Genomic DNA, 61,978 nt, shown 5'->3' on the forward strand with positions numbered 1-61,978 from the left:
TTTTATTTTAAAAAGAATAAAAAATTTAAAAAACAATAAAAACACTACAGAATTTCAAATCAAGATTTTAGGAAATTAACAGTGGTTGTTATACTGCATATTGTTATCTTCAAAGTAGCTGTTCAAATTACCAGATATAGGTATGCAAAGTTGATCAAACAGTTAAACACTAACTGTGCCTTACAATAAACCAACAGAAACTAGTAGTACCGTTATCTTAGCTAGCTTGTGTATTTATATATACATTTTCCCCTTCCTTTTTTCCTTCTTTTCTTCTTTCCACCATCCCAGTTGTTCTTTCCTATTGAACAGTTTCTTTCCCTTTCACAATATCTATAGTACCTTTCAATTTTATTGGCTCTTTTGAGGGTAACCAAAATGAATATAGTAAAAGTCATTAAATTATAAAAGAACATCTAAGAAAAGAGTGTGGTGGATGATCTAACAATGAACCAAGTCTTTGGAATTTAAATAGAGAATCCTCAAGATCAAATATAAATCTAAATAATTTGGATATAATTTGATGTTGTCTGAACACTATTATTTTACAAGGTCCTTTTAGTTTTTTTTTTTTAATTGTTAGCTTACCTCATGAAAATTTCTGTGGCTTACAGTGAAGTGTCTGGTTCATTATTTTGTCACAGGGGTAAAAAATAGTACAACAAAGTGAAAATTCGTTTAGGTTTCTTTTTGAAAGATATGCAGTACTATCTAATTTTGTGCTTTCAAAAATGAAGAAAATGCAATGTTGTCCAAAAAAATGAGTATCATCAAGAAAACAAAAACAATAGGAAAGAAGGAATTTTTCAACAATGTTGGTAGAAATGTAAATTAATACTGTCCTTATGGAAATCAACATGAAGGTTCCTCAAAAAATAAAAGTACAGCTATCATGTAATCTAGCTTTAACATTCCTTTATGTATTTCTGAAAGAGTTAAAGTCAGAATATTACAGAAATATCTCTGCAAACCTATGTTTAGTGAAATATAATTGGCAATGGGCAAACTATGAAAACAGTCAAAGTGCCCATCAAATGATGGAGAGATAAAAAGTACAGTAAATATACACATTGAAATATTCAGTCACAAGGAAGAATAAAATAATATCATGTGCTGGGAAATAAAAGGAACTGGAGTTCATCAATGTTGAATATAATAAGTCAGATTCTGATGGATAAATAATTTTCTCTCCTGTGTGGACAAAAAGAAGGAGAAAAAAGAAAAGAAAAGAAAAAGTAATTACATGAAAACAGTAGGCAGACTGTTAGACAGGAAGGAATAATAGGGAGTGGAGAGGGAAGGGTGTGGTGGATAATGGGGGTGAAAGTAATCAAAGTAGCTTTTGTGCATATACAAATATGCTAAAATGAAAGCAATTATTTGTATAATTAACATGCACCCATAACTTTTAGAACCACAAATAGAATAGAGAACCCAGAAATAAATCCATGCATTTACCCTCACTTGATTGTATTTTGCAAAGATGTCAAGAATGAAGAAAAGATAAACTTCAGTAAGTAGAAAAGCTAGTATATCTTCATGCATCAGCATGAAATCAGACACTTACATTACATACAAACTCAAAATAGATTGAAGACTTACATTTAAAACCTGAAACTGCAAAACTACAAGAAGATATTAGAGAAAAACTCATTGGCTTGGGCAATGATTTCTTTGTATGACACTAAAAGTGGAGGCAAAAAAGCAACAGCAAATATGCAAATAGGATTATATCCAAAACTTCTGCACAGCAAAACAGATAAGTATCAGAGTGAACAGCCTACACAATGTTTGTGAACTCTCTAGTAAAGAGTTAATATCTAGAGCTTACACAGAATTTAAGCAACTTAATAGCAAGAGTTTAAAATAACTTGAATTGAAAAATGGACAAGTACCTGAATAGACATTTCTCAAAAGAAAATAGTCAACAGTTGTATGAAAAAATGCATATCACTAATCAAACTCATAAAGAGATACAACCTCACTCCTGTTAGGATGATTACTTTCAACAAAACTTAAGTATCGGCAAGGATGTGAAGAAAAGGGAACACTTAGTACACTATCAGTGACAATGTGCAATCACTGTGGAAAACAGTATGCAGCTTTCTCAAAAACTTAAATTTATCCTTTTGTGACACCCTGGTTCAATATGCACTGATTCCTGTTAGTTCCAAGTCCTGTGCCGTGACTTTCAAGGACCAGATGATTCGGAATCTTGTGAAGAAAGACTAGATCCAAAAGAATAAGATTATGGTTGGGGGGGTAGTCTTACTGGCATGGTCTGTGCCACCAACATCTTAATGAAGGACTTAGCACACGAAATTGCTCTTGTTGATGTCACGGAAAACAAACTGAAGGAGAAAATTAATTCTTCAACACCACAAACTTTTCCTTGGAGCACCAACTTTGAGTCTGGCAAAGACTACAGTGTGACTGCAGACTTCAAGATGGTTACTATCGCAGCTGAACCCTGCCACCGAAAGAGAGAAAGACATTTTAGTTTAGTTGAACATAATGTATGCATCTTTAAATTCATTATTCCTAATATTGTAAATTACAATCCAAAGTGCAAGTGGCTTGTTGTTTCCAATCCAGTGCATGGATTGTTTTCCACTTTCTGTATTTTTTTAAATTTAAAGACAATAATAAAAAAAGAACAATAGCAACATACCAACAACATAGACAAAAACAAAACAAAGCAAAAACAATAAAAATGATACAGAGTTTCAAACCAAAATGATAGGAATTAACAGTGGCTGTTATATTACATATTGCTATCTTCAATGAAGTTGCTCAGATTACCAGATGTAAGAATGCAAGATTGGTCAAACTATTAGAGAGAATAAAAAATAAAAATAAAAAAAAATTAGAAATGATGCAGTTTCACTAGACAAGATTGTAGGAAAGGCACCAGTGGTTGTTCTGTTGCATATTGTTGTCTTCAAATTAGTTGTTCAGATTACCAGATATAAGCATGCAAAATTGGTCAAAAAGAGAAAAAATTAGGCATTAACTGTTCCTTTCAATAAACCATGGATATTTTGACCTAAATAGATTGGGTGCTAAGTGGTTTTCCCAACAACTGCGTTATTAGAAGTGGTTTCAGTCTGCATTCAGCCTTGTTCCATTAGCTGATGGGGATAAGGTGGAGTTCATCCAATAAACTGTCCTGGGCAGGTCCTTGGGGAGCTTCAAGATTCTACTGTGCCTGCATGGAGTGGAGTGAGTGCTACTGGTCTCTCCATAAAGGATCTGTACTCAGACTTCGGCAGGTGAGGAACTGTGAAAAGGAGTTCACTAACAGATGGCTGAGAATGCTTACGAGGTGACTAAACTGAAAAGTTACAGATCCTGGACCACTGGTTATCTATGTCAGATTTAGACATAAGTATATAAGGAGGAATCCTATGCAGATGCATTCCATTTCCACCATGATTAAAAACTCTGTGGAATAACAGGTGTCTTCCTTATTGTACTTTGCATTTTGGGACACAATGAAATCTCATGGGTTGTGAAGACAGCTGACTTCTGAGAAAGAGGCCCATTTGAAGGAAAATCCAGGTACACTCTGGGAGATCTACAAAGAGCTGTGGTTTTAGTCAATAGTAGGATTTATTTGGAGGTTGTGCATGGCATCCTTTTTTATCTCACTAATGGTTAAAGAAGGATTATTAAGGTGGCCTAAGAGAAGCATCAGTTTCCTAAAGCTAACAATAGGAATGGTTCATAAAGCCCTACAGTTATATCCTGGTACTAGATGGCACTTAACTTGTTCAGTCCTAAAATAGTATGAAATTGTGCCAACATTTCTGAAGTGCCATTGCCAAAGTTGCATATCTCAATCTTCAACCCAGATGTGTGTTTACGGTGTGTTATATGCTTCCGGTTTCTTCATCAAACATGCCTAGAACAACTTTTCCCCATTCAGTCATCCTGGGATCCAGTGTATTAATCTAACATTGAATGTCTTGTGTATAGCTGTTAGAAAAGGTCTTATTTTGTGTTGTATGTATCAGCAGCACATATCATTATATATTTTAAAAAGACAATGATATATAAACAATGTACCTACTCTCCATGTGTCATACCCACTAAATCACCAACTAAACACTGGGCAGCAAAAAAGTTAAACATAGAACTATCTTAACTCTGGCAATTCTATTACTAGTTATACATGCAAAGGATATGAAATCAGTGTGGTAAAGAAATATCTGTAACTCAGTGTTCAATGAAGCATTATTTACAAGAGTTGAGATACACAAACAACCTAGGTATCCTTTAAGAAATGAAGAAAATGTGGTATATATTCAAAAATTTAATACTCTTCAGCCATAAAAAAAGAAGGAAATCTTGTCACCTGGAAAAACATGGATGAACTTGAAGGACTCAGAAAGAAAAACACTAATGATCTCACCGATATGTGGAATTTTAAAAACTAAACTTCATAGAGGCAGAGAGTAGAACGGTAGTGGACAGGGGCTAGACAGTTAAAGGATTGGGAGACATTGATCAAAGGATGCACTGGGGCCTCAAAACATGATAGTCTCAAGTATAGTACTTTGGAAGGGTGAACACTTTGAACAGAGAATTGGAAATCTTCACATGTAAAGGCTTTCTCTGGTGCTCTTATTTGTAGTACCTCTTTTTCCCCCACCAATTATTCTTCCTTAAGGTGGGCCAGAGTAACTAGAGCCCTTCTTCTTTAAGCCATAAAACCTAGAAAGGTTGCTGTCTTCTTCTTTCTCTCCTGAAGAACTTCATTCCAGAGGGATCCTGTCCATACACCCAGGAGAAACGAATCCTTCACAGAAAAGCCAATAAGAATCCGAACAGGTAGGCCTTGTTGGTTTCCTGTCTGTTATCACTAGCTCACTTCCTGTTGTTCAACTGTATTTCTACACAATTGTCCATTCTTCATGGAATTTAAACATAAAAATAGTTCTTTCTGAGTCTTTGGATTATTGTCTGGAAGGCTCCTGTAATGTGTAAAACTTTGATCAAATAAATTTTCATGTTTTCCCCTTATTAGGCTATGTTTTGTTGAGTGTTATCTTTTACTCTTATGATAGGTGAGGAAAAGTACTGTGCCTTTTTGCCCCTACAATACATTTCAGTTAGAAAAAATAAGTTGAAACATGAGATCTACAACTTGGTGACTACAGTTAATAACTATGTATTAAATACTTAAAAATTGCTCAGACCAAATTTTAAGTGTTCTCACCAGAAGAAAATGGTAGACATATGTTATTAGCTTGATTTAGCTGTCCTATAATGTATACATCATAGCACTGTATACCCTAAATATGGGCAACTTCATTTGCCAATTAAAAATAAGAAGATGAATGAAAAAAATAAGAGTATGAATAGCAAAAGAAATTGAGAATTAGAATGAAGCTCCACAGCTCTAAGCAATTCAGCAACCAGAGTGTCCTGCTAGGCTGTGGCAAAGCCTCTATAAAGAAGGCAGGAGAGCTTGGCAACTTCCACTGAAGCCCAGCGAGCTGCGATGTCAAGTGACAGAGACTAGTGGTAATCCTATTCTGCTTCCAGAATATTCTGTTTCCAGAATATTCTGCTTTCAGAAGTGCAAGCACTAATGGATCTGGGAAATCTGCAAGGCACACCCCTGCAAGTCTTGCTCCATGGAAGATTCCAGGCCTTCCAGATCAAAGCCCAAGTCCAGATCCGAATCTAGGTCTAGATCCAGAAGAAGCTCTAGAAGGCATTATACAAGGTCACAACCTCGATCTTGTTCTCATAGACGTTCTCAAAGCAGTTCTTACAGTCGGGATGATCGCAGATGCCACAGCCACAGTCATTCTCCTATGTCGATTCAAAGGCGCCATGTTGGGAGTCTGGCAAATCCTGACTCAAACTGTTGTCTTGGAGTGTTTGGGTTGAACTTGTATGGCATAGAGCTTTCAGAGAAGTGCTCTCTAAATATAACCCTACTCCAGTGTGTCTGTTGTAGATGAGCAGCAGTCTGGCATTCAAGAGGATTAGCTTTTGTGTATATTGAAAATGTAGACGTTAAAGAAGCTAAAGAACATGACAAGGGAGTGGAACTAGATGGAAGTAGGATCAGAGTTGACTTCTCTACAACCAAAAGATCACATACCCCAACATCAGGAATTTACCTGGAATTTTATGGGGAGATCTACCTATGGAGTTCACGCAGTCAGATTACTATGACAGAAGGTATGACCATGGCTGTGATGATCGGGACTACTACAGAAGATCATAGCAAGGAGATGGTGGAGGAGGAGGTGGATGGTGAACTGCTCAGGACAGGGATCAGGTCTACAGAAGGCCATTATCTTCTCCTTACTACAGTCATGAAGGGTACAGATCACTCTCCAGATCTCTATCCTACTCACCTGGTCACTACTAAAGCATGCCAATGAAGAGTTTCTGGAATGTGTCATAGAGCTGGGATATTGTTTGTAGACAATATTTTTATTGTATGTTTAAAAAGTGAACAGTGCCTAATGAAGTTAGGTACTTTTTACACCCTTTATGATGACTACTTTTAGTGGAGTTGAAATGCTGCTTCATTCTGCATTTGTGTCGTTTGGTGCTTTGTTCAAAGTTAAGTGTTTTTGGGAAAGTATGTCTTACATGTATTTTTTACCGTTTAAATTTTGACTACTAAGAAGTTTTTTTTGAACAAAACTTTGTTTAAAAGTTTTTTTTTCTGCTGTTGGTTCCCTTTTCCCTCTGTTTAATTGCTTGCTCTGCTTGGTGATTCCTTTCTGGTGTTGTTCTTGAACTTGTGGTCTTTTTTTAAATCTCTTTCTAGACTATCTTTTAGTACTCTGGATGTCTTTCACCACGTACTAAACTAAAGTCAAAATGGATCAAAGATCTAAATATTAACACAGAAACACTAAATATATTGGAAGAAAAAGTAGGCAAAAATCTGGAAGACATAGGGGTAGGCAGAGAGTTCATGAACAAAAACCAAACTACATGGGAAATACTTCAAAGAATCAACAACTGGGATCTCATCTTATTGAAAAGTTTTTGCACATCAAAAGAAATCACCAATAGAGTAAAAAGAAAACCCACAACTTGGGAAAAAATTTTAGCCAACTGCCCTTCAAATGAAGGACTTCTATCTAGAACATAGAAAGAAGTTTTAAAAAGTCAGGCCATTAAAATTCAAAGACCCAGTGCAAAAATGGGCATTTGAGATGAATACACACCTCACAAAGGAAGAAATACTAATGATGAATAAATACATGAAAAAATGTTCAACATCATTAGTCACCAAAAAGTGCAAATTAAAATAATACTGAGATTCCATCTCACCCCAGAAAGAATGGCTATTATCAAGAAATCAACCAATAGCAAATGCTGGACAGGCTGTGGGGAAAAAGGAACCCTACTCCACTGTTGAGGGAATGTAGATTGGTGAAACCACTGTGGAAATCACTTTGGAGATTTCTCACAAAACTAGGATTAGAAGTCCCACTTAACCCAGCTATTCTCCTTCTGGGTATTTTCCCAGAAGAATTAAAAACATTATACCACAGCAATATATGTGCACCCATGTTTATAGCAGCACAATTTGTTATAGTTAAGTCTTGGAAACAATCCAAATGCCTATCAACTGAGGAATGGATAAAAAAGATGTGGTATTTTTATACCACCAAATGGAGAATTACTCAGCTATAAAAAATTATTCTCCATCAAATGGAGAATTACTCAGCTATAAAAAAGATAAACTTGAGGCTTTTGTAGGTAAATGGATGCAACTAGAGACCATACTCATAAGTGAAATGAATCAGACCCACATGTGTAAACATCATATTGTCTCCCTGGTGTAAAAACCTGAAAGAGTAAGTAAAACTCAAAATGTACAATAGATGGTACATTGAAAGGAACATTAATGTTTAAAATTTTTTACATTATGATCAACTTTGCATGTTTATATCTGATAATCTGAGCAACTGATTTGAGACAGCAATATGCAATGGAACAACCATGGTGAATTCCTACCATCTTGTCTAGTGAAACTCTGTATTATCTCTAATGTTTTATTTAATAATTATTTTTTATTCTCTTTAATGGTTTGAATAATCTTCCATTCTTACATCTGGTAATCTGAGTAACACAGTTGAAGATAACAATATGTAATATAACAACCACTGTTAATTCCTATCATATTGCTTTTAAACCCTGTATCACTTTTAATGTTCTTGCTTTATTTTGTTTATATCTGTCATGTTGATATGCTGCTATTGTTCCTTTTTTTTACTACTCTTTTTAAAATAGAAAAAAATTTTAAAAACTTTTTTTCTACTGAATCCAAGGAGATCTGAAGATTGAAGACTGTGTGTACTTCTAATGCTACCAAATGACAAAATAAATAAAACGTTTCATTTTTATATTTCTAACATTGATACTTAGCACAACTATTCAGATTTAAGTTGTCAATAAATTCAAAGGCAAAAAATATCCATTTTCCTCCAGTCCTTGAAACATACCACATATTTAATATACTTACAATTAAGTGTTAAAAAATGTGCTCTGTAACTCTGTACTGCTAGTACTAGAAATAACATTTTCAATACAGCAAATGTTTATATAAATGTGAATTTGTCAGTCTTTATGTAATCTGTATTATGTGTAGAATAAGAATAGAGTTATACATTGTATGTGCTGTAGGCAGCTTCTTAAAGCTGTTAAAAGGGGCTAATGGTATTTCAACTAGTTATCAGAAAATGACCATGTGTTCCATCACAAATATACTCCTTTTCCTCTAGCTTTTAGACCATTAAAAAACTGTGTGCTACAAAATATAGGATAAGAAAAGGGACCATGGCATCTCTGTCATGGATGAACCCAAGACTGCCTGTTAACTTTTTAAATATTATTTTCAGGTACTTTTCTTATCAAAGGAGGCCCCAAAATACTCAAATGTTTTCAGAACTGTGTTAAATAGATGAACATAAAAAAATTAGAATGAAGCAGTATACTACAATTTAAGTCACAAATACTTTGACAGTTACTCAATTTGTGGCTCAGGATGGCCTTAACCTCTTGAACTCAAATCACCCTTCTGCCTTACCAGCCTGAGTAAGTGAAATTAGAAAAGCATGCTCCAATGTCTAGCTTATTTATGCAGAATTTTTAACACAAAAAAGTACTAAACAATTTTTGATATCTACACATACAAGTAGTAAAAGTAAGGCCATATAAACCCTTGAAGTATAGTTAGAGAAGGTCATGCACTATCTAAAAACCATTGAACTTGTATCAGTGTTAATATTTTGAAAATTGTGTCCCTTGTATGTGATATAGTTAGATTTTGTGATTATATATTTAATATATATTAAATTTATATATCAAGCATAAAAGTTGACAATTTTTATTGTATAGAAAGCCTAAGACCCCTTCAGCAGAACCCTAAGACCTCTTCAGCTGAGGAGGACAGCAGACCTTTTCAGCGAGGTGACTCCAACCACACAGCTGCTCATGAAACTGCCTTGGGTCCTTGGGATTGTCTCCTCTGGTCAGGGCAACATTATCTCATGATGTTTCCCATTATGAGGACAATGGTTGGGAGCGGAATCACCAAACTCCCACTACCTAATGTTTGAGGTATTATTATTAAGCTAAAGTTAATTGTATTGTTTGTCAGCTTTCCCATTGATGGGACATAGCACTTGGCAATTTGTAGAAAGAGACATACGATTTTGTTCATGGTTTTTCAGTAGATTCAAGTCCATGGTCAACTGGCTTCAAAGTGGGAACCTCATGGTAGAAGGGCATGAGAGAACAAAACTGTTCACTTGGTGGTTGGGAAGCAGAGCAAGGGACTAGTACCAGAGTGGAAGAGGTCAGGGACCAGACAGAGACCTCAAGGTCACACTATGTGACCCATTCACCCACACCCAGAAGTATGCTTTACTAATCTAGGCAGCTTCCAAGAGAGTCAAATTGAAAATTAAGCTTAACTGTCATAGTAATTTAGAGCAATAATTTAAAATACAGTTTTTAGAAAGACTCTTCATGGCTCCACTTACTAGCCAAGTTATGCTGCCTTCAGTAGCATGGGCTAATCATAGCACTCAATTGCAAGGACTTTTAAAAGAAATAAATAGTATAAATTTAGTTTCTGATTCACAGTAAGTGCTAAACACATGTCAACTATTATTAGTTAATATATGAAGAGAACAAGACTAATAAAGTTTAAATGAAGTTATTTAATCCTCACAAGTCTAGTAGGCTAATAAATGATAGACTGGACTGAAAATTCATCAACATAACTCCAAAGTCCACATAACTTTCTTGAGAATATTGTATCCAAACTTTTATGTTTCATGCTCATATCAGTAGGTAAAAAGGGCATACATACTCCCGTTATAAATTTTGCTTGTAATACTCTATTATGTACCACACAAGAATAGAATCAAATGAATGATATAAAATATAAACACAAATTATACTAAAACTTTCCTTATCTTGGATTGTTCCAAAGGCTGCATCTTCGTGGGTATTTGTCTAATTCTAGTTGGTATCCTCAACCCTAGTGTATAAAATGTCACCGACAGCATATGCTCAATAAATGTTTTTAATAAAAGAATATGAGGTTTCACTCTGCTGAAAAATAAAACTTAGTCATTGTTTTAACATGGTGACATTTGAATGCAAATATGCTCAGAAGTGGCATTCTTAAATATGATTTTTAAATATATCTGGTACCTTTCAGCTGCTGAGGGTCAAGATTTAGTCTTCATCTTCAGAGAATTAGTTAAAAGAGAGGGTTTTAAAAAATTATATATATATAATGAACAGCTGGTACCCCAAAGGGGACATTTCTAGGAAGGAGAAAGATCCTCAAAAGCATTCATGTCTCATTCAAAATTGTTTTCTTAATTGTCCTAGCTGTAATCCTATAGAAAATAAATGCCATTTCTGTCTCTTTAAAAACCCTCGACCTACTGGGGAATTTAATGCTGTTTAATAACCATGACTCTCAATTTTTTTCGATGACTGGAGTGGACTATAAGTATAGATCTTCAACCTGGAGGTGATTGCCTGTGGACCGGATGGAAGTGTGTGTTTTATTTCCTTCTCCACCAGATGAGAGGGTATAAAAGCAGTCACCTGTCAACCCACTCCAGCAATGAAATTCAGCAGCCGATTGTCCCAATCACTGCTCTCAATCACTCTAAACGGCCTCCAGAGACAATCGTTATTATAGGACATGTTCCTAAGAGTAGATAAATGGAACTCCACCTGCCAGCCTGCATAGGGATAGATGGACATTCTTGGCCCAAAATATGAAAGGGCCTGGAGCTTTATTGACATTTACATCAAAAATAGTTAGCAATGAAAGCAGCTGTTGTGGCATGCTTTCACCACGACGTGTTTGGAATATGCTGGGAACTGAAATACAGACCTTCTGACAAGCAATTTACCTTCTGTCAGTCTCCATGTGCTTGCAGCATTACTGGTACTTGCTGTGATAGGCCACTTAAAGCTACACATGTGTACAGTTTGGATGAAAGATTAACTACAATTTGAGGCAGGAAGTAACGAATTGCAGAGTGTCATTCATTGTGGCCCACATTGTCATCTGCAGGGCAACACCATAGCAAGAAGGTGCCTCTGTTGTGACCGCCTTATGGAATCAGATGTCATTCATTCTAATGAAGATCTGACTACAATTCTAATAAGCAGAGTGCAAGACAGCTCAGGAGGGGAAGCATTCATCGGCCTTGTTTGTTGGCATTACTGTAATGACTAAAATGCCATTATGCAAGAAATTCTTTCAGAAGCCATTCCATAGGGGTAATTGTAATACAGTGTATAACGACCTGGAACAAAAGATGTGCCAGGAGTTAATTTCTGTATTTATTCTTTTTTAGATGATTCAGTACATTGATTTTTCCCCTTAAAAAATCTCAAAAGATGAACTGTAATGATGGCTCATGAATAAAGTACTTACTGCTTTGTGTAAGTAAGACTGAGAAGCCCAATCTCTTCAGTACACATTTCTTTAGGTGTCAAGTTTTGGCGGTACTTCGTGATGTAGCATCGCTTACTATAAATGATTAATACATCTTTGACTGCTTTTTCCCAGAAAACGTTGCGTTGAACCATGTTATCTGCAGTTCTGGAAACAATTTAGTCATGTGAACTTATTCATACAAAGCGAGCAACAGCTATGCTGTTTTCTTCCCTTACGTAAGGAGTTTGTTGTTTTCAGTCTGATAAGTTGCTTAACAGCATAAGGTCAATGGGCAACTACCAGGGCTGGTGTTTCTAATGAAACCAAGCTCCTATGAGTCATTACACATTTCCTTTGACTATAGGATGTAAGCTTCATCTCCCCTCTACATTTAGAAGCCTCTCTATGGCATTTTTCTTTCTTATTGGTGTTTGAGTCTTTGGGATAATAGAGGCTGAGAAAGTAATTCATAACAGTTTAGCTCTTCATTTAAGCTGAAAAAAGATATTTAGTGCAATGATGTCTCAAAGATCCAATGCCTTTGCTCTTTTGATTGCATATCCAAGATCACTGCAGTTGGATGTCGGCCCTTGAACCTAGATTAGCATCAAGGACTCCACCTCTGGAATTACAGACTGTGTAGACTTCAACTGTACTAAAGTCTTTCATAAGCCTTAAGTCTGGGCTTTTAACATCCTCATGCTAGTCAGAGCTTTCTGGGAAACTAAAACTACCAGCAAAGCAAGTTGTTTTATCATCTTCTTTGTCTTAAAAAAATCAAAATGGCTTTTATGACTGATGGATACTGAAAGGATGAACTAAACCTACTTTGAAAGCATATTTCCATTAATAACAATTCCAAATATGTTCCTACAAGTATGAATGTATGCTGTGTATTTCAGAGACCATAAATTCATGGAAGCATTTTTTTTTTATCCTGGATTCTTGAGTGTTTGGTGTCTCATGTTAACTCAGCAGGGAAAATTCCCATGAAGTGAGTTCTACCAAGAGCATATGTAACCAAGCTGATGAAATACTGCAAGTGACTTTCAGGGAAACTGCTTTAATTGAGTCTTCCTGTGTCTTCAGGCCAACAGCCAGCTGAAGGAAATCACAAGCAGCTGTCTAGCTGCTGGCAGAGGAGAGTTTTAAGATGGTCATGCAGATCAGCATGTTCCTAGAGCTTCCCTACAAAAATGGGCAGCAAATTCTAAAGGTTCCATTAAATGACTTACGCCTCTCTATTAAATTAAATCTATGATTAGTTTCTGTACCTACTGTAACAATTTATTACAAATTCAGTAGCCTAAAGTAGTGCAAATCTGTTACTGTAATATTCTGCAAGTTGGAAGTACAAAACAGGTCTTATTGACCCAAAATCAACGTATCAGTAGAATTGTGTTCCTTTTAGAGGTTCCAGGGCAAAGTCTGTCCCCCTTACCTTTATGGTTCCTAGAGGCCACCTACATTCCTTGGCTTGTGTCCTCTTCCTCCATCTTCAAAACCAGCAATCCATCACTGGTTTCTCACTCTCACATCAGTACCCTCCTCTTTGCCTTATAATGTTCTCGGTGATATACTAAACACAACTATATGGGTAATTTCCCATTTACAGATCCTTAATCAAATCTACAAAGTCCCCCACATAGGCAATAGAGGCACAGTGTCATGGGATTAGCACCTACACACCTTTGAGGGGCAATTATTCTGCCTACCAAATCTACTTTATAGATGTCTTTTGCATTCATTGGGCTTTTCAATTTACATTCCTCGACCTCACTCATGCCCACATTTTCCTAAAGAAGAAGACACACTTTTGCTTTCAAAGAATATTCCTCAAATGTTTTCTAACTAATCTAGAATTATGTCTCCTATTAGAAGCAATTACCACGTTAGCATGCCTTTGCACCATACTTTTGTGAAGCCATCTCATGCTTCAAACCCTACCAGAATGACTTCGAAGTTATTCTAAAAGGCAAGAATAGATGCACTGGAAACAGGCATTGATACCCCAGGCTTGGAAATACAAGCTGCCTTCTTGTCAGGAGAGTGATTCACTAGCCATCAAGAAGTGCTGTTTGAGGATCAGAAAGAGTCAGAAAGCTCCTCCTTTCCCTGTCGCTATCTCTATTTATTCATTAATAGGAACAGATTGGCAACTTCTATATAATAATCACACAGGAAGTCTACATTTTCTTAATTTTGAAATATGAAAAACTAGTACACTAAAATAAAAGCATGCAACATGATCTTTTGTATACTTTTTGTAATGTAATTTGATTATTGTAATCACAACTCTGCTGTACATTAGCTGCCAAGAACTGATTCGTCCTACAATTTTAGACTCTGACCAACGTATTCCAATTTCCTTCCTATCCTAGTTCCTGACCACCATTCTACTTTCTCTTTCTATAAGTTTGACTACTTTTAGATTCCACGTATAAGTCAGATCATTCAGTACTTGCCTCTCTGCGCCTGGCTAATTCCATTAAGCATAGTGTCCTCCTGGTTCATCCATGTTTTGTCAAATGGCAGGATTTCACAAATGACATTCCATTATGTATATATGCTAGGAACTGGGTATTATAAGTGATCCATTTTCATCCTGAGGAAGTATATTCCCAAAAACAGATGGAAGCAGAGCAGGAGAACCCCAGGTCGTGGTACGTACTGGGAATTTGAATCTTTCATCTGCTAGGAGATTTACTATGGCTCTCATGAAAAAGAAATCACAAAACCAAAAACAGCAGAATTAAAAAAATATTTTATGAAATGAAAACAGGCACTCATACATATGGAGGAGAGATGAAAGAAAAGAGAATAAAAAGCAAAATGATGCAGAGGTCATCACAATATATGTGAATGTTTAAATTTAAAAATTATTATAGTAAAAGATACACTGCCATTAATTCCCCTCAAAATACTCCTCTTTGTTTCAAACACACTTATCTCATCAATACTTCCACTGTCTAAAGCACTTCTGGAACTCTTCTTCTGATCTTTATGAGGTATTATAAAAAATATGATAAATGCTGCTACAAGAGTCATCGAATGGAAAGGCAAGCTCATATAAACATTACAATACACCGTCATCCACTGTATTCACCAGATCTGGCAGCATGTGTCTTTTGACTCCTCCATAAAGTCAAAATGACCGTGAAGATAAGTATTTTAAATCATTTCACAATATCAAGGTAACCAAGACAGCACAACTAAAGACACTTATGAAAGGTGACTTGCAGAGCTGCTGCAGAAAATTGCAAGAACGTTTACAGTGAGAGATTAATGACAGTGTGTCTTCGACTGTTCTTATTTTTACTTTAAACATTCACTGTATTTTTCAATCACAACTCATGAACAAGTTAAACAGATACAACTAAATTAAAAGTCAACAAAATACAATAAAAAGTACAGTTGACACTATAAAATCTGATCAGTAGTCAGCAGGATAAGCTTAATGATCTTTCAGAAAGAACAAAATAACAAAGAAGCATAGAACAAATGAGAGACACAGCAACACAATCTTAAATTGCATAAGGAAGACATGCGAATAACTGTAACCAATGCAAAACTTCAAGTGAATAACTTCAGAAAATTCCGGTAAGCTCATTAAAGAACCACTAATACAGGTTTTTAAGGGGCCCACCCGGTCCTTTGCCTAAAATCAATTAGACTTTAACTCATGATACCTTTCAGTAACTTTCTTAAAATTACAAGCATAAAGAAGAAATTCAGACTTGAGAGACAAGCCACCTATCTTCAAAGAAAATTTTTTATTCATTTTGCAATTTTGAAACTGCTTAATTGATCAAAACGGCAAGAAAGAAATGCCCTTGTGGTAACAAGCATAAGAAATTCCAAGCTAAAGCAGCAGGAACTGAGACTGCGTGACAAAGGGGTATCAGAAACCTGATCAAGCTTCAGGTCAAACTACCAGTTCACAGGAAAAACAGTTTCCCAGAAACATGGTAAACATGATGCGGATGTCATTAGGAAACTTCAGGCCATGAGAAACTCCCCCAAGGAACTACCTGGGTTTTTGGATGGATCGACAGGGGTGGGACGGGGATAGGGTGGGGTGTTAAAATTACAGTATGTGATTTTATTTGCATTTTCCATCTTACTAACAAAGTGGTCAATAAAAGGGATTTTACCCTGGGGTTTGGAAGCTGCAGTTTTTAAAGCCACAAAATAATTGAGGAGTCATCTGCCTCCATGAAGCCTGGAGGGCAACAGCATTTCCTGCAGAGTCAGGAACCACAGCACTGGCAGGAAACCACTGGAAACTTGGGAAACAGACAATCAGTTCATTTGGAGGGTAGGGTAGAAATGTGTGCAAAACTGCGTGGATCAAAACTAAACTGAAACAGTATGAGAATACGGGTATGAGACAATTATTTTAAAGCATAAAAGACACAGACGAAACAGTGCACAGAAAAACTACAGTTAAAGGGAAAGAGATAAAGGTATGAGCCAAACCCATTAAAAGCATCAACTCAGAAATATAAAAAAGAAATCCAAATCTAGCTGTAAGTTATTATAGTATGCATACAATGTAAATCAATACAGGGACTATTTAGATATAAAAGCATCAAATAAGATACACCAGGCAAATACTACACCAAAGGAAGCTGATGAGTTGATGAGAACTAATAGATTTTAACACATGGTAAGGAACTGTAGGGGCAGAATGGAATGGTACCTTTTTTCACCCAGCATAAGGGTTAAGCACGGCCCTCCTAGCAGCATAACAAATAACACATTGACAAGAGGAAAGCGCAACAAATGTATTTAATCAAATTTCTAACACAACACAGTAGGCTTTAGAACAATGATCCAAAGCCCAGGAAAAGTTCTATTTTTATGATGAGATTTATTGAGTGGACAGCCATGCCGAAGTGTGGTGGGAAAAAAGGGATGATCTCGTGCCAACCAACTGTGAGGGAAACCCAGCAAGCCTATGTGTTCAGATTTTTTTCTCCTCTCTGTGTAGCATTCTTTGCTCCTTTTGGAATAAGGGTCTTATCAGTTACTATCAGAGGAAGTGAACCAGAATTTCTTCTGGCATCTCGTACACAGAAAGGAAGGGGGAGGGGTAGTGGTACTTTTAGGCGTTATGGTTTATTTGGGGGAATAGGGAATCTAATTTTTATTACCTACCTTGGGGAAGAGGAATTCTGATCTCACTGACTCTCTTTGGAAACAAGATAGCAAAAAAAGATCAGAGTCTTTGGCTGTGAGGCCTTTCAATGTCCTTTGTTGAAAGTATTCACTGGTCCAAAAGAGTTCTTATATATTGTTGTTACCATATGATCAATCCAGCAATCCCACTGGGGGGTATATCCAAAGGAAATGAAATTAGCAATACCCAAAACATATCCATGTTTATTACTGCACTATTCACAATAGGCAGAATATGGAATCACTTGAGGTGTCCATCAATAGATGATTAGGTTTTCAAAGTGTAGTATAGGTGTATATGATGGAATATTATCCATTCATAAACAGGATGAGTTCCCATAGTTTGCCACAACATGGAAGAAAGTGGAGGTCATTATGTCAAGTGAAATAAGTTAGGCACCGAGAAACAAGTCCTACATGTTCTCACTCATTTGTGGAAGCTAAAAATGACTACATAGAAGTAGAGAGTACAATAGAGGTCACTAGAAGCTGAAGTGGAGATGGAGAGGAAGACAGTGAGAGAGCGGACAAGGAGTATCGAAATGCATTTGGACCTCTGCAGTTTGTATCTGAAATGTCCCCCAAAGAGCCAGGCATTAAAGGCTTGTTCACCAGGCGATGACACTACTGAGAAGTGGTAGAACTTTAAAACGTTAAAAATAGTGACTGCCCTTAAAGGAGATACTGGAACCTCAGTTCTTTCTCATCTCTATTTTTACTTCCTGGCCACCATGAGGTAAACAGACATTACTGTGCTACACACGTTTCTGCCATGATGTACTGTGGCTCCACAGGCCCAAAGCAACGGGACCAACTACCCATGCACTGAAACTTCCGATAATGTGAGCCAAAATAAACATTCTTTTCATTAGTTTTTTATCTCAGATTTTTTTGCCATGACAGAAAACTGATATGGTGGGCAGTAACTGTGATACTGTATGGCTCAGTAGGGCAACTGCACTCTACAACAATTAATTATGCATTTCAAGCAAGGAGAAGAGCTGTGGATCCTGACCCACAGACATGATAATATTTAAGTGCATGGAAATGCTCCTTACATTGAATTGCTCATCATACATGTATTGCGTTATAATACTGTGCCATATAAGTATGTACAAATATTACAAACTGATTAACAACGATAAAAAGTACTCAGCATGACAAAGTACCAAGGTTTGGGGTATCATTTTCTGAGCCTCAAAACAACACTTCATGAAGAAATATGACAACCATAACTTGTATGCATTGTATACTTGCTTCTTCTATACAAAGAAAAAAAAGTAACAAAATAATAAGGAAAATCAGCAAAGGTACAATTATAGTGTTAGATTTAACAGCCAGAGACAAAATTTAAAATGGTGTATACTTCTACAATTTAAATTACAAGTTTTATCCAATGTTATGCCAAAAACACTACTATACTTCCCCTAAAAATTATTGCTTTTCAAGGACAGTTGGAATAATTACAGAAATTGACCAGGCCCTAGACACCAAAAAGAGCTGCAAAAGATTAAAAAACTGGAAATCAGTAATGAATATCTATTTCCCAAACCCATGTATTTGGGAACTAAAACAAATCTAAATAATTAGAATTAAGGAGAGAAATCAAAATGGAAATTTCAAAATATTCAAATTCTATTAACTTACCACAAAGAAAGACAGAATTACTTGAAGTATATATACCTACAAGCCCATTGCTTTACTGAGTTGTAGTTTGTTCTATGTCTCTGTGCCTCTTCTCAAGGCCTGACTCTTCATCCACAGCTCTTTCTACTCCAGCTTCTCTGTGCCCTGTGAGAGCTCTGGGAAATATTCTCCTTATAGTTCCCATCATCACTGGCCAGAGTTCACCTTGCATTTGCCCAGGTCAGTGTTCGGTATCCACTCCAGGACTCCCGGAGTCTCTGGAATTCTTTGTCACTCTTCCTATCCCTGGTTTTCTGCCACACAGATTTCAGTCATCTGAGCCTCCAAACTCCAGCCTCTCTCCTCCTAACTGAGTCAGTATCCTGTGGGGTCCCTGCCCTACAGACTGGTTAGGAAACCTTTTCTAGGCAGAATACCTAGAGATCTAGGGAGCACAGCTCTGCACAGCGTGCAGTGTTTGAAAAGTTACATATGTGTTGGTCCAGTTTTTAGCTATCTACAGCAGGAAAGCAAGTCTAGTCTTAGTGATTTCTTCATATCCACAAAAAGAAATGTGACTCAAATAATTTCAACAATTTTCCTTCATTGACCATGTAAATGTAAAAAAAAAAAAAACATTGTTTATGACATTATATATTATGAGTTGGATTGGTCAATGTTCTCCAGAGAAACAGAACTAATTGTAGATAGAGATAGATAGATAGGTAGATAGGTAGGTAGGTAGATAGACAGATAGATGATAGATATTGTAGTGATTATGAAACCTGAAAAGTCCCTCTGTCTGTTTGCATAAAAAATAGTGCTGTGATTCAAGGTCAGAGAGCCAATAGTGTAGGATTCCATCCAGGTCTGAAGGTCTGAAAATCAGGAGTTCTGAGGGCAAAAGATCTAAGTTCCATCTCCAGCAGTCAAGCACAGAGTGACTTGATCTTCTTTCTCCTTTTTGTTCTATCCAGGTCACCAATTGATGGAAAGATGCCCAGCTGCATCGAGAGGTGCATTATGTTTTATTGAGTCCACTGTTTCAAATGCTAATCTCCTTCAAAAACAGCCTTGCCAACGTACCTAGAAAAAGTGTTTATCTAGATTCCTGCAATACCATGGCCCAGGCCAGGTAACACAAAATTAATATCATATGAGGCTTTTCCATTTCTTTATTTCTTTTTTCCCCCAGCTTCAAGAAAATTTGATTTCTAATTAAACTCTAGTTCAACCATAAGCCCAAAATACCTAAAGTATTTAAAATTTAAAAACTAAACAGACTAAAGACAGGAGATACCATTTACCTGCTTTCAGATGAGTGGAGAATGCATTAGCAGCCACATTACCATGAAAGGAAAGAGAAATCTTTGGAGGCCTTATGCGGTGATAAAGTGACCCTGTAACACCTTTACTTCTCCCAGTATATGATCACCTCCACACCAAACCCCAATACAGAAGTAGTAGATTTTAGTTGATAACTGCAAATGATAACCTCTATGAAACTGGGCTCATAATTTTCTTCTAATTTTCACCTGGACTGCAACAGCAACAGAAAGGACTCCCATGGTCACATAACTACTTGAACCAAATATTACCATTTATTTACTTGGCTAAGTTCTGACTGTACCATAGTCTTTATTGTTATCATTCATCTCTCCTATTTGAAGTGTGTATAATTTGGCCTTCTTCACACGGGGACAATCACCTGTTAATGGGGTGCAGTGGCCTGGAGATCGTAGGTATGGGCCCCCTGGTGGTACACAGCTTTCTCTGAGCCTGTGCAGACACTGATTTCCTCAGGGTGCTTCTGATGCCTGCACTCACTTCCCTCATTCAGCCCTCTTTACTCTCACAGCCCCCAAAGGATCAAACCTGCATCATTAGAAAATCCCCCCTAAAATTCTTTTTCTTCCCCTTTGATTTCACTGGATTGGTGCTATCAGTATAGGAGATCTTTCCTTCACCGCTGCCTAATACATTACAGTTAGCAAACTGTACCGATGGCCCCTATCCCAGGTAAGTAGGTCTTTGATGTTGGTGACATACTACATGGTCAGTGGATAAGAAAATGCCATGTGCCCAGGAAGGAGTGAATATTCTTAGTGCTCTGGCCCAAATCTAACCATAATCTATTCTCATCCCTTAGTTTTATGAAAACCATTTAAAGGAAGAATAAATATGTTGTTCCAATTAGAGGAAACATGAAAAAAAGTGGGGCTGTTTTATAATTTTGGCTGAGTTCATGATAGCTGTGTTACAAATTAAGCCCAAACTTGGTACAGTTGAAAACTATCTGCTTGGCTTGTGTGTATCCTTCCATTTTAGTTGGGTAGGTGGTATGTTAGAGGTTTTACATTGATAAAGAGTGAAATATTAGTAAGGGTTATTTGTTGAAATTAAGAAATTACCTGAAATCATCTTGCATTTGACTAGAAGACTAAATTAAATATACTATAACTTTTTCTGCCCCAGATTATTTTCAATTTTCATGAGAGGGACCAAAACAATATGCATCCTATATTTATTCATGCTTCATAAGATAATATGGAAAAGATGTTTATGTAGATAGGGCATTTTAAACTGTGATAGCATCTGAGACGGGGAAAAAAGAAAATTTTCTTGTGAAAATAGGAAGCAGAATCTTCTAAATTGTACAATTTTTCTTTTATGAGATTCCCAAAGAAACTCCACAGTAACATTTGCAAATGTTTCCATAAGAAGAAAAGTTTATGAAACATGTTTAAATATTTATGGAATGTTAAAAATGAGGCATTAATTGGCAAACAACTTAATTAAAATGCTTTCTCAAGCAATTAGCAACAAATACTTCCTTATCTGCTTTGCATGCCATTTGTCTTGTTGTGTTTGTTAAGCCTGCCTGTCAGTCAAACTTTGCTTCAGGTAATTTCTTTTAGCTCTGTGGGGAAAATCTTCAAAAATTACATCTGAATTTAAAATATTTTGATTATCATTTTTATCTAACAAATTCTCTTTTTCACTTCATCTTCTATACGTCCCAGTAAACCACCATCCTGGGGATTTAGGGCCTGAAGATGCAATTCTACATCAAGGCATTAGTGACTTTCCACAAACACTCTCCAGAGAGCAAACTGAATCAATCTAGAATCAACAAACAGTGCAGTTAATTAATGAGAACACCATAAGGGAGCTTTTTTAAACAGTGTTGACGGCTGCTGCCGCAGGACCAATCGCACCAGGAGTTATTGCTGGTTTGAAAGAAGTGACTCTTAGGGTTCCCCCAAGGCACCTTTTGCTTACATTAGCTATTTACCACAACTTTTCCTTTTATTTGAGCCCTAGGGGAAGTATACTTATTTCCTAAATTACTTTTTAAGTGACGCTTATTCCTGCCAGTAGCCCGAGGTACAGAGTGAAGGTACCACAGAGTAAACAAGCGGAAACCAAGTCTGCAAGACTACTGAACGAGTCTGCACAAAACGTACTTACACCATAGGGTTGTTTTCCAAACCACAAGTCCTGCGCTGGCACCCGAGAGCTGGCAGCTTGCTTCATGGGGGCCTGATCTAACTAGGAGGAGGATGAAGATTGGGCTACGGGAACCTCCAAGAGGAGTGATAATGTTGAGTGTCAGTGATTAAGGGATCTACAAACATTTACTTTGGGTAAGATGCCTTATTACAGTAAGCCAACTAAAAGACATTTAGATCTTACAAGTACTACACCTTTGTATCTGGGTACCTTAAAGCATCAATCTATAAAAACTCAGCAGTCTCCCAATTCTAAATTCCACAAAAGTGGGCACCTGTCTTTTGTTCACTAACTATCCCCATTCCCAAAGGAGAGCCTAGGGGGCTGGGGATTTAGCTCAGCGGCAAAGCGCCTGCCTGGCAAGCGCAAGGTCTTGAGTTCGGTTCCCGGTACCGGAGAAAAAAAAAAAACCCAAAGGAGAGCCTGATACATAATAGATGTTTAAGAAATGCTATTGACTGATTTATGACTGAAGCAAATGGAAATTGGCTAAAGAAAATCTGTCTCTCTCTCCATAATTCCCCCAGTCACTGAGAGGCACGTGAAGAAATCCTTAGTTTGAGGACTGACTGCTTACCCTCAGCATCTAATGCATGGTACAAGAGCTCAGACCTGTAGATTTCAGGCCTTCAGTATGTATTTATAGGAAACCTAACAGCTGTCATGAATTATGCTAGTCCTAAAGAACAGCATGAACTAAGAAACAGAGTTGGTTCTTGCCTTAAGTTTATAGATTAATGAGTAAATCAGATCTTGATAAAATGATTACAGTAACACAACATTTTAAAATGTCATCTCCACCCTAAACATGATTTTTGGTTCCATGAAAATATATTTAAAAAGTCAATTTTCTTTTATGACAAAAGTAGTTTAAATACAGAAGGGACAAGTTAAGGGAGATGTTGGGTTCAGGGACTCATAAAACCATAATATTCATCTTACATCTTTTCTTGTGAATTAAAAACTCTTCCAAACTTCTGAAATACTCAAGATGTCAGTTGCTTTAAACTATGTTATGCAGTTCTAAATCTTGCAGAACTTATACACTTATACAAGTTTAGTGGAATAAGTAGCATTAAATTCAGTAAATTTTGATTTCTTTCCCTGTTATATTTTAAAATATCTTAGCAAGAAGAAAATATATTCCTTTAATTAATGAATAACCCAATATAGATTCTAAATATTTTGATTTTTAAAAGTAAGGCTTATATTAGTAGTAATAATATAGTGGAAAATATATTTGTTGACTATGTACATCAAAAACTATGCTATATTTTTTACTCATTTTAAATATACATTTATATTTTAGTAGTTTTATTAAACTACCCAATGTAGATTTGCTTTTCAGGCAAGATTACTATTTTCATACTGCTTATTTCAGTTTTTTTAATCTAAGAAGAATGGAGAAGATGAAATAGTGCAAATCATGCTGGTAAATAGTTTTTATAATTTAATCAAATATTTGGGTACATAGACAATTCATCCACCCTTGTTTATATTTACTGTAATGTGCCCAGCCCATAAATAGTCTTCACATATAAAGGCACTCCATTGTTGACAGATTAATGAATAAATGAATGAATAATATGTTTGTAAATATCTTGATTTTTGTTGGCTATGTTTGTGTATGTGAGCTAGAGAAAGAGCTGAGTTGGGAAAGAAACAGACTTAGTGTACTTATGCTTAATCCTTCCTAATTCTTTTAGTATGTAGGTGGTTTGCTATCTAATAAAGTCAATTCTCATAATTGATAAAATCTACCAGAGGTGGTTAGAAACTATATTTTTAAGATTGATAAGACCATGAAGTTTAGTGTGATAATCAGCTTCCTGTTACTGTAGCAAGTGCCTGAGATAAATCCAGTTATAAAGAGAAAAGTTTATTATGGTTTATAGTTTTGCAGGTTTTAGTCTATGATCAAGCAGGATCATTGCTTTTAGGCTTCTGGTCGGGGAAGGATGGCATATCTTGGCAGGAGCATATGAGGGAGCAAAACCATTTTTTGCCAGGACAAGAAAAGAGAAGAGAAAGAAGAAGCTGAAACCCCACCATCCCCTTCAAGGGCATGTCCCAGTGACATTAAATGTTCCACCACCTCCTAAAAGTGCTGCTCTGGAGAACAAGTGTTTAACACATGGGCCTTTGGTAAGCATTCAAGATCCAAGTAAAAGGATAAAAATAAGAGCAGCTTGTATTTCTTAGCATAACTCATGATAGACACAGTCAAAAATTCTAGAATCTGTATGATACATTAGCAAATTTCTGACAGTGCTGTATATACATGGGAGTTAGTGGCATAGATTATTCTATTTTGCTCCATCTTGTACGCCTCCATTCAAATTCTCAAGAGCTATATGTTGGTGCGTGTGGAACCTCTCTGCACCTTAATGTTCAAATGCCCTGCTGATCTCTTCTGCTAACCTGGAAATTCTGGTGGTCAGGCAAGTCATCTAAACTCATGTGACTTTCAAATTGTATATCAGCAAAATAAATCAAAAGCAGTCAGAGCTGGAAAGTCACGGATCTCAATAATTTATTAAGATAAATGCCTTGAGAGATAAAAACTTATCTACATTGTTGCCAAGAAATCTGATGTGTACCCTTCAATGGTATAAAAACTGAACACCACAGGAAAATAATATATCACAAGGAAGGAGACATGGGATGAAGAGTAAAATTCAAAACATTTAAACGTAATTTTGAAGCTGACAGCATTTAGGAAAAACATTCAGTGAGGTATTGCCCCAAACAAGCATTAAAATACTGAAGGTGACAGAATTATATGAAGATTAGAGAAGAATAGGAAGTCTAGAAAATGAAGAAAAATAGAGGGTTGGGAGAATAAGAAATTATTTTTGTAAAATTTTCATTTATGCAAACCAGTTATTCTCTGGCAAAAGAGAGATTAATGTAATGCTGAGAAACAATAAAGATAAGATGGAAGTATGCTTCCATAATAACAATATAAAGTAGTATTTTGGGAAACTGGTGATGATTATCCACTACCCTTCTTTCCCTCAGTTGCAAGTCAGTGATTACATAGTAGCCGGCTCTTAAAAGAGTGAAACAAGTAGCTTCCAGTCAGAGCATAACCTGGTACATAATAGTTAATCTAAAAAATAATGGTGCAATATCAGATACCACAGTTAATCTAGAAAAAAATATAAAAATTTCAATATAATAATCATAGTCTCTGTGAAAAGCAAATAAATTTTGATAGCTTGTGTAAATATTCATGAATACAAAAGTACCTTTAATCTTAAAGTAGAAGTATCCAAGAAAACCTTATATAGCAGGGAGACTAGAAAGTAAAATTATTTAAAAAATCAACCCAGGTCTACATTAATCTACAGGATGAATTTTGACAGTGACTTCTATATTGAAGGGACTAGAGTTCTGGGGTGAATCTGGGTTATTCTCACCCCTCATGTGGGACTGTATGTGGCCTAAACTTATCAAAATTTCTTTAACTTCACAGAGTACATGAGGGATGTTGTGAATCTGCACCAAATTGGATTTCCTGATAGCTTTTTTCATTGCGAGTGACTTGCTGATTTCTAGATTTATATTGTTGGGACTTGACCAAACTTTAGCCAACCTCTGTAGTGGCAAAGGCATTTGGGCATTTACTCCAATGTGTTCAACACATTGTCAAATTCAGAAATACAGGCGCAGCACAGAGCGGAAGTTTTGGTTTCACAGAACACTGGAAATACCTCCTAAGAAGTGAAGTGTCTGTTTGGATTAGATGGTTTCCAGTTAAGCAGATGGGGTACTAGCCTCTTGGGTTTAAAACTGGCAGAACCTTTTAGGGCATTCAATAAAAGAATCAACAGTGTTCAAAGAGGAAGCAGAAACATTAAGGTCAAAAGCGTGACATATTTTTGCATGCCAAAATGTTAACATAGCTACAAGTTAAATGGCCAATAAAATTTTTTCTTTGATAAAGTAAAATTATATAAATGGGTAGAAATTATGAATACACTTTTTTAACCTACTTGTCATATAGTCACCCAACGGCAGCATAAAGATTCCAGTTTTGCAGAAGAATTTATTTAGTTTCCAATGCTTTAGATTTAGGATTATTGATGGCAGATTTTGATTTCTTTTCTCCTACCATTCAACCAAGTGTTAATCTATAGTAACACTCATTCTCTGCTCTCAAGGACTGATGGTCCAAGATATTAGTTTTTCATCTTGTTGCTCTGCTTTCATATTCATCAGAAAGACAAAAAAATCCAGAAGTGAGTTTCCATCTAGAAGGATGACTGTCTTAAGGATCTAAGAGACTATAGACCCTAAAATGCTACAACCTTCCATTTGAATATCTCTGATATGGTAGAAAGGAATGAACTACAATCAGACAGATATAACAAAAGTATTCAGGTACTTAGTGGAAACAAGAAAATAAATTCAGTTTTATACGTGTTCTCTCTGCTTTTTAAAGGATATCTACACAGACTGTCTAGCATTCTATGTGTCTGGAGTTCAGGAGACAAATTTATATCAAGATACAGAACTGAGGATGAGCCACACACGGTAGATGCAGCCACCACTGCTGATAAATGAGTATGTAAAGGGCATTCCAAAGAATTGTGAATAGAAAGGGAGTCCGCAAGGTGAATATTTATAAAAGTTGAAGGCTAGAAGTATTTTCCCAACAAAGTTAAATAGTATTAAGTGGAGAAATGATCCAAAAATATAAGGCTTGACCAGGAGTCATTGAGTGTGGCAGTTGTAAATTTTCCCTCATCAGTTTCCATAGTGATGTGAACGAGGAGGGTAGGTTTCAAGGAGGACAGAAAAAGTAAATATAATGAATCCGTACATTTAAACTTTTATATAACTTAACTGAAGAGGCAAAAAGTAAAACTTGTAAAGTGAGGACCAGAAGTGTGTTCAAGTTTAAGGAAAGAATTCATGTGAAGGTTTTCTGTTGCTTTGCTTATATGATTACCTTTGTTTTGTTCCCTTTGTTATTTTTTAATTAAAAATAATGAGTGGCTCTGTAGATGTGCAGCAGAGAGTGAGATAAGAACAGGAGTTTGAAGGTAAAAAATGGAGACATCCAGAAAAAACAAAGTATATTTTTGAGATATCTCTATGATTAAAACAAAGAACACACGAAAAATAGCAAATACAAAGAAAAGGATTTATTTGAGCCAAAACCTTAGAAAAACTGCAATTTCTAAAGACAAACTGTAAGACTGATAACATTGAGGAACAAGGAGGTGTAATGGCTAAGCAGAAATTATACAACCAAGGAATTGAAGACTATCAAAAGCATGATAAAAGTCTAAACTTTTTTATACCTAAGAATATTCAGTACTACAAGAAGCAAAGCTGTTAAAAATATGACAGTTAAACAGAGCCATAGTGATTATGGACCACTTTTGAAAACTACTCTAGAATTTTGTAAATTAAATGATCAACAAACAGATAAACATAAATAATTTGAATAACTGGCTTGACTATATATACATAAAATATTTCCTAATTAATGAAATTTTCTCATCAGATAAATGAAAATCATGAAGATTCATAGAAGAAATACAAATGAATAATGAAAAAACAAATGGGCTTGCCTTTACTATCAATGAAAGAAATGCAAAATAAAAACTGTGTTTCCTCTTAGATCAGAAGGATTAAACAAAAATACACAGTTAGGGTGAAATACGGGAAACTATGAGATAATTTGCATGGGTACATGGGTATAAATTGGAGTAATCTTTAGGAGATAATTTGACAACAAAAGTAAGCATGAAATGTTCACATATTTTAGCGAAGCGATTCTACTTTTAATATTTTCTTCAGGAAATAAAAGTTTAAATCTGTATGTGCAGGAATGTTCATTGAAGCAATATTAAAAGTGCCATAAAGTGAAATCAAAAGAAAACTTTAGAAATAAAATGGCAGCTATGCAAATGTTAATGAGAGTAAATTAATGAGAATAAATAAATTTATGTACCGAGATGAGAAAATGTTAATAATAGATTGACACAGACTGGTAAGTAAAAATAGCAGGTTGAGTGAAAAATAATAAATAAATTATAACTCCTCTTATATTAAATTTATAATGTATATATGTACATAGGTAGCAGATAATAAGGGGTTTTTGTTTGTTTATTTTGTTGTTTTTTTTCCCCTCAGTACTGAGGATGGAATGCAGGGCCCTGAAACTGTTAGAAAGTATTCTACCACTGAACTGCAATTCCACTACCCATATGGCTTTCTTTTAATTGAAAGAATCTACCTTTAATTGAAGGGTTACTTACATGTTTTTAAAAACAAATTTTGCGCCTCTTACAATCCCATTAAAGTTGTCATTTCCTAGTACAGGAAATTGGCTCTATCCTAGATCATCAATTACACAAGGGAAGGAAGTAATCGACTTCCACTCTCTTAGAACTGACCTCCTTCATGGATCATGGCTGACACATGATGAAGGTCCATGGCAGGGAAATTCCAAACTAAAATCCCTTCAGGAAAATAATGAATACAGGATCATGACCAGGGCTGAACATCAGAATCCCCGGATTTGTGGAGGAGAATTTTTCCAGTAGAACTTTTAATTAAACATGGAAACAGGCTGAGAGCTTCACTGCATGAATGTCTGTGCTCTAGGAAACAATAGAATACAACCTGATGAGGGACACAAGTATTTATTTAACAAATATTTTTGAGCACTTCATGGGAGTTGTGTTCATAGTACCTGTGATACAGCAGTAAACCAAAAATACAAAAATCTTTGCCCACATGTACCTTGCAACAAATAGACATATATTAGGTGATGTGAAAGTTTTGAAATGAAATATTTCCAGGGAGTCCCAGGGTAGAGTAAGAGCACCGTTATTTCACACAGAACAGTAAGGTGGTGTTATGGCTGTGTCTAGAAGTCCCTCACAAAGCCTCATGCGGTCATGGGTGAGGCTTTTTCAGAGGTGGCTGGATCTACAGTGTGTGATTGATTCAGGGTGGAATGCTAGGCTCAAGGGCACTAGGATTAAGGGTGTGAGTGTTACCTGCCCTAAGTAGCCTATATAAAATAAAAAGGGCAGAAAGGTAATGCTAACGTCTCCTGCTTATTGCTTTTGCTGTCTTCTGCCACCATTAACTGCTTCTTCTCTGTAATGCCACCCTGCCTTGGAGCCAGCCAATTATAGACTGAAACCTCTACAAACTGTGAGAATTAAGTTAACCTTTCCCCCTTTACTTTGGGTGTTGGGTATTTTGTCTCAGCAATGAGAAAAGTAACAAGAAAAGGTAGCTTTTGTAGATACCTAAAGGAACTAAGGAAGTAATCCACGTAGACACACGGGAATGATGGTCCTAGATGGATAAACAATGGGGTTGTAGGTGCCTAATGTTTCTTCTACAAGGGACATAAAAAGGCCAGCGAGGTTATGATGCAATGGAGGAATTAAAAATGTATGTTAATAACTGGATAGAAGGTATAATGAAGGAGAAGCCTGTTCAGGGTGTTGTATGCCTTTTTAAAATTTCATCTTTTACTCTGCAAAAGACAGGAAGTCACCAGGGGATTTTGAGTGCAAGAGTTTGGCTGAGGTTAGCACCAAAGAACTACTTATTTGAAGGACAACAGTTGTCTGCATAGTAGCCTCTACTGGCCACTTTCAAGGTTATGGAGTATGGCCCTCAGGAGAACAGTTCACCAAAGTGGAAAAGTAGCAATAGCTGACTGTAAAATGACTTATTTTTTATGATGCATGTTTACAATGGTTCTTACTCTTTCATAAAGTTTTAATCTTTAGCAACAGCCATATCAGAAAAATTAAAACTACAATAATGATCAAATATATGCTAAAAAGAAAAATACAACATAAAAGAGAATAAATGTGTGATCAAGTTCACTAAAAAAGGAAAGGAATTTTTTAATGAGTACAGAGTAAGGGCATGTAAAAAGACAAATTTTTAGGCATACTGATGGGAGATTTGAGGAATTTCTGTTAAGATACTCTCAATCTCCTCCAGAGCATATTTTTGCAAAAGGTTAATTTGCTTAGAGAATGATTCTAGAGCTGGAATTGGGGACGGGAAGCAGTTGGCAAACCTTTGAAATAGCTGTAATGGGAAACAGTGTTGAGAAGGCAGTCGAAATTGAAGACCATAAAAATATAATGTCACCATTGCTCACATTTATGTGATTCCCTCCAGCATCCCCAGCATCTCAGAAACCGGAATGGGCAGACGTTCGGATTAAACCAAGTTTCTGAACTGCGGTATAATGTGGAACAGGCTCGAGGAGGCCAGGAAGGACTACGGGAATGAAATTTGTCCTCTCACCTTAGCAGCTACACAAGTAGATACAATGTGTGAAAGAAAACTTTCAGGTATTCACCAACAGACAATCCAAAGCAGTGATCTCTGAGAAAAACAAATAAGTTGAGATCTACAGTTGACTGTGTTAACTTACTGTAGAAACTTTGCATACCTCAGGGAGAGGGTAAACCCAATCAGAACCCAGAGACCTTGCTGAGTAGAAGAGACTGAGTTCAGGAAGGCCCCAGTGGCTAGAGTTTGTGCGGAAGAAAAAAAATCTTCACAGGAATGAGCTGCTCCAGAAGGCTGCAGAGAATTTGTGTTGAGTGTTTGACTATGGACTGATCTGCACATACATGGTGAGAATGAAGTATCAGAAGCTGCACAAAGAACTGTAAAAAGTGTAAGAAAGAAGGGAGAGAAGTACAGTGATCTTCGTGATTGACATAGGGTTGGGAATCAATCAGGAATAGTAGAAAGACCTCTGCCTGCTAGGAAGAATCACATAGCTTCTAGAAGAATATTACCTCAATAAGCGGGAATCTAAAGGTGTCCTTTTTATTGAAATAAATTAAATTTTATTTAATTTTGATGAATTAAATTAATTTATAAAGTCTTTGAAACTTTGAAGCCTATATAGTACTCATAAAACCTGATTCTTCACTGTATCCTATGAGAGAGCCAACAATCTTTTTTAAATATACATTACAAAACTCACAGTGTCTACAAAAATGTAAAACAAAACATAATTCCTGCAAAAATCAGTGAAATGAAACTATAAGCCAGGAGATAAATTAAATAATATAAATAGGCAAAGAAATTATAGAGAGAATTATCAGATACTATAATCAGATTCTATCAAATAACATTAAAGCCACTATTAGAAATATATTCCTTATGTTTAAAAAATGGAAAAATCACAAAAAATATGGAGAAGAGTAATGGAATTTTAGAGTGAAAACTACAATAATATGAAATTTAAAATCTATTGACTGGAATTAAGAGTAGGCGTGGTAGAAAAGTGAATTATGAGACACAGCCGTAGAAACTTTGTAAGGTGCAGTAGCAGAAACTTTTCAAAATGAGACTGAGTGAAATAGTACTGAATAAAATAAAAAATAAAAACTATGCTATGCATCAGACTTGTGGAAAATTTCAATGATTAGCATAATTAGAATCCTAGGAGGACAGTAAAGATGTGAAGAGATAATTACAGAAAACTTTTCAAATTTGGTGAAAATTATAAACTGACACATCCAAATATTTAACAAAGTTCAGGCAGAAAAAGTTAAAGAAGACTAGATGAAAAATATAATCAAACTGCATGGGAGGAATGACAATGAAGTGAACATCTTATAAACACTCAGAGGAAAAAACAGATAGAATATTTACAGGAGAACAAAAGACGTCAGAATTGATACCAGAAACCCTAAAAGCCTGGAGACAACTGGTTAATTTTTTTGAAATATGAATGATCAAAATCTTGGCAAGCTAGAATTCTCCATCAAAAAACATCTTTCTAAAATGAAGGCAAGATTTCTGGCTTCCTCTTGGAGTGTAGAAAGCTGAAAAAAAAATCATTCCAATAAAAAAAAAATAAGAAAAAAGTAATGCTATGGTTTGAATATATTCCCTCAAAGAGTATGTGTAGGAAGGTTTTCCTCAGTGCAGCAATGCTAAGAGGTGAAACTTTTGAGAGGTGATCAGACTATGCCCTCTCCAAAGCCATTAATAAGTAAATGCCAGTTATACAAGAGCTGGATGTTGTATGATTCTTTTTGTCTATCTCTGTCTCTGTTTCTGTCTCTCTGTGTCTGTCTGTCTCTCTCTTTCTCTCTCTCTCTCTCTCTCTCTCTCCCCTCTGCCCTTTTTCCTCTGTTATGAATTGGACACAGAATTTTTCCAAAGGATCATGTGTTGAGGTGTTGGTCTCCCATGAAGCAATGTTCAGAATTAGGGCTTTGGAAGATGATTGGATCAGGTGGGATCTAACTTTGTGAGTGGATTAATCTATTGTGTTCATAATCTGATGGTTTTAAAGAAAGTGATAGAAATTTAGGAAGTGGGTCTTAGTTGAAGGGAGTGGATTATGGTGGCATGGTTTTGAGGACTATACCTTGATCCCAGCTCCTTCCTCTCTGCTTCTGTATGCTTTCTAGCTGCCATAGGTGAGCAGATTTCCTTTGCCATGCCCTTCTGCCATGATGTTTCTTGCTAAAAGCAATAGAGCCAACCTGCAATGGACTGAATTATCTGTCAGCTGAAAAAAAAAATCCTGTTTTAAGTTGTTATTTGCAGGCATTTTGTCATTGCAATTGAAAGCTCACATGTCCTCTCACCTTTGTCCAGGTGACGTCTTCCATTATATTATGGTGCAGCAAGAAGGCCTTCACCAAGTGCATCTTAATCTTAGACTTCACAGCTTGCAGAATTGTGAGAAGTAAACTGGCCTTTTAAGTAATATCCCCAATCTCTGAGATTCTGGTCCAGCAACACAAAACAAATTAAGAAAGACAACAGTATATAAAATGAAAAAGTCATCTGGATGTGGTGGTGCATGCCTGTGATACCGGTACTCTGAGAGGCCGAGGTGGGAAGATCCCAAGTTCAAGCCCAGCCTGATGACTCAATGAATTAGGAAGACTCTGTCTCTAAATAGAAAAGTAAAAAAGACTGAGGATAAACTCTGTGTGAAGGCTCTGCATTCAATCTACATACACAGAAGTCCAATAACCTTTTTCTTTGAAAATATTAAAATACTCAGGTGATAAAATTCCAAATTAGTCTAAAGTCTAAGGAAAGGTAGATGCTTTCAAGAAAAAAAGTCAGGATGAGATTTGCTTACCTAGGAAGAACACCAGCTACCACACAAGGTGGCAAGAATAAATAACTAAAAATTTTCAATAAAATGCTAAATATTGAATGTGAGTTATTGTGAGAGTACAGAACCAGTGCAGCCACAGCCAATAAGGAAAAGACAAACCCACCTGTTTCTTCTCTATGGCCAACATTAGTGACTCACAAGAAAGATGAGGACAAGCAGAGCAATTGGAGAAAGCTTTACTTATGGAATTCAAGGCAGGGGAACAAAAACTATGATAGAAAAGACTCAAAGCCAACCCACCTTGATACATCTATCATTTTATCTCTACAAAAACATGTAAGAAATCCTTCAATCACTTAAGGAAGAATACATATCACTATTAGGATACATGAGAAGACTCATGAAAGCTAAGAGAAGGAAACAGAGGAAAAAACACACTGCATTCTGGGGTTGGAAGGCAGGACAATATCTTGTCCCCAAGTCACTAGGGCAATCAGCAACTGGAGGAGGAGCAAGATTCTGAGAAAGGCCCAATCTGAGACTCAGGTGCACCTGGGTAAGACACATATCTGCCTGCAATGCAGATGGAACCAGAAAGGAGAGAATCCTCCCCTGCCCTGGGTAACCAACAGGCTCAAACCAGCAGAAAATCCGATGGAGGCATACTAGCGTTTCAGTGGGTTTACCATCTGAAGTGGAGTGCTGTAGTAAAAAAGAAAACAAACAAAAATTGGGTGTACATATCTATGAGCTCAGATTACTCTTTGAAGAAGCTTTGTATGAAAGAATGAAGCTAGGAGGAATACGCTCTTCAGGCAGAAGAAAGGCTATCAAGGCCTCAGAGGAGAAAAGCAATAGAGAACAAAGGTAGAACTCTTCTACCATTAAAGAAAAACGGTAGCAGAGACTAATGAAGATTTTTCAGATGCTTTGTTTCATAGGCTCACCACCCCCTTCAGGTTTCCTGCTTTTATACTTTAAACACTTCTTATTAATTATAAAATAACACACAGCTTTATTCTTTATTATGGGAACCAGGAGAAACAACAAAACATGGTCCTTGCCTTTAGAAGGCCGAGAATTTGGTTATAACAAAGGTTTCAAAGGAGCTCAGCTCTGAAGGTGTTATTTAGATTATAATGGTTGAGTTAACCTCGCTTGCTCTTAATTTTCCTATTAATAGAACACAGGATTTGAATTGTTTACTTTCTTTCCAGCTCTTGCATACCTAAATTGTCCCTTTTTAGCTTATTCCCTTAACCCTGCTTTAATACTTTAGGCTGTGACTCCCTCTTCCTATCTTATGTGGCATATGGAAGTGCTCAAGTATAAATTACTGTTGGTGTTGTAATCTGGTCATAAGATGATGAATTTGCTTTGTCTCCAGCTTTTGCCTCATTATACTTGGATGACTTTCTTCTTGGTGTACCATTTCAGGCTGAATAATCTATACCAATTCTTTTAAAATTATATGAAGAGCTAAGATATTACTTGGTAATTTAGCTAAACCTTTGGAATTTGAAAAGATATGTTTATTATAAAATGTGTAGTTGTTCTTGTCTACCAGCCGTATCATCTTATGTTATGTTCAAAAGACTTTCCCATGTGTCTACGTGGTAATGCTGAGTGAGAACTGACAAAAAGGCTCATAAATCAATCATCTGAGATACTGCCTTGAGTAACTGGGAAAACAGCAAACTGAACCCAAAACAATCACAATTAGGGAATAATAAAGATAATGAACGAAAGAAAATTGGCAGTAGGAGATAAATAGGAAAGAACTAATGCAACCAAAAATTGGTTCTTTTAAAAGATCCAAAAAAATTGATACATATATAGCTAAAATAGCCAAGGCAAAAAGAGAACGCACAAATTACCAGTTTGCAGGATGAAAGCAGATGTATCACAACACACTCCATTGCTACTACAACATTTTTTAAATTATGCCCTTTAGTTCAACAACTTAGATGAAAAGTAAAAAATTCTTAAAAGACAAACTGCTAAAGCCTATTCAAAAAATAGAGACAACTAGAATACTCCTACATTTACTAAGGAATTGAATCCATCTAAAATTTAGAACCTAAATAAGCAAACAAAAAATATGCACACACATACGAAGAAAATCCTTCAGGCCCACATAACTTACCTGGTTAAGTCTATGAAATATTCAATGGAGAAATATGTTAATATTACATAAACTTTTCCAGGACACATAAAAGGTGGGAATACTTACCTACACACTTTATGATATCATGCCTTTTTACCAAAAGCAGTTAAAGACTTTAATACAATAAACTGTCCAGCTTTATACCTTGTGAATATTGATGCAAAATTCTTAGTAAAATATTGTTAAGTTGAATCCAAATTAAAAGGATGATACACAGTAAAGTTTATTTCAGGGATGCAGGCTTGGTACACTGTTCAAAAACAACAATTCATTATATCAATAGCCTATTTACCTAAATAGATGCACGAAAAGCATAGTACACAACAAACATGAAAATTAACTGAAAACATTTCACAAACCTAACTTTAAAATTCAGGTCTTACTAAATCTAAAACTATAAACATTTCAGAGAAAAGAAAAAAATTATTTAATTTTGGCAAATATTTTTTGATAAATCACCAAAACTATAATCTAAAAAAGAAAATGTTAAACTTGACTTTATCAAATTAACAACTTCAATTCTTCAAAAGAATTAAATGACTACACAGACTACATGAGTATAATTACAAGTTGTATTATCTGATGAAAAACTGGTGTCCAGATATTTAAATATGCTCAGACAACAAAAATAAGAAAACAAATTTACCAATTAAAAGAAAGGTATAACAGTTACTTTGCCTTTGAAGAGATGATGGAAAAAATAGACACAAAAAAATATTCAACACCGTGAGTCATTAGGAAAATGCATATTAAAATCACAGTGATGTATGCAGTATACCAATTGGAATGACTAAAATTTGAAAAAAATCAATAACAAACTGATGATAAATGCTGGCAACAGTATGGAGCCATTAGAACTTGCACATACTGCTGTTGGGAAAGAAAAATAGCAGAAGCACTTTGAAATACAATTTTGACAGTTTCTACTGAAGTTAAGATGTGTTTATCATAATCAGACAATCTCTCCTTTTTTATTTCCCAAGAGAAGTGAACTCCTATACTCAAAACACTTTTAGGCAAATGCAGAAGTTTAACTGGTGAACACTGAATCTGTTGGTAACTCAAATGTACTTCTGCTGATGAATGGATAAACTGTTGTATAACCACAGAATTACTTATTATTTAGCAAATGAAAATGAATCCCTGATACAAATAAGATGGATGAACTTCAAAAACAACAGTCTAAATGTATTGGCTACCTAACACTTGACTCCATTTATATAATATTCTGGAAGTAGCAAAATTGTAGCAAGCTATCTGAGTGAAGGGAGTGGGTTCAACACAGAGGTAGAAGAGGGAAGTTTTTGGTTGTTGGAAACATTCTGTATCTTGACTGTTACGGTTGCCCAACTGTATTCGTGCATCGAAGTTCATATGTCTATGTGTTTTAAAGGCTCACATTACTGTATGTAAATTATACATCAATGAAGCAGACTATAAAAAATGCTGAAATCATCATTCTAGGCTGTACATATAGATCACATTTTCCTTACTCTAAAAAAAATTTTTAAACTCATCTAAAACAAAACATATACACTCTTTGACTATCACTGTTATTTCTGGGGAATTCTTACACAAATGTTGATCAGAAGCACACACATTAGATACATATAGAAGCATAAATGTAAGCCAAATCTGTGCAATGTAGACTGTTGAATTAGGAAAAATTACCAAATTAATGTATTAAACAATAAAAGAATCTAAGACAATCATTAAGAGACTATTTGTTCTTTGTGTGTGATTTCCTAAAAGGCCTTAGTTTTTTCCCAATTTTTATTTTCATTAGTACATGCTTGTAGTACCTAATGATTACATTCTTCATTAGGAGTTGATACATAGACATAACATACCTTAATTCTCTTTTTCAACACCTTTCCCTGTCCTCTCTCTCTCCTCCCTCCATCTCTTCTTCCTCATCCCATTTGCAAAAGATCTATCTCCCTATTTCCTATTATTTATCTTTTGACTTTTATTTGTATTTTTGGCTCCTCATAAAAAATACACCCTTCAATACTTAAGCTAATGTGCTTAGATTAATTATATACATCCATTATGAGTATTGTGCTTTTAAACTGCTATCATTTAGGGATTTAAAAAAAAAAACAGGAGAGGAGAAAAGAGAGAAATTATCAGCACAGAAAAAGTAGAAAATACATACCTGAGTTTATACAGTGGAATAATATTCAGCATTAATAAAAAGAAGGATTCTTTGTAGTATTCTCCATGTGGTCTGGGTTTTGTTCATGAAATCTTTGCCTACACCTATGTCTTCAAGAGTTCTACCTATTCACCCTTCCAGCAAAGTTAGTATTTCTGTTTTAATATTTAGAACTTTGAACCATTTTGACTTTAGTGCATGGTGAGAAACATGGGTCTAGTTTTAGTCTTTGGTTTGTGGAAAGCCAATTTTTCAAGCATATTTATTAAAGAGGCTATCTTTCTTCCAGTGAACCTTTTTGGTCCCTTGTCAAAGATAAGGTGGCTGAGTTTGATTGGAATTGTTTTTGTAACTTCTAATCTGTGCCACTGATGCTCTGGTCTGTTTTTGTTGGTTGGTTGGTTGGTTGGTTGGTTGGTTGGTTTTCTACCAATAACATGCTGTTTTTATCACAGTAGCTCTGTAGTATAATTTCAAGTCTTGGATTGTGATGCCCCCAGCCTTGCCTTTGTTGCCTAGGGTTGTGTTTACTATTATATGTCTTTTCCAGTTCTAAATGAATTGTAGGAACATTTTCTTTAGTTTTGTATGGTATGTCAATGGTATTTTCACTGGGGTTGCATTAAATTTGTATAACAATTTTGGAAGTATACTCATTTTCACCATATTGTTCCTTCCTACCTGAGAACAAGAGATATCTTTTCATTTTCTGACATCCTCTTTGATCTCCTTTTTCAGAATACTCTAGTTTTCAATATAGGGACCTTTTACTTCCTTTGTTAAACTCATTCCTAAGTATTTCATTTTTTCAATGCTATTGTGAAAAGTGTTATTTCTATAATTTCTCTCTCAGGGTTTTGTTGTTTGTGTCCAGGAATCTATTGATTGTTGAGTGTTGACTTTGCATCCAGGTATGCTACTGAATTTAGTTACTAAATCTATAAATCTTTTAGTGTTTTGGGGGTCTTCTATGTAGAGTATCATGTCATCTGCAAACAATGATACTTTAACTTCTTATCTTCCTATTCTTATTTCTTTTATTTCTTTCTCTTATCTAATTGCTCTGGCTAATGTTTCAAGAGCTATATTCAATGGGAGTAGTGATAATGGATATCCTTGTCTTGTTCCTGATTTTAGAGTGAAATCTTTCAGTTTTTGACAACTTAGTGTGATGTTGGCTGTTGGATCTCACCATATTAAAAAGCTTTTTCACAGCAAAAGAATTTACAAAGAGAGTAGAAAGACAACCTACAGAGTGGGAAAAAATTTAAGCCAGTTGTCCTTCAGACAAAGGTGTAATACATAAAAATGTATTCTAATACATAAAAAACTGAAAAAATCAATTGCACCAATTTAAAGACCCAATCCAAAAGTGGGCACCTGAGATGAATATAAACTTCTTAGAGAAAGAAATACAACCATCAAATAAATATATGAAAAAATGTCCAATGTCACTGGTCATTCAAAAGATGCAAATTAAAACAACACTGAGATTTCATCTCACTCTAGAAAGAATTGCTGTCTTCAAGAAATCAACCAATAACAAATTCTAGAGGGGCTGTGGGGAAAAAGGAACCCTTCTCCGTGGTTCATTGGAATATAGACTGGTGCAACCACTGTGGAAATCAGTGTGGAGATTTCTCAAAAACTAGGATTAGTTTGACTGAGCTATTCCCTTTCTGGGTGTCTTCCTGGAAGAATTCAAAACACCATATCACAGTTACATATGCACACCCATGTTTACAGAAGCACAGTTTGTAATAATAGTTAAATCTTGGAAACAAGAACCAAACCAAAGAATGAATAGAAAAGATGTGATTTTTTTTTTTTTTTACAGTGGATTACTTCTCAGCCTGAAGATGAATAAACTTGAGACATTTCTAGGTAGATAGATGCACCTTGAAACTGTACTCTTAATGAAATAAATTGGATACACAAGGGTAAATATTGCCTTCTCTGGTGTGAGGAAACAAAAGTGTAAATAAGGGCCAAAGTATATAATAGGCACTGTGAAACAAGAAGAAGTTGTTCAAAAGAAATGGGAACTAGGGAGGAGGAAGGGAAAAAAGAGAAAAAAAGGAGAAAAGGAGAAAAAATTGAAAGCAAAGCTCCATAAATAAGGAGAAGAGAGGCTGAAGGGAGGTAAGGGCAATGGGAAAAAAGGAATCAAGATATATATAATGTACAGGTACAAATTCCCTATGATGAATGTGATCCTTATGTGTATCTAAATTATACCATTAAAATTTAAAAATTAAAAGAGAAAAAAGAAATTCTGTCATTTGTGACAACATAAATGAATTAGAAGGACATTATGCTATAAGAAATAAACCAGACATAGGAGGATGAATACCACACAACGTCCTTACTATATGGGATCTAAAACAATCAAATTCATGGATGCAGAAAGTCAAATGGTGTTCACAGAGGTTGAGTGTGGGAGGAATGGGAACATAAATGCACCACATTTCGTTTAGATGGGAAGGAGTAAGTTTCTTTGAGATTGACTGTTCATCATGGCACTATCAATAATAATCTACTGAATATCTCAAAATTGTTGAGTTACCTTAAGTGTTCTCACCTCAAAAATGTTAGGTATTTAAGTAATTGACATATTTAATTAGCTTCATTTGACCATTCTACATTAGATATATGTGTATCATAACTTCATGCTGTGTCCTATAACTATACACAATTAAAATTTCTAATGATAAAAAGTGAGAAGGTAAATTCATACTTGATAACATTTGCCATTTTAGAAAAATTGATTTGAATAAGGATGAGAAGACTTCATTTTATGTAAATTTATATATTATTTTATTTTAATGGCCATAGGTTACTTTTGTGAACAACTAAAATCTAATGTAATAAAATAATTAAATGAAATACCTTTTTGAGTATTACACCAAATACAGTTCATATTAATGAGGTAACTGAAAAGAACTTTTGTTGATATTTATTATCAAGCTAGCTTTAATTTCTTAAACTACACATAGCAACATGATCTGCAGCATAGAGTCAACCCCCTCAGAGCAAAGGCTAGTTCTACCACTATTAGCAGTGTGACTTTGGATGAATTACTTCTGTTTCAAAACTCTCCTTTGTAAAATGCAGATAATGCTTATGGTATCTAATTCATTCAGGACTTTATGAATATTAAACATTAGTGTGTTTAAAGAACTAAGTACAGTATTTGATACATAGTAAACAGCAAATTGGTGTTGGGGTTCTGACGTTTGACAATCATTCTCCTTCTAAACTTTGAAGTAAAACAGAAGTTATTATTATAATTGCTTCTAATAGATTATTAAAATCTAAGAATCTAAGCAAATTTCTTTTATTTCTTTCTGTCATTCAAGTGAAAGTAATAACCAAAATCTATAGACAGAATTCTCTAGCACACTGCTTTTACAAATAAAATTCTGACAAAACTGTAGTCCCGAAATTGTTTCTCTACAAAAAGGAAAAGGTATGTTTTTTGCTTGTAATTCAAGCTGAATATTAAGTCTGATACTTTTTTCCATTTTCTTTACTTCTTTGTCCAAAATTGTGCCCAGGTGCAGAAAAGGGTTTGAGTTAGTAGAAGGGAATTCACTGCCATCTAAACTCCATATGGTCACAAGAGATACCAGAAAATGAAAGAAGGTTCAGTCAAAAAGATACTTGCAATAAAACTGAATTTTTAAAGCTACATCTGTCATATTATTTGTGCCACATGAATCATTTGGTTGCAGTGAGGACAAAAGCAACTTAGTGCTGGGACGGCAGCATGTGTGTGTGTGTCCATCTGTGTGTGTGTGTGCATGCGTGTGTGTGCATGTGTGTGTGTGTGTGTGTGTGTGCATGTCCATGTGTGGATGTGCCTGTGTGTCTTTCTCTAAGAGTCTATGCTATTCTACCCAGGAGCTGCAAAGTGAGGTTGGCCTGTGCAGATAAAATGTAGTACTTCACAACTGTAACGCTCGAGTTTAGTCCCCATGGGAAGGAAATCGTTTGTATTTGGAGTTGTCTTTGTTGACATTTTCCTGTGGCTATGAAAAAAGGGTTTTTTAAATCTTTTTCCAAATTAGCTCGTCTTCTTTTTCCCTCCTCCCCTCACTTGTCACTTCCAATGACAAGAAAAGAAACTTTCAGGACAATAAATGCAGCCGAACCATGAATAAAAATAAAATGGAATTGCTCTGAGACTCGTATGGTGTGGCTACAGCAAAGCAGATCCCGGAGAGCTGGAGTCATAGCATCCTGAGCATCTGCAGCACTCCTCCTTGGAGAGCGCATACTAATCATCTCTCTTCATGGTCAGTAACCACATAAGGACAACACCAGACGATGCCAGTGGTTTTGGTCCTGTAACATTTATATGCTTCCCCACAAAGATAGTCATGCCAGATAATATTCGTCAACCTTGTCCTTGGTCTTCTCTGCTGATTGAGGCAGATGTTTATTTTCCATCTGTACTATATGTCAGTGCAACTGCAGCCTTCATCTGGCAAAGGGTGCCTGTGATATTATGAGGCCATCACATAAGCTGCTGGAAAGATTACTCTGGTGAATAAAATCAGTTTATGGCTAAAAACATTTATTCTTCATTTTGATAAGCTCTTAACAAATGGAAATTTGCTTTCTTACACTTTTGCCAAGCATAGGACCATGTTTATTTCTCGCTATATGGGTCACGAAGGATTCCCAGCTGTTAGCTAGAGTCAGTTGTGCATTGCTGCACTCAACAACATCTGTTTCACAAAAACAGTATCCAGCTTTTAGCACTCAAATGGAGGTTAGACCATATGCCGGCAGACCACTTAGTTTTTACCTTGGGAAACAACTTTACTCCAGTCAAGGTAACAGAGGAAAAGCTGAATATTTAAATGTTACCAGGCTTCAGTCACATCTTCATATGTGCTTGTCATTTCCCACTATATATACTGAAATTATTTCCAAGCATATACTGCAAGCTGTTCCTCTGTTTAATTATTAATCGGAAGAAAGTTTGTTTGCAAAACAATTGAAATGTATTTTGTGATCAACACTGTTGTTGAAAGTTGTGCCTTTAGATGATTTTGCAAGTAGGGCATCCAGGTGAAATGCCTGTACTTGTTAGCTACGGACAGAAGCCAGTCAGGCTGCTGGCCTCTAAGTAATGAGTGATATAACAGAAAATGGCAGAATATCAAACATCTCATGTTACAAAATTCTCTTCACCGTTTGACTCTTCTCTTGGTTTCCATATGTTAATGATTATAATTTAAATAAAACAAAAAATAAAATTTGTACCTTGAGTCTATTTTACAAAAAACTTGAAGAAACATGTTCAAATTTGTGTTCAACGCAGATTAAAATTCACATGGGTTTTCAAATTTCTATCCTCGTTGGCAGTCTCCAAATCCTTACAAAGATACCTCACTTGTTTCCTCGAAGTGTAGCAGTAGTTTACCAACACTGATAATCTCATGCATGATCTTAGAATTTTTCCCATGGATGGAGAATATGTAAGAAAGAATATTAACAAATACTGGAATTCCATGTCTCAGTTTCCAATTTTCTTCATTCTGAAAGTGAAGACATTTAGTTCTATGTATTGCTATAATCCAAGAGCTTATATTTTACAATAGTATATAACAATTACTCAAAGAATATTTCTTTTCTTTACCCCATGGATATAAGTATTATTTTTAAAGGATTTCTTTAATGCCTCATAGACACTAAAAGATTTTCTTAACTCAAAACTATATGAAATCAGAGCATCAAGAAGCTCTTATCCAGACCTTGATTGGGGATCATCTTCAGTCTTCTGATTCCATTTTCAATGAAATTAAGAAGTATGTTTATCTCAAACTCATTCTTCACAGAGACTCCAGAACAATCCAGCTGAAAACCATTCAGAAATAACCATCTCTAATCATTATATTGTTTTGTTTTGCTATCTATAAATTTAATTAAGATTACAAATTCATTTCTGGATTAATTGCATAACTATAAAGCAGAAATAAGATGGATTATTCACATCTGTAGGCCATACTTATTCTTAAACTTGGTAACATTCTACTTTTTAGAATTCCACCTTTCAAAAGGTAAGCCCAGACTAAAGCCAGACAAAAATGTGTATCTATCCAAGTTTATCTTTGGTCCCTCCCTCTATAATTGAGCTTTCTCCTTTTCTTGACACCTGAAGTTAACTATTTTTAAATTACATCCAAAGAACTTCACTTCACTTGGTTATCAACAAAATCTTTCTGAAACATTTGCTAGTGAAACTCAAGTCATCCATTTCATTCAGAAATAGTTTCATTTTGTAAATAACCTCGGGAAGGAGGAATGGTGGAGATGACAGTGAGCATGGTAATCAGTGATAAATAACCCTGTTCATAAACTTGGCTCTCTTAACAAGTACCACAATGAGCCAGTATGAACTTAAGCTGTCCACAGCTCAAACATTTGTTTATACCAAATAGAAACTGTGGCATATCAATGTCCAGTAAGCCAAGGCAGTAGAAATAAGTAAATCTTATAACAGATTCAAGCCAGGAACTGGAAAACAGAAATCAAAATCATTCTTTCTGTCTCTCTGAGGCAAGGGGACTACTGGCTGTCTCTGAAGCACAGCATGTGCCTTGCCAAAAACACTGCAACAGACATGCCCATGCACGGCAGGAGATGATTGTGCAGCCCTTGACTTTATGCAACTTCAGTCTCCAATACCAATAGGGTTCTAATTCCAAACTGTAAGGAGAAATTACTGATTGGCCAATTTCTGATTGGCCCAAGTAGAGTCACGTGTCTAACACGGGTGTATTTAAGTTGGCCAGTGGGGCCGCGATCGTGGAAAAAACATAGAAGCTATGTGTGGCCCTCCGTTAGGGGTTGTAAAGAGCACACTGTTCTCAGATATAAGGCTGTGACCAGAAATGATGAAGCTATGGCAATTAAAGAATAGCATGTGCACTGTACCTCAGGGAATTTATAAAATCAGTAATGACCCTCACTTTTTTTCAAGTGCAGAGCTATACGGAGAGACAGAGTAGTACTATGTAAACCAAGCTTATAGAGAGAGCAGCTGGGACTTGAGGATGTGATTGTTTTTATTGCAGCTCAATTATTGGTTAGTAAGGACCAGAGAGAGAGACAGAAAAAAAAAATGGAGGGAGACATGAAGTCCTTGTAGCAATTTTGGCCTCCAGCATAAAGATTTACAAGGCAACTGCATGATTAGGATGTAACTCAAGCAAAATAAAACCATGCTCTTTAATTCCCATTGGCGTAATCTCACTCAGTCCCAGGCAGCCATCATGTGATTAACTTCCTCAATTAAAAAGCAAACTTTCAACTCATAGTACCTTTTAGCCATGTTATAAAGAAAGACAAGCTTTTCTACTCAAATATATCTAAATTAAAAATGCCTGAAATGGACCCATGAAAAAAGTTAACAAACTCTATAGACATCACTTCCTTTTAGTTTCCAAAAACTTGATACTCTCTGTTTTTGGCTTAAATACATCATCTGGCTAATCTTAAGTTTATTGAATTCAAAAGCCTTTCAGAGGGATGTGGCATTCTTAGAACTGTTTTTAAATATGACTCAGTAAAGACATTCATATAAAAACCACTTAGTTGTTATGCACTCATTGCCTTATATCAATTTATTATTTAAATTAACAATTAGGTGCAATCAAAAGAAAGAATAAAAAGCAAGAGACAATCTAAAATAACACTTGCAGGTTTCTAGGCTTTTGAAAAGAACACTGGGAAATATTAGTCATTATCTGTTAATTAAAAAATAATCTTACTTTCTTAAATAAAAAGAATTCATAAATGTTTGTCTTTAAATAACTAACAGAGACTGAGAGTAACTTTTTAAGAAGATTAACAAAGTGATTTCTTTTTTATCATCTCTCATGATTGTGCAATGCTTTGAGTATACTTACCCTTCATTGTTGACTTAAACTAGGATTGGTGTGTATCATTGGCTTTCTGTTCTTTTGTATTTTCAAACACAGAGGAAATCTTCCAGATGTTCATCATGAAAATCACAAAACTTGAAAATGAAGGGAGGTGTTACTAAGAATTATTTCAGGACAACTGATGTAACTGGGATAGCATTACCTTACTTATAGAGCACTTTGTAATCTTTCTCTCTGGTTGTAACTGAAGAAAATGGTCCATAAGCTCTTTCAGAAGTGTTTTGATAGAATCAGTGTTTTTCTTTGTAGTCTGCATTTGAAAAAGATTTTATATATATATATTATATATATACCAACACAACAGGTTTGAGAAACTACATTGTTTGCCATTAACATAGACTGCTAAAGACTTTCACAACAAACATGTCCTTGAACTTTGACATGGTCACCTATTTCCTATTTGTTATTCATTTATAGGATAATTATGGAGAATTTCCTGTACTTGGGATGCGGTGATTAGCTGGGCTGTGTGGAGAATAGTTCAAGAAACAAGGAAACAAGAGAACACCTTGGAGTAGCACCAAGCCCTGGTATGTGGGTGAGACAGAATTTGAAGGATGGCTTTTTCAAGAAAAATGTGATGATGAATTTGCTGTGTACATCCACGTACACAAGGGTAGACAGTAAGAAGGGGCATCTATGAAGATGAGCTATAATCTGGGGAAGAAAGTGGAGAAAGAAGAGTATGCAAGCCTTGAAAATAGACTAAAGAGACGTGAATGCAGTTTCATGTGTCTGGGGCATTTGCAATGAAGGAGAATGTAAACAGATTACAGATATTCAAGGAAAGAGAAGGAGACCAATTTGAAGCCTGAAGCTTAAACTAGGTAAAAAAGCATGATATAAATTAAGGAAAGACTAATGAAAATGCTGGACCATGGAAACTCAAGGAACTTCCAAATTCCACTGCACAGTATCTACCTTGGGCAGAAACAAAAAGAATATCCATTCCCAACTGTTTAAATCTTTTAAATTATGTAATTTTTGCCTGTCTATTCTAATTCATTCAGCTGCAAGGGCAAGTGTTCTGCTGCCAGAGTCCTGACGGACAGCACTTACCACTGGTTCCCTCGTGGCGGGCAGGGGTTACCGCCCCCCATGCCTCCACAATGTGCCTCACAAGGGGCCTCCTGCTGTGCCTAAGCCAAGTTCAGTGTTGTAGGAATCTTTTGCTTATTTCCTGTCTCTGTCTCTGTATACCATTTTGAAAGAAAAATGAATTTTGCTGAAAATAAGAAGTATAGTCGTGGGACATTTAATACGCTATGGCAATTGGAAGCAGTAACATGCTGGTGACATAGAACGTGTTCTATGATTGTGGCTGTGCTTTGCCAGTAGATATGGAAAATGTAGTATCAGTTAGTTCCATGGAGGAATGCTTCACTAGAAGGCCAGCATTACTTACAAATAAGAATCTTATGAGAAAGGTGTGGTGCACTCCCAGCACTAGGGAGGCTAAGCAAGAATATTACCACAAGTTTGAGGCCAGCCTGGTCTATATAGCGAGACTTTGTCTCAAAAGTAAAATCTATGAATTGCAAACTCTTCTTTTAGTTACAATAGGGTCAAACAGCCAAGGACACTGTCACAGCTCCTCAAACAGTAATTCCTCTCCCCTCTCCCCCTCCCTAGCCTCTCTTTTCGAATGGCTTTGAGACCCTTCCTTTTCCTGTATCATACTGGCATTGTCCTCTGCCTTCAGTATTACTCTCTCATTATGTATAGTCAGATGACAACTGGAAAAAAGTTTAAAAACTGACCAAAATCCCTAACTGCTAATGAGTCCTTTTGGACTAAGTTTGTCCCAATGGGTCTGGCTCCAGCAAAGAAGAAAGCAAAATATGTACTAAATTCAAGCCTGATTCTTTTATGTGAAAAGCTTATCTCTTTATACTTTTGTTGAAAGTTCAGTTAGGAACCAGATACTTCACTGACCATTCACTGTGGGCAGAGCCCTGTGTTCTTAGGCTCTGGGGTTCAAAAGTGTCGCTACTCTGTTCCTGCCCTTTCAGATCTCACAACCTGGTCGGAGGATTATAGTAATCATCAGTTTGCACAGAAGGTAGAGAAGGTACTAAATACTGTGTGTAGAAGATTTTAAAAACATTTCTTATCCAGGTGAAAATATTTTTCTGAAATTTTTAATGTCAAATCCTCCTTCACTGGCAGAGATGCGGGTGTGTACGTGCATGTACGCCTGGCAAACATATGATGAAGATTTTCTTAAGAAAATGAAGAAATGAAAGTACTTGTGGGAAAGGCACACACATCCCATTATTTAACTGTTTCTTAAACTGCAGTTTTAAGATGACAAAGAGTTTTATGATGTCTAGTTTATTAACTTTTCTAAACCAATTTTTTAAGATAGTGTTTTTGCCTTCATATGTACTGAATAGCTATTTCTGCTTTAATGACTTGCCTTTTAGCAATTGTTCGCTAATGTCACTGGGTTTGTCAGAAGCTCTCATATGACGCCTTAGGAAATTCTTCCTGTGGATGTACAATGTTTTTGCCAACTTGTTGCCTAGACAATAAGATAAGGACTATTTGCAGTCTAAACAAATAGTATTATCGCTACTGAAGATTTTATAGTCCTTGATTGGGACCAGCCCTGATTGCCTTAACACCACAGAATTTCCTGGCATTAACAGTGTAAAAATAATTCTCCTTTTCTCATGAAGCTGCTTTTTCACTACAAATGTTTCTAAATTTAGTTTTTTGATTCATCGTTTCTCCATAATTTTCTTCTCTCACACATTTCAATTCTCTTCACAAGATTTTGCTAATTTACAAGTTTAAAAAAGATATATCATTAATACTGTTAAAACAGAAAATATACATATTTCAGTTTGACAATCAAATGTAGTAACTGTGGATTTTTTGGTTGTTGAACAGTTGTTATATAACAATTACTGTGTCATAGTTTGTCATGCATTATATGAAAATCAACTCTAACAGCCTAATTCCGGGCTACTGTGAAGCTGCTTGGTAGCTCTGTGAGCGAAAGTGACACCATGGTGACAGAAGATTCAGTGCGGCTGCATGCACTTACCAAAGGGAGCTGACACGGCTTTCCCTGCAGGCTTGTGCACAGATCCTGTTCTATGAACTCTGGAAAAAGGCCAGACAGCATTGGACTTTCCAGTGTTGAACTTAACGGTATACAGCATCTTACCATTTATAATGGGAAAATTTTAAAATCAAAAATGTCTAGTTTTACTTAAGGGAAGGATATTAATTTGTATTAACAGGAGGTCAAAACTGTTCAACAAAGTCTGTTTTGTGGAGCAGTAACTTCAGGTAGTTGAAACATGATTTTGAGAGGAAGCTAAAATCTTTGTGGCCTAAAACTGATGACTTGAGTTGAACTAGGATGCGTTGGAGATGGGCACTCTTATTCAACAGAGCAAAAGAGAAGGGAATTTTGACTGCCAAATAAAAGTTCCACAGAAACAAAAGATTATATTATGGGAAATGAAATTCTTGGTATATGGAGTCACCAGATTTCCCTGATGTCTGAGGCTGATCAGCTTCTCACTTGACCCGGGTCTAGAAGGAAGTTCATAGGATTTCTCTCTAATATTTGTCATGTCTCGCCTTTGTAAGCCAGTGGTCTTAAATTTTGTGAGTCACTGGCCCTATACTAGGTGGAAATTCTCTCCTCAGGAAAAAAAATGCTAATTCAAACTTTTCCATGGAATTGAAGGAAAATTTTTCTCCTTCAAAATTCTCCATAAAGGGCCGGGGATATAGCTCAGCAGCACAAGCGCCTGCCTGGCAAGCACAAGGGCCTGAGTTTGATTCCCACTACCAAAAAAAAAAAATTCTCCATAAAATGTGTTTTATTCTACTGTACATCATGGAATCCTACCAAAGAACCTCTATTCCACACTGGACTCCAAGAAGGTGTGGAACCAGTGGAGGAGTCATTATATTCATGCTTTTTAACAAATAACAGTAATAATAATAATACTGATATGCATGTATGTATCTATCTATCTATCTATCTATCTATCTATATATATATATCATATAGCAGTTATTAAGCACTTAATGAGCACACATTCTTTTCCAAGCAAGGTATAGATAATTTAAGCTTTATTGCAACTGTTGAGGTCAGTTTTACCTTATCCCTTTTATATGGAAGAAAACATTTCAGAACAGCTACATAACTACTTCAAGAAATGAACTCTGAGGTGATAAAGCAAGATTCATACCCAGATGTTCTGACACAAAGACCTATTCGTACATGAAGGAAGAAATGGATTGGTTAATTAAAATCCTGTCCAAGTATCTTAAACCTTGAAATAGTAGGTTTAAATTACATCTTCCTTAGGTTCTACCCTTATTTAAATTTACCTAGGAGACAGTAACTCAGATTTCCTGTAGTTCAGATTCACAAGAAAAAAACATATGTCATTCTACAGTTAAGCAAGGAAAAGCCACTAAATTCCAGCTTTTCAGTTCTGTGGATTATAAAGACCAATAACTTCCTGATAGTTTTTTTTCATTCATTCCTTTTTATTAGGAAAAAGAACTCTATCCCACAGTTACTGAGGCAAAATTTCTAAACATCTAAGATAAATATATCTCATCATGAAGTTAGTTTTAAAGGTGGATCACAGATTTTTTCAATATTGGCTATTCCCACTAAAGAAATGAACACTATTGCAAGATTTCTATCTCACCTTCCCTTCACAACTGATATTTTTATTATGATTTTCCCCATTTTTAGTTTTGTATTTCATTTAATTTCTCCCTAGCCTGTAAACTTGATGAGCTTTCTATAAAGAAAGCAAGGAAAATATATAAAGGCAGAGTAGATTTTCCAGGTGGGTTCTCCCAAGCTCTCAGCTCTCTCATTAGAATAAAGATTTTACAGTTACATCTGCATGGGCCTTTAAAAAAAGAAAAAGCCATGTAAAAGAGAAATATAGAAAAGAGTCCTAGATATGTCGTCAGCCTCCACCACCATCATCCAGATGTAAAATGGATCTGAGAACATTATAAACACCTATAGCAAGACCAAGCATGAACAAAACATTCCAGCTCTCTTGACGACTGCATCAAAAGTCACTGTCCTTCAAAAGATGAAGATATCCTTACCAATAACCATTTATGGTTAAAAGTATCCATTCCAAATTTGTATATTTCATTATATTATTCTTGAGGTTCAATCAGTTCACAAGAATTAAAGAAAGTGGACAGCTAAACGTGAGTGTGACTCAATATGTTTCTGGTTGAGCGGGAAGCGGAGGGGAAAACTCCATTTCATATCATGTTGCAAAATCATTTCTCTGGGGTTATATTTTTTACTTTCTAATCACTAAATTTGTTAATTATATAAATACTGTCTAATACTTATCTATCCAGGAGCACAAATGTCTGCATAGAATTGTCGAGTAAATGGGCAAAGGACTAACATGGTACACTGGACGCTCAGGGGCTGCTACTTTCAGAATAACAGGTCGCATTATTTTTTTGACAAAGGAAACTTAAACATGATGTACAATCAACTCAGGATGTTTTAAAATCATTTTTTGGGCCTCTTCTCTGATGTACTTGCTATGGAATAAGAAGGGGGGAAGACGTCAAAACCACCTAAATATCTAAAACTAAAAGTTTCCTCATAAATCAAAAGTTCAAGATTATACCTATACTGCAGCAACCCAAAATGCAGATCCAAAGCACACAGTGTCACTCTGGCTTCTGAATTAGTATTTAATTAGACAGATAAATAGCTAGGTAACTTAAAAATATAAAATCAATAGCCAAGAAAAGAGTAAGTTTTCTGTTTATTAGCTTCCCTATGGAATCAATCAAACCATTCCCAAAAAGATGTATGTTGTGCTTACATCATTGGAGGACAAGTTTACATAATTAAAGGACTCATTCCTTAGAAGACTTATAAATTTCTAAGAATAAAAAAATATAACTCGCTCCCAGAACACTGACCTCAGCAGCAAACCCACCATACATTCATTCACCCAGAGACAGATACTGACCACTAAAGCCCGGTGCCTTTCTATATATGAGAGATGGAGAAGAGCAGGCCTGGCAAGCTCTGATTTTCTTATTTGGCATAGATACAAGTATGAAATTGTGCCCAGTAAGCAGGCCACGAGCAAGGTAATTTCATCAGGTGACAAACTGTACTTGGAAAAATGACAGGTGGGCTAGAGTATTTAGAGGAAGCTAATCTGAAGTCTAAGAAACTATAATGTGAGCTACATACGACATACAGGGCAGGAAGCAACTAGCTCTGAAAATCAATGGAGAGAGGGAATTTCTGGCAATGGGTACAGCAAGTGCTCAGCCTGTCAGGCAGGGGAGAGTGGCAGATCAGAGAATCAGAAGGGCAGAACAAGTGAGCAAAGATGAGAATTTGTGGAGTAGAATCAGAAAGGGAGGCAAAAACACAATGAAATCTAGCCAGACAGTCAAGGCATCTAATAAAGATTTTATTCACAGGCAGCTCATGGGAGAGAAGAGTTTGGGGTGTGGACTCGAGCATCAGGCCTTCCTCTCTAGGACTCCTTAAGTTGTATTCAACCCAGACAATCAGCCCCTACCTAGTGTTTTTCATATTTGCCAAAACAATTCACTTTTTCGATGTGCTTCTCTAACCTATCCACTGCCCCTAAGCCCTTAGTTTTATCACTTTAAAATCTACCCTAGAACCCTTGGGCCTCTACCTTCAACCAAATTTCACCCTAGGTCTCTGTTTCCAAACACTGTCTACTGGAAGAAATACACACCTGCCCTCTGCCCCAACCAGGAGGGACCAGAGCAGCTGGTCCTGTTCATCCAGCTCTCTATTAAGGAAAGCAGCTGGACAAAAGGGAGGTCCACACACTACCCCCTATAGCCCAAAGACTGTTGGATGGAGCAGCTATGGGCAGGAACAGTGATGCCTATCACCACGTGGACAGCCAGGGAGGACAATAATTGCTAGAGGGAAAGACTTAACATCACAGCCCTTACCCCTCTCAACCTCCTAGAGGGGAAGCAATTTTGTTTAGCGCATGAAGTTCCATATTTTGCCTAGTGGGGCTGCTGTTTGAAGTCTCTACCGCTAGAGTGTAACTATAAAAACTACACTAGGCTGACCTTTTATCTTTATGTTTAAGTAGTACATAGTAGTTTCTCAAATAATATCAAATAATTACTGATATCCATAATGATTTGTGTTCAGTAATATCTATTGCAACATAAGGGGAAAATCAGAAGTTACCTAAAAGTCCAAAAGTGAAGGAATGTTTAAATTAATTACAGCATAATCATAGTATAGGATATAGGTCATAGTATAGGGTATATGTCATATAATTAAAAGCTTTTTTAAAAGGCATGTTATATAGGAAATCATTTATAACATACTGCTAAATTTAAATAATGACACAAAATGTGTGTCTTGGGATAAAACTATAAAGGTGTGAGTGTGTGAGTGTGTGTATGAGGGAGCACTATATCTTCCATCCCATTTCCCTTTCAGCAGTGTTCCTGACTTGACTTTGTTCGGTAATGACACGGCCTAATTTATCTGTTACAGGTCTATTTTCTTATCATGGGGTTTTTGGCATTATTAGAAATTCATTCCATCTCATTCTCAGAATTATCCTTCTGATTCAGCAATCCCACTCCTGGGTATCTATCCAAAGGAAATGAAATAAACATACTAAAGAAATACATGCATGTACATTTATCACAGCACCATTCATAATAGCTAAGATATGGAATCAGCATAAGGGACAATCAACAGATGAATGGACAAAGAAAATGTGGTGTATACACAAAATGGAGTTATTCAACCATGAAGAAGAATGAAACCTACTATTTGAAATAACATGAATAGAATAGGAGGACATTATTTGAAGTGAAATCAGCCAGACAGAGAAAAACAAGTACTGCATGTTTTCACTTATATTTGGAAATTAAAAAAAAAAAATTGCCCTCAGTGTTGAATACTATTTACTAGAAGCAAGGAAGCAGGAAGGGGTTGCTGTGGGTGAAAGGAGAGTGGATTTGATCTATGCACACTGTATGTACGAACTGAAATATCCCAGTCAACCCTATTAATATACAAAATTAAAACTGCTAATTTAAAAAACTTTTAAAGCATTCTTATTTTGTCGATATATTATAAAGTCACGCAGTCACTCCGCATCTGGGGAGGCCGAGCTGTGCGGAAGGTGATAGCCAATCCCTTGCGCTCTGGCTTCTGGCTAGGTTGACTCGAGGGGAACAGGTGATTGATGGTGAGGGGGTGAGGGGGTGAGGAGCAGAGGTGTGAGAATTCATTCCCTCGTCTCCCTCCATGGAAAGTCCTGGTCTGCTTTATTCTCTCCACTAAAAGGCCAGGCAGCCATCTTCATACAGCTTTTGCCTCTGGACCCAGAAACTTCTACTTTCCTTCTCACGCTCAGACCTACGATTTGTAAGAGGCTTCCTGATACGTGCACTGTCCTCTTCTAGTTTCTCTACAGCTGGCCCACATCTTTGTTAATATTGTTTTTATGAAAACCTTTTTAACTTGTCCCAACACAGCAAGTTAAAGTTAACTCATCTTGTTTCTTCTGGTTGACTGATACAGACATCAACGCAGAGAGGTACAAAGGCAGAGAATGAGAAAAAATGGTCGCCCAAGCACCCTCAGTAGTTATATCTGCAAGCAGAAACATAGGTGATATTTTTGAGACAGCCCTGGCATTTTTATTTTGAATACTTTCTATTTTTTCCCCTTTAGCATATATTTAGTATTTAGAAAAATGCTAGTAAAGTGAACATTTGTTGAATAAAGTAATGAATAATATAAGTGCCTTTATTCCTACATGTAGAGTCAGAGTTATTCAAACCGCCACTCAGCTAAAATTTTCCCCTTATTAGATTATGCTTGATTTAAAGGGTGTTATTATACCTGCCATTTATTGAATCATCCATTAAAATGTTAGGCAACCATCTTTATAGCATTTTACCACCAGAGTCCAGGAACCTCTTCCTTTCCTGGCATCCTCCTTTTGTATAAAATCTTATTTAATTCTTACAACACCTGAAAGGTAAATGTTATCAATCGCATGTTGTAGAAAAAAAAAAAGGCTCAAGAAATGATGTAACCTGCCCAAAGCCACTTAAGTAGCAAGAGACCAAGCCAAGATTCAAATCCATTCTCTCAACCACCATGCAACTTCATCCCATAAATAATATAGACACAAGCCAGACAAGTTAACTGAAGCATGGCATAAAAAGCCTTTGAGAACAGGCTGTTCTGTTGTTCTGAGAAAAATTTAATTGGCCTGTTGAGTATGTGAAAATAAAGTCGGAAAAGATTTTCTCCTTCCTGTCTTTTGAGAACAGCCTTGGATGGCGAGCTATACCAAGGGTTGTCCTCTTAGCAGTGACCACAGAATTTGAAGAAAAGGGAACACCTATGATCAGGGAGAACAGCTCTTAACTGGCTGGCTGTGGTAGATAGGCTCGGCCTTTCTGTTTTTAGACATCTATATATTATGTTTGCATGTTTTCTGTACTGTCGTATGCATTTGGTTTTTTCTGTTTCCTAAGATCCATCTGTTATCTTTTAAAATTTGAACATTGTCAGGCATTAAATAATATGAAATTATTATTAATTTTCTAGGTGGGAATAATTTTGAGGTTATGTTTTCAAAAGCCCTTATATTAGAGAGACCTATTCTAAAATATTTACAGAAAATATTAGCTTATGCCTGTGATGTGCTTCAGAATCGTCCAGGAGGGGATAAAACAGGTGGTAGGTTCTTAATGGTCAGATGTCCACATTCTAGGTCTGTGAGGTTTGCTGTACTATTATTCTGTGGATCGTTGTTGTGTATGTTTGAAACTCTCCCTGATACAAAAATAAAAAAAGGACTTGGTAAGGTCTGAATTCCCTTTCCTCTTCTAATCGCAGCCAGCTCTTCCTCTAGGCCGACCCTGTGGTCAAGCAAGATAGACCTTTTACTTCAGAAATTTGAGTATAAAAAGGAAATGTGACCTGTGGTAGACTGACAATGGTGGTCAACTTATAACGCCCAGCTGAACTGAGTAAGCACGGTGCTGGGTGTGGGAGGTCCACCTGGGGACTGTTGCCAGCAGCATAAGAGGCAGATCTGGAGAAGAAGGAGGCTGTTGGTGGGTGTGGGAAAAGAGAAGCGAAAGAAGGGGAAATTATGTAAGTATGTATATACAGGATAGCTAACATAGTTGTACTACTGTCTTATATTGCTCTACAAAAAGGAACAGTTAATGATTACTTGTTTGATCAATCTTGTATATCTCTGTTTTCCTGAGAAACCACTTGGAAGTTATCAATAAGTAATACAACAACCATGGTTAATTTCCTACAACTTTGTCTGTGACTCTATTCTTTTTGTATTATTCTTATGCTATTTTGTAAATGGATGTCTGTCTGTTAATATGTTTTCCTTCTTTTATTTTTTAAAATAGAAAAAGAAAGAAGGAGGCTGTTGGGAGCTGAGAGAGGCTGTCAGGAGCTGGTAGAAGCTGTAAGGAGCTGTGGTTGTTTTGGAGGAGCTCAGTCACGCTGGCTTTCCTGATAAATTTGGCTGTTCTCATCCTCCGAGGAGCTCAGGACCTTGTTCACACTGAGAATGGCTTTGGTTCACTTTGGGGGAGCTCTGGCGCTCATTTTGAGCATTGCTTCCTGCCTCCAGAGGGGTAGATGGTACACTGCTGGTCTCCTAGAGAAGCTTGCTGCGTTGGCTTCCCTGATGGAAGCTTGGCTATCTTGATCATTGGAGGAGCTCGGGACCTCACTGTTGCTGAGGATGGCCGTGGTGCCTTTCGGGGTAGCTCTGGTTCTGAGCATCGCTTCCTGGCTCCAGTGCACATCCCTTAGCCTGCTAACACAAATCCTTCATCCCATCCTAGTTTCTACCATTGACCTTTGGGCCTTCATAGCACAGATCCATGAAAGGGTCTGCATGAGATACTGTTATGGGCTCTGGGCCTCCAGCTGGATTTGTGGGAGGCACTGTTATGAGCTCTAGGTCTTAAGCTGAAGTCATGCAGGACATTATCATGGGATCCAGACCCTCAGCTGGTTTCTTTGGTCTTGATGTGTGGATAGATTTCCTGCATTCCTTTGTGTATTGTTCTTTAGGTGACTATTATAAGTAATATAAAATATGTGTCCTGTATTGTATTACTCTGCCTTGCAAAATACCCCCAAACTAACACATGACCTCTAGTTTTTTTATTAATTTTTATGATTATGGCAGTATAAGATTTTTAAAATCATGACCAATCTCCTAAGTCCCTATATCATTTTAATTTCCTTGATTATTGAGGCTGATACTGAAGCTATACATTCATTGAGATGCATGTTGGGATTATATACTCATCTTAATATCCTCTACGACTTCTATGGCTTTCAGTTCTTAAAATTTAAATGTTATAACACCTGAAAATTATTTCTGAATTTTACCCAGTTGTTTATATTCCATCTGAGAGTCTATACTTTACCAAGTAAATTGAGGCAATTCCTTTGTGGAACCTCATATAATGATACAAAGGGATGTCCGGTTTTCTAGCTTTCCCCAAATTCATAAGAATATTCATCTTCCAAGACGCATTTTTAAAAAGAATTCTGAGGTCAATCAAGGTTGAGGACAATTGCGTATTATGTCTTCTCAGACATATGTGTATCAGTAAATTAAATACTTTGAACAGTCTCCAAAAAACTTCATACAAAATATCTTCTCAGTATCCCTCAATAAACACCTATTAATAATAGTGTAGTCTATCTGATTTGTCTTATTGTTACAAAATTAGTAAGAAAAAAACCAGATGAAATTATTGCTTTTAGTAAATGTTACTATCTTTTATGCTAAATACCCTGCTTAGCACTTGTGTTTAGAAAGTTTGCTGCACTGTTTCAAAGTCCACTTCATAAAAAAAGCAGAAAATTAACAGAGAACTAAAGAGTCGCTCCTCTCAGATACATTGAGGAGCAGAAGAAAGGAAGTTGAGAGCAAGAAAAGAAAAATAGGAAGCAGCAAGAGCACAAAAAATGTTAATACAAATTGAGAAAGTGTTTAAGGAGATGTTTGCTTTGGATAAGCACAGTCGATGTCCTTCAACTTGAAATGCTCGGGTTAGGGTTTCATGAGAGTGAGAACTTCTGACCTGTATTCACTGGTTCAGCTCAAGACCCACACATTGGCCTTCCACTGGTAATGATGCGTTCTCTAAATTTCAGTGGAGCTTTTCGAGACCCAGTACGAAGCAGATTTGAACAGTCTTGCAGTAGTGCAGGTAGACGTCACTGCATATGACAAATATGTTTTAATTAAAAGCAGAAGTGAAAGGTTTCAAACTGATGTTCTCTGTAACCCAATCTCTAGATACTAACTTCACAGGCAAGGGCTACAGCAGGGCTTCCTTGCCTACTTTCTCAAGTTTGCTTAAGGCAAAATAGCTTTGCTTAAGCCAAAATAGCTTCCTTCATCTGTTGCCCTGTGTAATAAGTATGTTGCACTGTTTTAAAAGAGCCATTTGGTAGAGTGTATACACATGTTTGCAAGTGTATGTGTTTGACACAGTAGTTTTGAAGGTTTTGGTAGCAAGGAACTACTATCTGATGAATTGATTTCATTTAGCCAAATTAACTCTGTTAGTTACATGAAAGATTAGGCACTATTATCTTATACTGGTATGCAGAGAGTTACCCAGAGATGCAAAACGTACATCAAGGACCAATTACACGTGAAGAACTGATAATTATGAGAGCTGGTTAATATTTCTGAATTATTAAGTCTGACAGCATAATCCTGCTTTCCGTGTTGCTTCGTCTATTGATACCAGATGCTTAATGCATAGTAAAATGTGACAGCGCAGTAGAAGTTAGTGCAATTCTGTGAAATTAAGAAAATTACTTTGTGGCACACAAAATACAACACATAGAAGCTGAGTGTTAGAATTGATTTTGAACAAAAACATGGCTGGAAGTCTGGAAACTTATTAAACTTCAAATATTCATCTTATTTTTGCATACAGTAGGGTTTAGAAGGGTGCAGTTGCCTTCTACCGGGACAACTGGTTAAAGATTATTCATGTTATCATGCTTACTGTCTGGCAAAAGTGATAGAAACAGTGATATAAAAATATACCTTCCCACAAACACTGAGACTGCTGTATATATCCCTTTGAAAGTTCATATCTGAATATTATTGTGATGATCCCACTTGTAAAGGCATGATTTTCGAGTACTGGGTCATTTAGCACCGAGGTGACATTCAACCCTACCTCAGTAAGGATGGTGTTAAGCTTTTTCTCTTAAGTATGTATTGAAAACTAATTTCTACAAAGCAGTATTAGAGGTAAGTGAGAATCATGCACCCAAATAAATATTTGGTTTGGTTAAAATGCTAGTTGCAAAATTCACTAAGTGACACAAGGGAGAAATATTCACAAGGGCCACTTATGCATGATATACTATAGATGATTATAAGGTCTGATTAATATTTCTGAATTATTAACTCTGACAGTACAATCACATTTTCCTTGTCTCTTCTGTTGACATCAGATGCTTAATGCAGAGTAAAATGTAACTATAATATTATCTGCTTATATTTGTGTCTAGGAAACAAAAGTATACATACTGTGAGTATGGAGACATACATACCACATAAGACAAACAGATGTCTTCTTAAGAATTTTCACTCATTTAAAGTAGGTGACTTGGCCAGAAACAAAGCACAGGCAAGAGGAAATTTTCTATGACAATGGAGATTGCATTTCAGGTCTAGGATAATAGAATGTGTCACTTTTATAAATTGGCATTATTAGTTACAGAGGTGATGAGATATTATGCATCAGACTCTGCCTGCATAAACTGAAATTTCAGTTTGTATCAACCCTGGTCAGTGAAATTTCTTAATGAGAATAGCTAACATTTATTTAGCTCTTACAACATACTGAGCACCCCATATATATTAACTTAATCATCACAATGCCCCTATGAGGTAGAAATTATCATTATCCTCCTTTTACAGATCTTTATTCCAACTGGAGGCTGAATATGTTGAGCAACTAGCCCAACATCACATGGGTATTAAGAAGCACAGTTAATAACTGAAATTTGATTCTTGGAGATCTCGTTTCTGAACCTACATTTTTGACACATACATCAACACTGTCCTTACTCTCCAACCAACCTGCAAAACCCTAGGTCTTGCTTCTGTAAACCTCCAGCCTAACATGTTTAGAGTTAAAAACCATGGCTTTAACTGGGAGTTCCTCTTACTTACAGAAGTTGGAGATTTTAAAAAATGATGCAACCACAACCACAGATAGACACTTTTGTATGCTTTAATTCCTCAACCTTGCTTTATAGTTTATGACATAAATGCAATCTTTCAGATAAAACAATCTGTGTTTATCAGAGTAATCAATTCTTTCATCATTGAATAGTTAGCTTATTCAAATAATCATTGAATTTCAGTCTTAAAAGAACCCAAGCAATCATGAAACAGAAAACATTAAGACTAGTGATGTTTCTACCTGATACCAGGTTACGGTGTTAGTCTTGCCACAAAGTCAGCACTAGCTACATCCATGTTAGTTTATGTTAAAATGAAAATAAAACTCCCAAGAACTTTAATGTGCTTGTATACAGTCAGTTGAATTTCGTGATTTGGAACTTTGGCAGGCAGCTTTGTTTCACATTCTGGAAATTAGATTTAGAGAGAAATATAAGACTTTATCTTTGTAAAATATTTTAAAGAGAGGAAAATATTTGTTTATAAGGGGATAACGTACATCAATGTTTGTTCAAGGAATTCAGCATAGTTCATAGTGTCATAATCGCTGTTGTCAGAATTTCCTTCAAGAACAGAGTTATTTTTCCAAACCAAGAGACTGTATAAGGTGGGCCAAGAATGGAGTAGTGACTTCCTAAAGGAAGGCACAATGTATACAGAGGAACAGCTCCTCTTGCTGACCAGCACAGTCAATAATCTGGAATACAATTCAGAAATACACTGTAGAAAGGATTGTATAATGATTATGAGATGGAGACCACTTCAACACAGCTCTGAGCTGGATTTAAATTAATCAGTGGGCTTTCCATGTTCACTTGTGAGTCTGTCCAAGGCCTAGGCTCTTTGTCTGAAGATGGATGGCAGACTTCTAAGTGAACCTCTGTGAGTCACTCACTGGTCCCTACTGAGGCCTGCAATGGTAAGCAAAGCCTTGAAGCCTCAAAGGATAAAACAAGGTCACAGCTAAGGACACCTGGCTCCAACCTCAACTAGGTAAAGACTGTAGTCTCAGGAATTTCACTCCTGGCTGGAGACCTTCCTGGAGTCAACATAGCTCTCCTAAATTAACATAATGCTTTACTTAGAGAAGTCCCTGAGCAGTTTCCACCCTTCTTGAGTATTTCCCTCCCTTGTTCTGATAACTAAATAAATACCTCCAGAGAAGATGTTGACCTTAGCTCTGAAAGAATCTCAAATTTTGTGAGAGGGCTCTGCTCCTCCTAGAGCCCTGAAATCATTCCATTTGTCTCTTTTATTTAGCCTTCACCATCCGCTCCTTAGAGAGATTACTGATCTGATCAGCCTACTCTAACTAAGGGATAATATTAACTCAATAGTTGTGAGCACCAAAGGGCTAGTTTCAGGATTCCATTTATATACAACAAAGGCAAAGTGAGTCAAAAAATTGAAAGTACTATGAAAATTTTGGTCCCTTAAAAGTTTCCAGAAAATATAAAGTAGGCATTGGATTCCCATAAGCCAAGGAATTGACATGTTGGTTGGAAGCACTTTTAGTTATGTCAGAAGTGGTGGAGAAGCCTCAGACTGGTTAACTGTGGTTAATATGGGAAGATTCTACAATTTGCATATACAAAAGTTTTGTTTTATTTTGGTTTGGTTTTGGCTGTTTTTTACTTCTTTTTTTTAGATTTGAATGTTTTAGAGTATGCAGAAAAAAGGGGAAAGATCCAATCCCGGAGGCCAGGACACGAAAACAAAGACCCCGCGGACATTGCAGACTGAGTTGCTAGGCGCAGGGAGGCCCAGGGGATGGGCGGGGCGAGCAGGCCCTCAAAGCCGGCGAGTAGGCTCCCCCAGCCCCCCGCGCCTTGCGCCCAGGCAGCGAGTTCTCCGGGAGCGGCAGGTCTCCTGGGTCCGAGTGTGGGCTGGACGCATAAAACCACGATTCCCATCTGAAAAGCGCGCACAGAGCCAGGTAGGCCCCATCCAATCCCAGAGGCCAGGACGTGAGAACAAAGACCCTGCGGACATTGCAGACTGAGTCGCTGTGGCGG

At 36.3% G+C, this 61,978-nt stretch overlaps 1 long non-coding RNA gene and 1 pseudogene across 1 annotated transcript; one reads left to right on the plus strand and one right to left on the minus strand.

The window, feature by feature from the left end:
- Window positions 1-5,642: 5,642 nt before the first annotated feature.
- Window positions 5,643-6,404, plus strand: LOC102014299 (annotated as a pseudogene).
- Window positions 6,405-40,546: 34,142 nt separating this feature from the next.
- On the minus strand, window positions 40,547-48,853 carry LOC102022237. Its single transcript, XR_262270.2, has 4 exons — window positions 48,722-48,853; window positions 45,634-45,919; window positions 43,477-43,579; window positions 40,547-43,260 (listed from the first exon to the last, which is right to left on the minus strand). It is a non-coding gene; the product is annotated as an uncharacterized LOC102022237 (long non-coding RNA).
- Between the last annotated feature and the right edge of the window lie 13,125 nt (window positions 48,854-61,978).

Source organism: Chinchilla lanigera, unplaced genomic scaffold (assembly GCF_000276665.1).
Source record: "Chinchilla lanigera isolate Chin_1 unplaced genomic scaffold, ChiLan1.0 scaffold00043, whole genome shotgun sequence".
NCBI classification, from domain to species: domain Eukaryota; kingdom Metazoa; phylum Chordata; class Mammalia; order Rodentia; family Chinchillidae; genus Chinchilla; species Chinchilla lanigera.